The 68,413-nt window shown below is 41.7% G+C and overlaps 25 protein-coding genes and 1 non-coding gene across 26 annotated transcripts in view; 12 read left to right on the top strand and 14 right to left on the bottom strand.

The window, feature by feature from the left end:
* The window catches only part of ATC70_013226 (uncharacterized protein), a gene marked incomplete at both ends in the record, with an annotated part of 1,283 nt that extends 835 nt beyond the window's left edge, over nt 1-448 (top strand). The window contains one exon of the mRNA XM_064832391.1: nt 41-448. Coding sequence (XP_064675619.1) covers nt 41-448 — 408 coding nt within the window. The remainder of the gene's footprint in view (nt 1-40) is intronic.
* A 337-nt stretch (nt 449-785) lies between these two features.
* UAP1_3 (UDP-N-acetylglucosamine pyrophosphorylase) lies at nt 786-1,663 on the bottom strand (the record flags this gene model as incomplete). Its single annotated transcript, XM_064832390.1, has 4 exons — nt 786-852; nt 927-1,437; nt 1,495-1,556; nt 1,617-1,663. The coding sequence occupies 4 exons, from the start codon at nt 1,661-1,663 to the stop codon at nt 786-788; spliced, it is 687 nt and encodes a 228-aa protein (XP_064675618.1).
* Nucleotides 1,664-3,129: 1,466 nt separating this feature from the next.
* On the top strand, nt 3,130-6,183 carry ATC70_013224 (GS catalytic domain-containing protein; the record flags this gene model as incomplete). The annotated part of the gene is made up of 4 exons (XM_064832389.1): nt 3,130-3,212; nt 3,267-3,393; nt 3,452-3,603; nt 3,660-6,183. 4 exons carry the CDS (start codon nt 3,130-3,132, stop codon nt 6,181-6,183), a joined length of 2,886 nt encoding a protein of 961 aa, XP_064675617.1.
* A 192-nt stretch (nt 6,184-6,375) lies between these two features.
* Nucleotides 6,376-7,791, top strand: ATC70_013223 (Cytochrome b5; the record flags this gene model as incomplete). Its single annotated transcript, XM_064832388.1, has 1 exon — nt 6,376-7,791. The coding sequence occupies one exon, from the start codon at nt 6,376-6,378 to the stop codon at nt 7,789-7,791; it is 1,416 nt and encodes a 471-aa protein (XP_064675616.1).
* A 1,583-nt stretch (nt 7,792-9,374) lies between these two features.
* On the top strand, nt 9,375-9,707 carry ATC70_013222 (uncharacterized protein; the record flags this gene model as incomplete). Its single annotated transcript, XM_064832387.1, has 1 exon — nt 9,375-9,707. One exon carries the CDS (start codon nt 9,375-9,377, stop codon nt 9,705-9,707), a length of 333 nt encoding a protein of 110 aa, XP_064675615.1.
* Nucleotides 9,708-17,638: 7,931 nt separating this feature from the next.
* ATC70_013221 (uncharacterized protein) lies at nt 17,639-19,173 on the bottom strand (the record flags this gene model as incomplete). Its single annotated transcript, XM_064832386.1, has 2 exons — nt 17,639-17,772; nt 17,835-19,173. 2 exons carry the CDS (start codon nt 19,171-19,173, stop codon nt 17,639-17,641), a joined length of 1,473 nt encoding a protein of 490 aa, XP_064675614.1.
* A 581-nt stretch (nt 19,174-19,754) lies between these two features.
* On the bottom strand, nt 19,755-21,044 carry saf4 (the record flags this gene model as incomplete). The annotated part of the gene is made up of 1 exon (XM_064832385.1): nt 19,755-21,044. The coding sequence occupies one exon, from the start codon at nt 21,042-21,044 to the stop codon at nt 19,755-19,757; it is 1,290 nt and encodes a 429-aa protein (XP_064675613.1).
* A 240-nt stretch (nt 21,045-21,284) lies between these two features.
* On the bottom strand, nt 21,285-23,049 carry ATC70_013219 (uncharacterized protein; the record flags this gene model as incomplete). The annotated part of the gene is made up of 8 exons (XM_064832384.1): nt 21,285-21,379; nt 21,441-21,779; nt 21,851-21,914; nt 21,977-22,057; nt 22,112-22,246; nt 22,299-22,492; nt 22,565-22,637; nt 22,702-23,049. 8 exons carry the CDS (start codon nt 23,047-23,049, stop codon nt 21,285-21,287), a joined length of 1,329 nt encoding a protein of 442 aa, XP_064675612.1.
* Nucleotides 23,050-24,622: 1,573 nt separating this feature from the next.
* Nucleotides 24,623-25,739, bottom strand: ATC70_013218 (uncharacterized protein; the record flags this gene model as incomplete). The annotated part of the gene is made up of 3 exons (XM_064832383.1): nt 24,623-25,461; nt 25,519-25,580; nt 25,654-25,739. The coding sequence occupies 3 exons, from the start codon at nt 25,737-25,739 to the stop codon at nt 24,623-24,625; spliced, it is 987 nt and encodes a 328-aa protein (XP_064675611.1).
* A 204-nt stretch (nt 25,740-25,943) lies between these two features.
* Nucleotides 25,944-26,869, bottom strand: RIB7 (2,5-diamino-6-(ribosylamino)-4(3H)-pyrimidinone 5'-phosphate reductase; the record flags this gene model as incomplete). The annotated part of the gene is made up of 3 exons (XM_064832382.1): nt 25,944-26,336; nt 26,389-26,638; nt 26,709-26,869. The coding sequence occupies 3 exons, from the start codon at nt 26,867-26,869 to the stop codon at nt 25,944-25,946; spliced, it is 804 nt and encodes a 267-aa protein (XP_064675610.1).
* A 1,660-nt stretch (nt 26,870-28,529) lies between these two features.
* RKI1_3 (ribose-5-phosphate isomerase rki1) lies at nt 28,530-29,986 on the top strand (the record flags this gene model as incomplete). Its single annotated transcript, XM_064832381.1, has 3 exons — nt 28,530-28,608; nt 28,683-28,991; nt 29,058-29,986. 3 exons carry the CDS (start codon nt 28,530-28,532, stop codon nt 29,984-29,986), a joined length of 1,317 nt encoding a protein of 438 aa, XP_064675609.1.
* Nucleotides 29,987-31,995: 2,009 nt separating this feature from the next.
* On the bottom strand, nt 31,996-33,559 carry ATC70_013215 (uncharacterized protein; the record flags this gene model as incomplete). The annotated part of the gene is made up of 7 exons (XM_064832380.1): nt 31,996-32,183; nt 32,237-32,384; nt 32,558-32,645; nt 32,750-32,834; nt 32,898-32,983; nt 33,040-33,391; nt 33,463-33,559. 7 exons carry the CDS (start codon nt 33,557-33,559, stop codon nt 31,996-31,998), a joined length of 1,044 nt encoding a protein of 347 aa, XP_064675608.1.
* A 290-nt stretch (nt 33,560-33,849) lies between these two features.
* ATC70_013214 (MFS domain-containing protein) lies at nt 33,850-34,877 on the bottom strand (the record flags this gene model as incomplete). Its single annotated transcript, XM_064832379.1, has 2 exons — nt 33,850-34,101; nt 34,185-34,877. The coding sequence occupies 2 exons, from the start codon at nt 34,875-34,877 to the stop codon at nt 33,850-33,852; spliced, it is 945 nt and encodes a 314-aa protein (XP_064675607.1).
* A 1,482-nt stretch (nt 34,878-36,359) lies between these two features.
* On the top strand, nt 36,360-38,040 carry ATC70_013213 (uncharacterized protein; the record flags this gene model as incomplete). Its single annotated transcript, XM_064832378.1, has 3 exons — nt 36,360-36,530; nt 36,581-37,541; nt 37,598-38,040. 3 exons carry the CDS (start codon nt 36,360-36,362, stop codon nt 38,038-38,040), a joined length of 1,575 nt encoding a protein of 524 aa, XP_064675606.1.
* Nucleotides 38,041-38,209: 169 nt separating this feature from the next.
* Nucleotides 38,210-39,007, top strand: ATC70_013212 (uncharacterized protein; the record flags this gene model as incomplete). Its single annotated transcript, XM_064832377.1, has 1 exon — nt 38,210-39,007. One exon carries the CDS (start codon nt 38,210-38,212, stop codon nt 39,005-39,007), a length of 798 nt encoding a protein of 265 aa, XP_064675605.1.
* Nucleotides 39,008-40,215: 1,208 nt separating this feature from the next.
* ATC70_013211 lies at nt 40,216-40,289 on the bottom strand. Its single transcript has one exon. It is a non-coding gene; the product is annotated as a tRNA-Ile (tRNA).
* Nucleotides 40,290-40,515: 226 nt separating this feature from the next.
* Nucleotides 40,516-41,433, top strand: ATC70_013210 (uncharacterized protein; the record flags this gene model as incomplete). Its single annotated transcript, XM_064832376.1, has 1 exon — nt 40,516-41,433. The coding sequence occupies one exon, from the start codon at nt 40,516-40,518 to the stop codon at nt 41,431-41,433; it is 918 nt and encodes a 305-aa protein (XP_064675604.1).
* A 422-nt stretch (nt 41,434-41,855) lies between these two features.
* ATC70_013209 (uncharacterized protein) lies at nt 41,856-44,789 on the top strand (the record flags this gene model as incomplete). The annotated part of the gene is made up of 1 exon (XM_064832375.1): nt 41,856-44,789. The coding sequence occupies one exon, from the start codon at nt 41,856-41,858 to the stop codon at nt 44,787-44,789; it is 2,934 nt and encodes a 977-aa protein (XP_064675603.1).
* Nucleotides 44,790-49,785: 4,996 nt separating this feature from the next.
* On the bottom strand, nt 49,786-50,861 carry ATC70_013208 (uncharacterized protein; the record flags this gene model as incomplete). Its single annotated transcript, XM_064832374.1, has 2 exons — nt 49,786-50,570; nt 50,630-50,861. 2 exons carry the CDS (start codon nt 50,859-50,861, stop codon nt 49,786-49,788), a joined length of 1,017 nt encoding a protein of 338 aa, XP_064675602.1.
* Nucleotides 50,862-51,313: 452 nt separating this feature from the next.
* On the top strand, nt 51,314-52,908 carry ATC70_013207 (uncharacterized protein; the record flags this gene model as incomplete). Its single annotated transcript, XM_064832373.1, has 4 exons — nt 51,314-51,569; nt 51,626-51,874; nt 51,952-52,435; nt 52,527-52,908. The coding sequence occupies 4 exons, from the start codon at nt 51,314-51,316 to the stop codon at nt 52,906-52,908; spliced, it is 1,371 nt and encodes a 456-aa protein (XP_064675601.1).
* Nucleotides 52,909-53,730: 822 nt separating this feature from the next.
* On the bottom strand, nt 53,731-54,354 carry ATC70_013206 (uncharacterized protein; the record flags this gene model as incomplete). The annotated part of the gene is made up of 1 exon (XM_064832372.1): nt 53,731-54,354. The coding sequence occupies one exon, from the start codon at nt 54,352-54,354 to the stop codon at nt 53,731-53,733; it is 624 nt and encodes a 207-aa protein (XP_064675600.1).
* Nucleotides 54,355-54,655: 301 nt separating this feature from the next.
* On the bottom strand, nt 54,656-58,681 carry ATC70_013205 (uncharacterized protein; the record flags this gene model as incomplete). Its single annotated transcript, XM_064832371.1, has 1 exon — nt 54,656-58,681. The coding sequence occupies one exon, from the start codon at nt 58,679-58,681 to the stop codon at nt 54,656-54,658; it is 4,026 nt and encodes a 1,341-aa protein (XP_064675599.1).
* Nucleotides 58,682-58,731: 50 nt separating this feature from the next.
* ATC70_013204 (uncharacterized protein) lies at nt 58,732-59,037 on the bottom strand (the record flags this gene model as incomplete). The annotated part of the gene is made up of 1 exon (XM_064832370.1): nt 58,732-59,037. The coding sequence occupies one exon, from the start codon at nt 59,035-59,037 to the stop codon at nt 58,732-58,734; it is 306 nt and encodes a 101-aa protein (XP_064675598.1).
* A 968-nt stretch (nt 59,038-60,005) lies between these two features.
* Nucleotides 60,006-61,574, top strand: SEC7 (guanine nucleotide exchange protein for ADP-robosylation factor; the record flags this gene model as incomplete). Its single annotated transcript, XM_064832369.1, has 1 exon — nt 60,006-61,574. One exon carries the CDS (start codon nt 60,006-60,008, stop codon nt 61,572-61,574), a length of 1,569 nt encoding a protein of 522 aa, XP_064675597.1.
* A 50-nt stretch (nt 61,575-61,624) lies between these two features.
* On the top strand, nt 61,625-65,650 carry ATC70_013202 (uncharacterized protein; the record flags this gene model as incomplete). The annotated part of the gene is made up of 1 exon (XM_064832368.1): nt 61,625-65,650. One exon carries the CDS (start codon nt 61,625-61,627, stop codon nt 65,648-65,650), a length of 4,026 nt encoding a protein of 1,341 aa, XP_064675596.1.
* Nucleotides 65,651-66,733: 1,083 nt separating this feature from the next.
* Nucleotides 66,734-68,136, bottom strand: ATC70_013201 (Peptidase M20 domain-containing protein 2; the record flags this gene model as incomplete). Its single annotated transcript, XM_064832367.1, has 4 exons — nt 66,734-66,793; nt 66,848-66,883; nt 67,302-67,464; nt 67,538-68,136. The coding sequence occupies 4 exons, from the start codon at nt 68,134-68,136 to the stop codon at nt 66,734-66,736; spliced, it is 858 nt and encodes a 285-aa protein (XP_064675595.1).
* Between the last annotated feature and the right edge of the window lie 277 nt (nt 68,137-68,413).

The following is a 68,413-nucleotide window of genomic DNA, read 5'->3' as shown; positions in this document are numbered from 1 at the left end:
GTGTGTGTGTGTCTATGTGTGTGCTGATTAGAAACTATAGAGTTTTCCCCGAGTGGAGGGTGTCAATGATGCTGTCTTTGGTGCTGATCATGAACACTATCCTACAGCAACAGAGGTGCGACGTTTCATCACAGAATCCCGTATTTCGTCCATTGATTTGTCTGTAAAAGATATCACCAGTTTGCTGGATGTGTTGGTCTATGATGGAGTCGTGGAGAAAAAACTTCCTTTCATGGCAGGCATGGAAGATTTCAGTGATGATGAGGATGAAGGAGATGAAGGAGTGCAATGGTCCTACAAGGCTATTAGAAAGGTGGCCAGCCGCCTACCTACAGAAGCTCTCACCGAGATTCCTTGTGGCAAATGTCCTGTTTTCTCATTTTGTATCGAGGATGGCCCTATTTCGCCCATGAATTGTGAGTATTTCAAGACTTGGTTGGATTGGTAGAAAATAGGGGCATTGGCAACTCTGAGAGGCCATTCATTGTAAATAGTTTTAGAGCAAAAAAAAAAAAAAAATATCTAACAAAATAAAGCGATTCTTCATATCATACATTATTCTGCAATTCACGCAAGGTGCCATTCCCACTGCAGATGCAACATGATGCTCACATGCACACAATATACGGCACTGTTGTCAATGGAACCGAAATGATACCAATTTGTAGCACGAGATCAGTTTGAAACAGTAATGAATGTACAGTGGGCTATTTATTGCGATTAAGAAAGTTATTGGTTTCAATTAATACAGGTGATCAACAACAAGGCTAAGAATATACACTAGGTCAAGCCCAGAGAGATTTACTTGTCTCCATGATGGGTGTCATTTTGCGTTTGGATGGCTGAATGGGTCTATATAACAACAATGATAAAGGATGAGGTTTCATATACACATGTTGGGCTGCCATCTGGCATTCGATACGTACGTAGACTTTGATCCAGACAACTGCATTGGAAGCAACTCGTTCTCAATGCGCCTGTTCCATTCACCCACTGTTGGCTGGTATTCATATCTGCGTTCACGAATGTAGATTCTCTTGCGGCTGCTGCTCCAATGCGAATCAACGCTGTGGCGACGATGCTGCTCCATGTAGCGATGTCCATTCTCAAACAAATGGACCATGTCCTCCACTTGAGACCGTTTGCTGCCAGCATAATTGTTGCTGTCATCAGGGCTCCAATGGTAGTTGCTACTGCCAAATGAGGAGATGGACGAGGTGGGAGAGAATAAAAGCTGAGGTACATCCGGATAAGCTGACTGAGGGTGGTATCGAGATTGGCTTAATTGAACATCCTTGTCATTGGTGGTATCAATGTGTAGATTTGGCTTTTTGTACCGAGGCATCGTGGGAGCAGGTTCATGAACAATGGTATCCTTGACGTCTGATGGTGTGATAAAGAATGGGTATTGTGTGTGGTAGAGCGTAATGAGGGAATCTATCGAGTATATAAAGGTCAATTGAATGCACAGTGTATCCACTATTTACATAGTACCAAGATGGTAGCATAGCAAGATGCCCAAGAGATGGTTCATAATTGAAACAAGGTGAAAAGGACTGGAGCAGAAGAGAATGTGTAAATGGAACTGTATCCTCTTAAAATAGACTTTAATGTACCTGTTTAATGCTTGTTGTGTAAAGATGAATTTACAAGGTTCAATCATTGTCACACTCAAATGAGTGATTTGCTGTTGACTGTAGAAAGGAGTGTGCAGAGGAGAAAGAACAAAAAGAAGGGAGTGAAACAAGAAGAAGCAGGGAAAAAGGGAAAGAGACCCTTTATAAATCTAAAATCTTACCAAATTGGCTCTGGAAGATCTCACCTTGCTCTTTACAAAGTCAGTTTGTAGATGCGAACATCCCATATAGACGCTGTCAAATCCAGAGCAGAAGCGATGAGTAGCATGGCCAATATTCATACTGTGTCCATTGATGTCGTTGCTAAAGCCGTCAACCCATCGTGTTGGTGTATGCATCATGTAAGCACTCATGTATGATGCAAGAACAGAACACAGACCTACGACCAAAACAATGATCTGGTGTGCCACCATCATCATCACAAGCCAATCATGCTATCGAGAGACTATCTGAGAGAACCTGATCTTGAGTGAAGAAGAAGAACGACGAGTCTCAAGTTATTTCAACGAGAATACTCACATTCGACTCCATCCTCAAATGAGATTGATGCACTCAGAATCTGCCAACTGCCAACTGTCAACGAAATTACAACCGCTATTCCGATAACATGTATTGTGGCGGTGAACCAGGCTGACTGGCATTGTCGCATATAGAAATGCTCAACAAAAGTACAACAACGTGTTCCGGTTAAGCGATAGCTTTTTCATATTCATGATCCCCATTCAATCAGCATCCCAACCATCATTGTTGCCATCAGAAAGGCAATTTGGTCAGCTAGTAGCACTACTAGATGGAGATTCAATTATATATAAAATATAATGATCATTCGATACTTCTTTAAGCTTTCTAAGAGTAATTTTCGAGGCGCTTCCAATGATGCTAACTGTAACATGCGTTTTGAATGAAGATTGAAAAACTCAATCAAATGTGAAAGGAGGGTTTGGCGAGAACGCCCAGATTTTGCATATGAAGGCCTCACAAAAGTAGTTTCAGGGGTTGCTTTGGACTTGAAGAAACAATTTCGATTTAAACTATACCATAGTAGAAGTCTCCACTTTGAAGGTGAAGAACGCAATCGTTTGATTTTTTCAATGCAAATCAAGAGGTAGGTTTGGAGTCGATTTTTTGGCGATCCCAAAAAGTTGAGCAAACGTGTCAGGAAGTGATTGCTACTCGAGTACAGTTGTTTGGGGTTATTCTGGCGGCTCAGAAAGGTCTACATGTCAAGATATTGAGGCTTGAAAGCTTTTCGAATTTGTCTGTGTTTTACACACTTGCTTGTACATGCATATTTACATGTTGCCTCTGACGATGGAGAAGAGTCTACTACATGACTTGGCTGGCTGGCTGGCTGGCTGGCTGGCACCACGACTTGATCGCGTCCTTTATATTTTATAAAGTCAAATGTCGCGTTTAAATATTTTAGCAAAAAATAAAAAATAAAAAAAAAATCCAAAATCCTTTTCTTCTCTTCTTTATACAGTATTGAAACATGAGTACGCTCTTTGAAGATGTCAAAGTGATTTATAGCTTTTCTGACGGAAAGACTGTCGTTGCCTACAAGCCTGATGGAAAGTACGTAACGATCGCATACAGCTAACATGTGTCACTGATTGACAAGTCCTTTAGGGAAGCTGTTATAGGTGGTGCTGATGGTGCAGGTCTCCATATCTATGAAACAGAATCTATAAACGAAGAGTATCAGCATGTAGAAATTTCTGAGCATGTGGAAGATGTTACCTGTGTGGCGACCAATGTAAGTAGAGAGTCAGTTCATCATGGCTCCTAGTTGTGCTCACTCGTATGATGGACAGCAACATGGTGCGTTTGCATCTGGAGGCACTGACGGCATCGTGAACCTCTATACCAAGGACAACAAGTTTGATCGTATCCTGGTTCGCAGCACCACACCTGTTCGAGACATTAGCTTTCATCCGGACGGAACCAAGCTTGCCATTGCAGCCGAGTAAGTTTCCAGCGACCCGAATTTGACTCACTGACTGACATTGATCACACCCACAGTGATCCTGTTATTCGCATAGTACTGTGTGCTGACAATTCCAAGATTGTCAACCTGGAAGGACACAAGCACCTTGTCAAATCAGTCAATTATGATCCTTTTGGCAGTTACATCATCTCGTCTGATGTGCATGGCAGCATTCACATTTGGAACGTATCACCTCAGGAACCAGCACCTCGTTGTGTCAAAGTCTTGCAAGAGTACAGCTATGCATCCGACATGGACTCCGTATTGCAAGCAACAGTAGCATGGCATCCAGCTAATAGTAGCAGTTTTGCATTCCCAGGAACCAACAATGATGTTCGCGTATTCAAAGCAGACATTTGGACACCTGAATACACGCTGGACGGACAACACACATCTAGTGTCATTACATTGGCTTGGTCTCCTAATGGCTACTATATCGTCAGCTCTGCAGAAGACAACACGTTGGTCATTTGGAATACAAAGACAAAGACGCCTGTTCGCGTTGAAATCACACCGACTGCTATCACTGGCATTGCATGGCACCCCACTGACAACGAGATTTCTTTGACTGACATGGATGGCAACCTTAGAATCTGGAAAGAGCCTATTCCTACCGACAATAGCAACTATCCACATCCAGCAAAGATGCGCAAAAGGCCTACTTCAGCTGGTGTCCCTGCATCTCAGCGAGTCTTTGACACCGATAAAATCATGCAGCCCAGCAGTTTACCGCCTCTCAGCTCAAGCCTTTTCGCAGACGAAGAAGCTCTAGATGATGGCGATGAACTAGGAGACGATGTAGACATGATGGATGAGTTGGGTGAAGGACTAGATGAAGAGGAGGAAGAACTGGGCGAAAACGATATGGGCGATTTTGTCATTGACGATGATGGTGCTGGTTATGTGGAAACAGCTGAACAGGCGAGCGAACAAAAGAAGCAGTCGAGACTCAACAAGGGTTCATCAGCCATGGCAAATGCAGTGCTGGTCCAACGCCAGCGAAAACTAGAAGCAGCCTTTGACCCTCCCACCACGTTTCAGCCAGGCGAAACCCCATATCATAAACCAGAGCCCAACACAACATTTGCACCCAAAAACGGCGAGCGAAGATACATGGCTTACAATTTGGTCGGTGCCATTTCTACCATTTACGAAGACGGACACTCTATCATCAATGTCGAATTTCACGACCAGTCTGAATACCGCAACTTTCATTTCACTGACGTGTTAAATTTTACCATGGGTGCCATCAGTTCTGCAGGCACAGTGTACGCCGTGGAAGGCAGAGAAGCTGTAAAAAAGGCCGAAAAGGTGGGCAGAGGAGAGAACGATGATTTGTTTGATTCAGACGACTCAGAAGATGACCAAGAAGAAACGACGCAAATCAATTCAACGCTGTATTTTAGACCAAACAATAGCGGATCAGAAAAAGACTGGACCCACCACATGCTGCCTGGGGAAGACGTAGTCAGCATTGCCATCAACCGTGTTTCCGTGATAGCGACTACTTCTTTAGGCTATGTACGTATTTTCTCAATCTCTGGCGTGCAACGATACATCTTTTCATTAGAAAACGTAGTGTCAGTAGCAGCCATGACTGATTTGGCTCTGCTTGTACACTCTGCTGGTCCGGCCTTTGGACACCAACAAAACCTAAATTTTATGCTGCTGAATACAGAGACCAATGAAGTGTTACAAAAAGACAAGGTGCAACTGACGACAGACAGCGAACTCAACTGGATTGGGTTTTCAGAGACAAATCAGGCTGCAACATTTGACTCTGCCGGTATTTTACGCCTCTTGTACCATCAACGTCGACCTTTTCAAAGCCGTTGGGTGCCCGTGTTTGACAGCAAGGCCTACGCTGCTGCAAACCAGAGAACAGAGACATATTGGCCTGTGGGTGTCTTGCGAGACAGACTCATGTGCGTGGTGCTGCGTGGTGCCAATACATATCCCTTCTTTCCGCGTCCACCTGTCAAGGACATTCCATTGCAACTTCCCTTGCTAGAACAGTCTACCGAAGTGGGTCAATTGGAAGAGACCGTTTTACGAATCCAAGCTTGCAATGCGCACGAAAAGGACGAAGCAGAGGCCACCAACACAGAAGAGGACTATGCAGACACATTTAGAGAGGCTGATTCAGATATGGATGTGGCGCTTCTCAAGCTAATCAACATTGCTTGTAAAACGGAAAAAGTGTCAAAAGCATTAGACATGACCTACATTTTGCACTCGCCAGATTCCATTGACAAGGCCATCAAGATTGCCGTTCATTATCGCTATACCAGCCTGGCAGAAAAGATGACTAGTATCAAGCAAGCCAAATTTATCAATGAAAGCTTGCCTACACCGTCTACATTGGCCGATAGCTTGGCGGCGTTGCCTAGTATGTATGCATCTACACAACCCACATTAGAAGGCGATCTTGCCTTTGTCAAGCGAGAAAAGGCAAACGACAGCAACAAACGAAACATGTATGATTCTGAAGATGAAGATATGATGGACACACCTTTTTCCAAAAAGTCAAGGCCCTTTTCATTTTCTACACAGCGCTGAAATCGTAAATAAAATTTGCTTTACATACATCATGTTACACTGTCTGTTTTGACGTTCGCATGTAAATGGTGTGTTTTTCTCTCCTTATTTTCGTACGAGTATATAAAAGAGCACGCTCTCTCCTTGATTTTATTTTTCTTTTTTTTTTTTTTTTTTTTTCCTTTCATCCTTGATACACCTACCCACAAAGAGATGCCCATCAATAAAACCAACTTTCAACCCAAAGATGCGCGAGCTATCAGCATGTCGTATCGAGACGAAGACGAAGATGACATGAGCGATCTATTCCCCAACGAGAAATCGTCACCGTCCAATGGCAGAAAGATGATGACTGGAACGCAAGCACTGGTGGAATTCCTCAAAACGACAAGCCCAGAAGAGTTTCAAAGGAGTACGCCCGAGAGATCAGTCAATAACCTCTTTTCCAGGATCAGAAAACCCAAGAGAAATACAGCTCCACCTCCGCCAGCAAGCATTATGCCCACACCATCCATGTCAAGCCGGTCTGTTCCTTCCAGTACTTCCTCTTTGCCTGTAACACTTGCTTCCACACTTACAGCACCTACATCTTATCACGGCAGCGACATTATCAATAACCATATGATCCATAGAAAAAACTACATTGAAATTGTGCCTCAGCAACAGCAGCAACAGCAGCAGCAGCAGCAGCAGCAGCAGCAGCATCTAAAGATGGCGGCAGCCAAGAGTGCTGGCAATAGTCGATCTCCTTCCTTTGATACAACCTCAATCCAGTCATTTGTGTTACGTTCCAACAGTACTAGTACCAACAACAACAACAACAAGGCTGGAGAGCCCATTCTACCCAATAAAAAGAGAGAATCCAGCCTGTACAGTGGCTCACTTCGTCATTCTGTATCCGTCAAATCTCAACTGAGCGCTATCGCCAATTCAAATCGTGCTACGAGGCCGCTGGTCAGAGATGTAAGCCAAAGACTGGACGTCAAGGCAACGGAAGAGTTTCTATCTTGCGCGGACGGCATGGATTCCATTGAATCAGCCTTGTTGCACAGGCTGGAGAGAATGCGTCTTGTTGATGGTGATATTCCCAGTGATCAGGTAGCTGCTGGCTTGGCTACAGAGCATGTGCGAGCCTTGGGTATAACGCATACATTGGACAATCAACACCATTTGGATCTTGAAAAGCGAAAAGTAAGACATATGCAGGTCCAGACCGAAGACACAAGCATGAGTAGCAGTAATGAGCAGCAGCCCGTGACACACCACACACCTGGGCCCCTGAATGAATCAGCCAGCACGCCAGAGGATCAAGAGACAAGAGCGAAAAGAGCTGAAGCAGCTTTGGAGGATGCGTTGGATCATTTTGAAGTGATTAGCGGGCTGGCTTACAAGAAGCTACGAGAATTATGGGAAGAGAAGATGAGATGGGAGAATGCTTGTATGGAGCTGAGAGATAGACTTGTGGTCATGGAACAGAAGCGATTTCCATTTCAGCAGCAGCAGCAGCATCAACAACAGCAACACCAAGACGACCATGGCAATGGCATCATGCGCGATGATTACTTTTTGGAGGAAAATGAGGAAGAAGATGAATTGGGATTATCAGAGTTTCCCTGTAGTGAAAATTAGTACTGTAGGATTAGGAATAAAGCTGCCAATTTATATGCATGTATTAGTAGCGATGATGTTCGATTTTGACCTTGCCCAGTGCAAGATGCTGTTTTGGCGGCAGTCAAGTGCAGAGAGATAAGGGTTTTGTTGTGTTTGGCAAGATGTCTCTTCTCGGAAACTTTCATCTTTTATTTCCAACAACCATCCCGTTGAGTGCTGTCAAAGATCAAATGTTTTATAAACAAGTGGAGAAACAAACATCTGCGTTTGAGGAAAGAAGGGGACAAGTTTGGCATCGAGGTGGAGGTGCTTGCGACAAAATGATGTGCAAGAGGGAAGAGAATGAACCAAGACGCCAACTTGTACAACAGGAGGAAGCTACCACGAAATGTAGAGATGTTGGTAGTGAAGAATGACACGTTGAGACAAACACGCTCAGAAAATGCACGAAGACTACGAAGCGGATGATGGACAGAATTCCATTGGACTTGGAAGCCACGGGACTCTGTCTTCGCCCTGTGGTCCTGCACAGTGTCCCCATCGCGTTGATTTGTGTCCTCATTACCGTGGTTTAGGATGCGTTAAGAGCAGAGATGCCTGATGAAAGAATAAGTGATAATTTGTTGTGGTTTATAGTTGAATTCGACTTATATGAATGTCGACATCATCAGAGAGGCCAGGCATTGGAGGGACCAATTTGCTTGCAGTCCTTTATCATGTACTAGAGAAAGAGGGCTGACATTGCCTTGCACAAGGGTAACTATTGGGTCGCTGCATTGTGCGTTGGATGCAAAAATATTATTCTCGGTGTTTTTGGTTTTGTGTGGTTCCGTGCTTATCCATATCAACTATGGATGGGCTGGCTTGGGTGTTGTCTTGCTGTTGGGTATCAGAAGATCGACACTTGCAGTAAATACGTGGTCTAGCTGTTTACCCTTGATACCCAATTAGCGTCGCTTTATAACTATATTGTCCTCATCAGTCGGCTCTACGACGATGATTGCCATCGCGATAGTGCCTTTCTCAAAGGAAAGCGTTAGTAAAACGGCGTGCCACGCTGATTATGTTACCATTAAGCAAGTTCACAATGCAAGGGCTGAAATGCGAAAAAAAAACTAAACGCAATAGAAGATATGGAGATGTTGTTGTCTGTGGTGTCTGCCAATGTTTGTAGCTCACAAGCATGCGTCATTGTCTACTTTCTCGAGTGCTCAACAGCTGAGATATACCAGGACACTGTAAAAAAGCCAATACGGTTTGGAAAGAGTCTTCTTATATCATGGCAAGATGTCAGCAGAGGAAGGAAGAAAGAATCAGCTGGATTTTATGTAGAACGTAGATAAAGAAACTGCTATGTGTTGTACATAAGCCTTTGCGTTAGGCATTGACAAACCTAATGTAAATGCTGTTATACACTATAGCATTTGCGACTCCATCTTGGACGACGGTAGCGTCTATCATCTCATGAGCCCTGCACTTATGCCAGCAAATGATACACGCCCAAAATTTGCTCAAATATATATATATATCTATTCGATGGGGAAAATGAGCTCCAAAACCGACTGAATGTTGCTGGAAACCCCAACATTGAGAGAACCACTATGCGTCTCCTCCAAAATATGATGCACAAAGTCAATCCTTTTGTTGACTTATTTAAAACCATGGAGGAGCTATCAGTTGAGCAACCTGGAGGAATTCAGAATATACGAATGATATTTCGTTCAGAGGATTCTCCTGATCCAAGAAGGTACAATAGACCTAGAGTTCCAGAAATTGGTGTACTATTGTTTGATGGCGACGATGAAAGCAGCAACGAACAGCCAAAAAATCGTGATGTCGTTTTAAGATTGAAAGGTTCTGGTGATAACCGAACAAGAATTAATGAAACCAATCAATTCTTTGATCCTCTTCAGTACGTTTTGATTGATGACTGATCGTACAATTTCCAGGCATAGTGGAAGAATCAACTATTGATAATCGTTGGGTCGTGCCTCATAATCTTTATTTGGTCGCTAAATACAACGCACACATCAACATGGAGATTTGCAGCCAGGTCAACTCGGTCAAATACATATACAAATATGTATACAAGGGCCATGACAGAGCACAGGTATACATGGGTTCATCTGCTCAAGATGATCATCAGGATGAGATCAAAAAGTTTCTTGATGCAAGATATGTCTCGGCATCTGAAGCCTGTTGGAGAATCATGTCTTTCCCTATGCATAAGGAATACCCCCCTCTACACAGCGCCTGGATATCCATTTGGAGAACGATAGTAGGGTGTACTTTAACGAGAACGAAAGTTCTGACCAGGTCTTGAACCGTACACTTCCAGAAACAACCCTGACAGCTTGGTTCAAGTACAATCTCGAAAATCCTGAAGACAACGAAACTAAGCAAACTTTGTATCCAGACTTCTGTGAAAAGTACGTTTTTCATAAACAACAGAACCCAAGAGTTTGGAAACCTAGACGTTCAGGTTTTGGTGGAGCCATTGGCAGAGTCTACGCTGTATCTCCAAAAGCTATTGAAAAGTATCATTTAAGAATTCTGTTGTATCGAATTCCAGGAGCAACATCCTTTACCTACTGGGAAAACCTTCATCATCAATGCTTTGTTAGATGCCGTTCGCAAACAAAATCATATTGCAATTGCAGTTGCTTCAACAGGAACGGCGGCTCTGCTGCTGAAAGGAGGTCGAACTGTCCACACTACCTTTAAAATCCCCATCGACACCTCATCTACAACAATGTGTGATTTTACACCATCCTCTGAAATAGCTCAATTCTACCAACTTGCTGGATTTGCTAGCTGTTGTGTTTCCAAACATCAGCAATAGCTCAACGATTGACCAATATTTTGCGAAGCGTGTTATATTGACCCCCAAAGAACCAAGATGTCTCAGTCATAAACAATCTGCTACTTGACAACTTGCCGGGAAGAAAGTTCAGTTATTACAGCTATGATCAAGTCTGTGATCCTCAATTTCGAATGCAGGTGCCTCTCGAGCTTCTCAACTCCATAGAATCTGGCTCTCTGCCTCCACATGAATTGGTTTTGAGAGTTGGGTCTTCAATAATGATCTTGAGAAACTTAGATCCTTCAGCTGGATTATGCAATGGAACTAGGCTAATCGTGAAATCTTTGGGTGTTAGAATAATTGAAGCCACCATTGCCACAGGGCCAAAAGCAGGTGACGTTGTGTATATCCCAAGGATCAAGTTTATTACAGAAGCCAACGGTAGAATTCCATTCGACTTTAGTCGCACCCAGTTTCCTATGAGATTGGCCTTTGCCATAACTATAAGCAAATCGCAGGGCCAAACATTATCTAACGTTGGACTATATCTTTTCTCTCACGTCTTCTCGCATGGTCAGTTGTACGTCGCAATGTCAAGGGTCAGTAAGCCATCATCGATAAGAATCATGGTTGATCCTGATATTTCTGTACTGGAAAACCTACCTGGCCACTATTATACACACAATATAGTATACTCTGAGGTCTTTCAATAAAGTTTTTATATCTCAAACTACATCCATTTTTAATCATCAGGCCGTTAGTCTCATCATTTCTCAACAAATATAAAGCTTTGTTTAATGGTGGAGTAAGCCTGCGGCAGCACGACGTTGTATACACCGCGAAGCGGTGTTGTGCAACTAGCCATATTTAAAGGAAAATAAAGCTCGATTCTGGAGTTAGTACCACATTGGAGGACTCGTCTTCGCCAACGTTCGTATTGGGTAGGCTTTTTATTTTCTTTTATTAATTTAAAAGGACATAAATGAGTCGGGAAAAAAATGTCTGAAAAATTATTTATACAAGATGCTTGGTCATTTTTTTTACGTTCGTTGAATGTGTTCTTGAGTGTGTTGTAGCTCTTATATGTAGAAAAATAACCTTCAGCCAAACCTTGGTCGTAACAAGCTTTCCAATTCATCTGTTTGTGGGGTTTTATGTATTCTTCTTTAAACTCTCTAGTGATGAATTCGTAATAATAAGTCGATGATAATAATCAGTTGCCAACTGTATCTAAAACGAAAGCAAAGAGCTTCTTTATTACAGGGCATCTAGCTTCTTGCTTAAATATGGTAGATCCCTGGTCAATGACTACTACGTTGAGATGGTATATAAATAGCAGGCCACTGGGGCCTTATGGATTGTTGGTATAGCTTGTTGAGAGGCCACCTAAGTCGATATGTTTCATGTAGTGTAGGTAGATCTCGATATCTTGACATTGGGGAGATTGAATGTATTGTAGTTCCTGAGGCACCTGTGCACACACAATTGACTGGACTTGTAAACATAGATGTGATGTGATACGATAAACATCATCTATGCTGCTACACTGTAAAAGGTGGCTTGAGGAGAAAGTGAATGTAGCCTAAGATGCATGCTTGTATGCAACATCAACTCAGATCAACTAATGTCTAATCATGCTAAAAGACAACTCCAGCAAGCTAATCATGATTTAGCTCTGTCTGGATGAATAATTAGACTCTCATCCGAAGTACCCTGATCTATCCTTTCTATAAGGATAATTAATATCGATCTAGTAGCATGTATCCGATAGGTACAGTCTCCTTAGTCTATATTAATAGTACATATCTGAGTGTATATCGCTAAGCATACATCTTTAGCATGTATCTGGATATATGGCATGTCTATAGCATATCGTATGCATGTCTATAGCATGTCTCATATATAGTACAAGTCTGTAGTACATAAAGTATCTGTAGCTAGTATCACGGATATAAGCATGTGTCTTGTAGCGTGGATCATGAAGTGCACATCTGAAGCAACAAGCTCATATTGCATTAATCTTGGCGCCTATCCAGATATGGTAAACATCCGTAGTCAATGTCGGAATACAAGTATAAGTCTACAGTGCCATCCATGTCCGTGGTGCCATCTATAGCCTATATCTTATATAGTATGAATCTTATAGTACTAGCGTATCTGAAGTCCATATCTTCTTATAGTATAAATCGATATCGTACATCTAATCCAGCGTACATACAGTTTATATCTAAATCTGGTAACTGGATGAACTGTCGGAATGCAGATCATAGTGGATGTATTCCACAGATAGCACTACTTTCTCTCATTCAAACGATATATATATCTCGACTTTGTATACAAAGAAATGACTAAAAACTAATACAAAAAGACAATTTTTTTAAACGAACGGGACAATTTTCCCCCCTACAGTAGCTGATTGACTATGTTATGTCAAGATACAATGTAAAGTTGAATCTGCCAAAGAGTTACGCTTTTATTCAGAATGCATTTATATACTTTCCATTATGCTAAGGTTTGTAGCATGATGAGCTATGATACAAATAGGCTTATTATGTACGCAACAAATGATTTGTAAATCATGATTAGCATGATTTACTCGAAGGGCCTAAGAATAACCTAAAACCTTTAGTGCGAGACCTTGTTATGACATTTGATATAACAGACTGGACTAACTGCAGATTAATTTACAAAACCATTCTTCGCTTTTATTTTCAAATAATGACCTTAAGCTACAGCACATGTAATGCAAGCATTGACTTAAAGATATTCAGTAAATGCGTGTTTACGCAGCTTGAAAGCTACGTTCAAACCTTTGCTATTATGCTCTTCTATATGCACTTCCTATCATTGGATTAAACTCCCTACTAAACATCTTCCTAAAAAGCGAAAAAAGAGGTCCGTACCTGAATCTCGTTGAAGCTTATATTATTACTGTACGTCTACTATTTCCTTGGTTAAATACCTATAACTAGCTGTTTGAAGGACAACGCCGTAAATTCCTGCTTACTATACGACAATGTTAACCTGAAATTCTATACCGCATTGTTTCAGATACAAAAAAATGGCAAAAAAAAACGTGATTCTCCATTGAAAAAATACAAACGCTATACAATTGGAAGAGAATGCTAATTTATTGTCGTGTTTTACTTATTATTCACAAACATTATCTCTTCCAAAACCGCGAATATTTCAACAAGTTGCAATATTTGCTGCAAACTGCTATATACTCAGAGTGCTGCGATATTCTCAGCTCAATCCGCCGCGGTGACAACGTTATAAAAACGTTCACAAATTCATGGCATGAACCCGCTGCTGTACTTCGACATTCTCATGTTACTGTACAAATCAAACCTATCAAAAGGTAGCAAAATTGCTTATATTTCTGTGTAGGCTGTTGTACTGTACCGGTCTTTGAGTGCAACGCGCTGCCTTGAAGTCGTCTTTATATATGATTATGTAAGCTTACATGTGTCAAGGTGCGTTATTGATTTCTCAACATGTGTCACGTGAAAGGTAACATGATGCTTGACGGTTGAGCCTGTGTAGTTGAGCAGACTTAATCAGCGAAAAGGCAGATAGAAAGGATCATGTAAATGTACGTTTCAATATACTGCAACCATTCTATTGTCTATAAATATTAACCAAACTCCTTACTGCATCAACTTTGGGCTACAGGCACACAACAATGAAGACAAATACATTGAATAATCATGTAGCATAGTAGAAGACTACTCTATCTATTAATCTAAAGCCTGGAAGTTTGACTTCAAGGTACCATAGCGCCATATACATTTTGTATTTTTCAAAAATATTTGAAATAACGTGAGATGTTGTGATCCGTAAAGCTAGTTCAAGGGTCTTCACATAAGAACTAGGCTAAATGAGGAAGAAAATCAACGAGCTAGCAAGCGTTGCACCATCATATTGGACAGGATTCATTGACGAGATGAGATGCAATTCTAATTTGAAGTTTACAAAATGCTGTTCTATTCTTATATGATTATATTGCATTGAAAGAAGCACACTAGTAGTTGTTAGAATATGCTGAAGAGATACAATTTAGACTGAATTTTATTGTAATATTGGATAAGATATATTTATATGAGGTCAGAAACTCTCACAATAGCGTGCAAGATGTTGAAGAGCGAATTTTAATCTAAAGGTGTAATTGTACAAACAAAAGGTCAATCAAAAAAAAAAAAAGCTTAGCTAGTTGCAAGTCTTCCGTCATCAAAGAAGACGCCAAGGATGACACGCTGAATAAACTTAAACTAAATCAAGCAACGGGCATAGGCGATACTTCCGACAAAAGAGAATTGAATGATACTTATATCAAGCAAGAACGACGTGTCATTTTGATCTCTAAATGCGAAGAAACACTCAGTTCAAGCACACATCACATCAGATCATTAACTTTGACATTTAAACAGGATTCAATTATGATCCTAGTTGGGGCATGTTCAGGATAATAGATTGAATAAGTTATCCTGTCACCCATATCACCCCCATCTAATACTTTATCCTCACATCAAGCCTCTCAGTTCGAATTGTATACTGTATAAGCCCCTCATTTCCCAATGTAATAAACGATATTCTTTGCCTGATTATTTTCATGATACTCTTTTTTCTAATTACTTTATTTGTGGTAAATCAAAGAAAACGCAGTGAAAAATGAAGTGTTCGTTATATCACTGATATGTTTGTTTCAGAACAATTGTACCAAGTAGCTTCTGCTAAAGTCGGTACCAAGGGATTAAGAAAGAAGGGTTACTATTATCATTGCTGCCTATGCAAAATGAAACTTGACAGTTACCAAGCAATGAAGAGTCTTCGCAAGTTGGTTCATCATATTATAAGCTTTAAAAAATCCATTATCAAACATGTGAATTTGGTCAATTACCCCCGAATAACTTTTGCCAAAGCTGCGAGAATACTCATCTCTCAAAACGAAGCTATTTTTAGCATCTTACACATATGCATCATATTAAAAACGAAAGGAGATGGGCCGCTCAGCGATGTGATTCTTTACCCCCCATGATCCCAACTTCCACTGCCGTTCAATGCAACGTAGCATACAGACAACAAGCTTATTACAGAAGGCATCCCAAACACATTCGCAGCTTCCGAATAATGCAGAATCGCTGTGCCATTATCAAAAGCGCTGACATTCTCCTTGATTGGAATGATCCAAGCTACTACTGCGTATTTTGTAAACGGCAATACAAGACAAAAAAAAAGTGTCTCTCAAGTCATTGGGAGAGCTGTGCACAAATTGAGTGGCCTACAAATCCAAAACTACAATAGAGAGAATCTGCCCATTGTACATGACTTGAATTCCCACTGCAGAATACGCGACATCACACGCAAGATTGAACACACAAGTATGGAACCCATTGCTGTAAGGTACATCACATGCGTATGACCACCTCTGATACAACCGCAAAAGCACCAAATCTCAACAACCAATGTAGCATTTACAGCACAACGTTTTCTACTAAAAAATTTTTTTGAACAAGCGTCTATATATTTTTCACAAGATGGATAGCAATTCAGTGTCTCCAATAAATAACCTTAAGCTAGATATCAGCGGCCCTAACAATTATTGCAGAGTTTGCGACAAATCTTATACCAAGAAATGGACACTCAGACACCACCTATTAGTTGAACCTTCCATTCGAGAGAAGGTCGATGAAAAAGAAAAATCAAAACATGACATTGATGATCCTAACAACTACTGCCGCTTCTGCAAACGTACCTACCCCCCTCAAAGGCCGCTTATCATAGGTACCTTCGCCATTCCCATCAGATGATAACAAAAAGATTATTTGCATATAATTCCAAAAAAAGCTTCCTGATTGTTGTGATCCCGACTTGTATTGCAGTGTTTGCAAATTTTATTCTGAAAATCGAAGCAGCTATACAATACGTTGCAGAGGGCCTCATTGTATAGAGCTCTCTCCTGTTCCCAGAGTGAATACCAACCCTAGCGCCGAGATAGATATAAACGAGCCGAATCTTTACTGTGTCAGGTGTGATCGAAGAAGGAATATGAGGGGGGGGGGATACTCGACACATTTACGAAAAATTCAATGACGTTGCCACGAGAAAACAATAACAAATTCTGGATATGCAATTGACGCCAATGACCCCAATTGATTCTGTGCACAGTGTGAAAGTCAGTACGGCTCCAAAGGAAATTTCAGTAAACATTTGAAAGATTTTCTACAGATTGAATGCTGGAATGAATACAAAAGCCAAGCAATTATAAATTTTATATACAGTTTGAAACAGATAGCATTAGAATGAAGAAAATCCGCCATCATCTAAACATTCCAAGCCTTGATATCAATCACCTTTACGGAGACAAGAAAGCTTTGAAAATTGCAGCATTATCAGCCTGTTGTAATTGCATCTATACATTTAACAAGAAGGATTATTAAAAGGGTCAACATACAAACACTACATGGTTCCATTTGGTGATTTGATGGAACTCTAAAGCACGCACTTGTTCCTATAGGCATGCATAGGACATCGATTGGTCAACTTTGTGATGATGTTTCTTTTGTAAGTCAAACAATATCTTGAGCCAATATCAACAACAAGTACATGCAGTATTTGACTAGAATTAAAACCCTATACACTCAACCATTGCTACTACTTCAAAATCAATAATCACCTTTTACGAGTATACAAATGCGCGCCACCAACATGCCAGCCAAGTCTAGACTTTTTTTTTTTTTTTTTTTTTTGGAGTCATGTACTGGGGGAGGGGGGGGGGACGCCCACTAAACGATGATCCGATGTGGGGTAACTGTTACATTTGAAGGTTTTACAGAATCTTGTAATACACTGCCCCTCATTATCTTTTGATATCCTCTAAAGGTTAGGCCTATATGAGAGAAGAAGCTGAAAATGCATGGCTACAGCGTGTGAATTGCGAAAACGAGTTTTTTTTTTTTTTTTTTACTGAAAATGAGGTATAATATGTAACAAGAAAAGGATAGAAATAAATATATATATATACGACAAGAAGGTAAGAAAGATGTAGGCTATAATGGTTATTTAGTCTCTATGGTCTTTGAGGAATTGATGGTGGAACTTTTCAAGATCTGAGCAAAACTTGTCAAACAAATGTTCCTCTGGTAAAAAGGTGGATCTGAAATGCCAGGTATTATCCTTTTGCCCGAAACCGGAACCTATACATACATGGAGTATTAGCGTTTTGATCTGCGGCTCTATCGTGGGAAAAATAACTTACCAGGAACCACGCAAACACCAGTGGCTTCCAACATGGCATGAGAGTAGTAGGCGTCAGGAGCAATGTTGGCCTTCTTGGCTTCTTCAATCACCTTGTTGGAAAGAGTGATCTGAGGGAATAGATACATGGCGCCTTGGGCAGGTTGGCAACTCACGCCTTCCAGGTTGTTGAAACAATCTTGCAGCTTTTTGGATCGACGGCGCAATGAATCGTAAATGGTTTTAATTTCTGCCGTATATGACTCATAAGAAGGCTCTCCAAAACGCGGGGGGTTACACATCAAATCCACCAAGATTTGGCCATGCAGGTTGGGGCACAATGAAACAGAAGCCATCTTGTAGATTTGATCCAGGATACCCTGATCCAAGTTGACGCACTCAAAGTAGCCACCACGACGACCGCACTCACCAATCATACCCTTGGAGATAGAGTGGAATGACACCAACTCCAAACCCTCTCTCACCTCTGCATCAGGATGATCCATCAATGCCTTCTTGAAACTGATAAAAGGACGCTTCTCGGGTTCATAAATATTTGTTTGATAGACTTCGTCGGCCAATAGCACCAATCTCTCCTTGTAACAGAACGAAATGATCTCTTGCAAGTTGCTTGCTTCCAGACATTGGCCAGTGGGGTTGCCAGGATTGATAATGACTAATGCACGCACATCTGTACCTTGCTTGCGGGCTTGGGCCACTACCTGTGTCAGCTGCTCGATATCCAGGCTCCATCCAGTAGACTCGTCGAGATAGTAATGCACAGGAGTTGCGCCGTACAGAGACAATGAAGCAGAGTAGAGAGGGTACTGAGGAATGGGGATCATGATACCAGAGTGTTCATTTTCAGTCAGCATGCTCAAGAGAGTTTGCACACCAGCTGAGGCACCTTGAGTGAGGTAAATGTGATTAGGATCTGCTGAATAGCCATCACGTTCCTTGAGGAACTGTGCAACTGTATTGCGGATATGAGGGACACCTTGAGAATGAGAATAGGCACCCACACTACCAATGGAGTGCAGCAGAGTCTCAGCACGCTCAAGAGCGTCCGTGGGGTAGAGTTGAGATACCAGATTGCGATGCTCCTTTTTCAATAAATCAGGATTATCACACAGAGAGGCAACTTGACGGAAGAATGTAATTGGAGCTTGATTGAGTTGTTGAGGATTACCAATGTTGCAGTTGACAACCTCATCAAAGGGATACTTGACGCCTTGTTCAATGTCAGTGCGGATTTCCTCTGCTCTGATAGCCAAGCGGCCACGAACAGCGTATTCCACATTCTTGATGAGTGGATTCATGTTGTCTGTAGTCAAGACTTTGGATTGAATTGAAATAGTCATTTTTGTATTTGTAAATGTTGAGAAAAAAATATATATAAAAAAAAAAAAAAGATGAGATATCCTAAAAGGAGAATTTGTCTTGCTCTTTTTATACTGAAGGACCATCTCCATGATTTCACATGAGTGCCTTTTTCTTTTTTCTTGTAAAGGAAAATTGGAAAAGAAATATAGAACGGTTCAGTATAATTCAAATGTTTCATTGGCTCAAATGGATTGGTAAAATGTGGGGGGAGAGGGAAAAAAAAAAAAAAAAAGACGATGGTGAAACTAGGTTCACACACACACACACACACTAGTAGTAGTCTTAATGATTCATGTTTTTATTATTATTTTATATGATATGATATGATAGATGTGGAGGGATATATATATATATATATAATGATATGATTTAAATTCGGAATATGCTACAATCAGGTACAGTTACCATGACAACTACAATATATTCACACATTACAGGCTAAATGATGGTACCTACTAGTATGCATCATTTGTGGGGGGGGGGACACCTAAAATAAGGTTAAATAGTTTGGCATGCACGTTTGATTGGATTCATTCAAATGATGTCAATGCAACAGATGCTAGACAGGCACACCTCTACAAACGGGGCACGAATTATGTGCTTCGCATAACCAACGATCCACACACTCTTTATGAAAGACATGATGACATTTCAACACTCGCACTGGTTGCTTAAACGCAAATTCGTCCAGACAAACGAGGCACTGCTCGTCCTTGATGTCTTCATTTGACCATTGTGTCACTGGAATGGCTTCATCAACGGCTGCTTGTGTCGTTGTATTGGGTCTTGCAGGTCCCAGCATGTTGGTCAGCCATAACAGATCCTCGTAACTGGGATTGTCCTCCAGCACCAGGGAACTTGACAGTGCTTGCAATGGCGTCATATTGGCATTACTGTTGTTGTTGCTGTTGAGCACATAGACGATCCATTGACCTTCTTGCTGCTGCTGTTGTTGTTGTTGTTGTTGTTGTTGAGATGCTGCTGCTACAGTACGATTTCCTGTTTGAGTCGAGTTCATCGAGAGAGGCATGGACTGGATGGTTTCTGTGGATGATGTGGTCGATACCTCAGATCTCGGTCGTCTCAAGCCCAAGAAGCGGTAGGTAGGAGGTGGAGTTAATGGCGTTGTGGTGTCCTCTACTGGATTTGTGGTGTTGGTGCGGTACTCTATGACCAAAATGTGCATTCGTCTGGATGTAGTTGAGGATGCAGATGATTGCGGTGGTGTTGTGTTACTGCTTGCAGTGTCCTGCATACGAAGCGGTAGTTGCAAATACCTCAAAAACGAATTACCGCGTTGCTGCTGCTGTTCTTGGCTTGATGAATGCACGCTATTGTTATCTCTAAACACTACAGAGGACAACAGCTCGTTGAGGTAAGTCGCATCTGACGATGATATGGTGCTATTTCGGCTGCTATTGAGCGGCGCAGACGGCGGTGGAGGTGGCGTTGTGGATGTGGATGAAGCAGAATGTACCAAGAAGCTGCTTGTCGGTGGTCCAGTCACTGCTGCTGCTTGTCTGGTGGCTTCCTGTGTTGCTCGACGAACGCTGGATGTGGTAGATGACGCTGATGTATGGAGACGATGATGTTGTTGCGGCTGCTGCTGCTGCGTATGATGGTGATGCTGAATGTTGTTCTGTCTATTAGGCCTTCCAAATCGCCGTGTAGGATGTGTTACATGCAGTCGATTCGATATTCTTCTAAAGAACGATACGGGCCGTTGCTGCTGCGAGTGCATCGAAGTCGAGTGTAATGTCCGAGTAGATGCATTGTCATGCCTTGTAGAGGATGCTGCTGTATTCGTATGCGATGCGGCTGACGACGACGATGAGGAAGATTGGCCCATTTATTTTATCAATAGCAATATATATATATATATATATATATTTATAAATAAATAAAAGGAAGAGAGAAAAGAATAGTTCATATGATACTATACAACAAGAATCTAAAAACACGTGATATTGTTGAAACACACACACACACACACACACTTGCGACACTATGAGGGAAGCTCCCTATTGTGTATAGCGCAACATGTGCGTCTGTATAGTTTATAAATAAACATTTGGCTGCATCCTTTTGATCACTTTACAACTGCCAAACTAAACACTTGCTGATCTAGTAACACCAATGCATCTCCCTTGCGACTCCATTTCAGTTGCTTGATTGTGAAATCATCTACACGCACATAGACTCATTCAGAACACAGACATAGAGATCACTTTCTATGCACACTTACCATAAGGTACCGTCACTGGGATCATTTCAATGCCTTCGTTTTCCACTGTCACTTCTGCAAAATGTATATTTTCATCGCTGCAAATAATAGCAATAAGATGATCATGAGACGGGTTCCATACAGCTTGCTTGATGGGCTTCCGGAATATCAGCATGTGGATACATTTCAGTGTAGACACCTGCCAAATCCATAGCACAGTGGGCATCCTGTCGTCTTTGCTGCAAATGTACAAGCCATCTGGGCTGAAAAACATGGATCCAATGCCAATCTTGGGGTCAAACTCGTTGTAATCGGGTCTGCGGGAGGGTATATTGAAGGGTCGTCTCATGATGTATCGATCTACGTAGACAAGGCAGTCTGTCAATCCATACTCCCCTCCCACTATCATTGCTGCATTATGTTTAACCTACAGTCTATTTTACTCGATGAAAGTGTCGTCTGGGATATTGCTACTTCAGTCTCCTCTAAAACATTCTACAATGCGATAATGATGAGTGTGTGCACTCATGTACCACTTGGGTTGTAGACCCTCTTACCGTGTCTGCAGACACACTCAATGTGGTTGGATGTGTCAAGCTACCAATCGGCTCCCAGGTCAAGGTGGAGAGCAAGTGTATCTAATTGGCCACATTTTTAAGCATTCGGATTCATGCTGGAAGAAACCTTCTTACCGTATCATCAAAATTACCCAGAGCAATCACAAGACTATTGGGACTCCAGTGCACTGATTTGATGCCTAAACCATACTCGTACCCAGAATAAGATTTCAGTAGAAACCCATCTTGCCGGTACACGGATGCCTTGTGCTGTTATATAAAGATGAGATCATGGCCTGTCATTTCATGCCTACTGGCTTACATAGAGACAGTTATCCCAGGCTATGATGTACATGCTGTTTGGAGACCATTTGATGTCCTCTACATCCACCAGATCCAATGCAAATCGCTGCAGCAAAATATACGAATTGGCATGATAGATGCTGATGTAGTCGCCATTGCCGCCATGTCGCTCGATAATTGCTACGTATTTGCCGTCTGGGCTTGTTTCAATGCCTATGAAACCAGCCACATGCTGCTGTGTGAGATGGGAAGGGGGGTGGCAAAACAATAGGATAGCCCGTGTACCTTTTTCTGAATACTTGATATGATTCATAAATTTCATGGTGGATGTCGATAAATTCCACATGGCAATCCGTAGCTATACACAAATATACACAGTCAGCATCGTCTGTCCATCTTGTCAAGACATCAAAACATGGCACCTCTAGTTCTGCTACACAAATGATGTTCTTGGAATCAGGGCTCCATCGCACACGAACAAACGGAAACGCCTGTTCAGAGATGGATGCCTGCCATGCCGAATCAGCTGCTGATCGTATCTCCACTCGATGATGCTCGAAGTTGACGCAGAGAATGTGTTGTGAATCAGGTGCCCATTGTATGTAGTCAATCGGTCGGCGTGTTTCGTGCACTTGGAGCACGGTCATGTCGGTTGTATTCCTCCTGATCACGAGTCGATTCTCTTGTGCATTGGCAAAATAGTAGCTGTTGGGTGATATCTTGCATTGATATTGTGAGTGTTTGTACAAGTTACTGTACACGAAATTCATAGTGTTGAGAAGAAAAAAAAAGAGTGTAACCCAGAAAGAAAAGTCGCTTGCAAAAAATCCTTGAATGGGGGAGTGTCAATGGCTATTTTTTTTTTTTTTTTCAAATTTCATCCAATCAGATGAACAATAAATGTAGTAACATGAAAGAATAAGAAAGGCTACTACTTTATTCTACTTGGTAGTAGAGGGTTCATAATCACTTGAGTAGTAGACACGGGCTGCTTTTCTTGAGTTCTTGTATTAGAGGGAGTTCTCTTTGAAGAAAGAGAAAGTGAGTTGTCAAGTTGGTTACTCTTCTGTAAGGCCCTGTTGAGATCATGGTTCGTCTTTGGGGGGGTGAGGAGAGCATCAGTAACAGGCTGGCTCTTTCTCTCTGATGGTTCCTCAGAGCAAGAAGAAGAAGAGAAGTTTGCTTGGGAGATGCGCACATTTCTCGTTGCCGACACTATTGACGAAATGCCTTTATCTTTAGCTTGATATGCATCTTGGCCTTGCGATTCATTTTTACTGCCTGTACATTCGTATTCGTCATCATCTTGGTCGCCTTGGTATTTATCATACAACACAGCACTGTATTCACTTGATGGCAAAGAGGATTGATTAAATTTGGTGGCTTCACGAAAGCGACAAGTATGTAGCTCTTGTGTTTGAGAATGGTTAATACTCCAGAGACGTGCGTCAGTTGTAGTCTTTGCGTCTTTTGGTGCCTCTTTTTTTTTTTTTTTTTTTATGTGAACTGCTTTGTCATGCTTGATGCGATTCTTGTATCTGAGGATATATCCCGATTGAAGACAGCGCTCTGATGTTTTATAACCTTCTGATTACGATATGAAATAAGATGGATGTTTGGACTAGAAGGTACCCTCCAACAGTCGTCTCTATTTAGGCTTATAGTGCGCAATTGGGCATTCAGTAGAGAAAGGTATCTTTGCCCTCCCCCCTCCCCCACACACACCCCGTCCCATCATACAAGATCCTTCAAATCATCTTGTTATTGATGGATCTTTTCTCTCTTTTCCTACATCTAGAACTTGCTGCTCCTTTTGAGTGCTACATGATGGCATTTTGTTGAGGGCTGGACTTTGTCCCGGAGAGATATGTGTCGATCTTTTAGTGAACATAGACGCAGTACACTAATTCGTCCCTATCTTCTAATAGTAAAAACTGTGGATGTTACTCGAGTTTTTTTTTTTTTTTTTTTTTTTTTTTTTCTATCAACAGCACGAACCCTAATTGAGGCACAATAGGTAACCACAGGCGCCAAGCGACATTGTTTGGTACCACTCTGTATGTCAGGACTAGGCTATGCAAGAAAAGGAATCAGCCATCCATATGGTTCTGCTTATTAGATGCTCAATTGATTGCCATATCCGGATTTCAGATAATGCATGGATTGTATATTTATCCATTGGCATTGTCTGTAGGCATAATGCAAATTTTCATTGAGATTTCTGCTCAAGGACAATCCAAGGCTTTATGGGCAGTGTCGATGAGCCATGATAAGCTCTCTTGTCAAAGCGCAGGTCTGATGAGAAATCATGTGTTTATTAAGTAAATGTTATAGGCCCCTCGTTTATTGCTGCTCCTCCATGGCTTCAGGCTGATGCTGAGGAACATGGTCTTCGGGTGTCTGAATTGCTGGAGAATCATTGTTCATCGATCCATTATCTTCGTTATTGATAAAGGCAGTTGCCCCAGTCAAAATTTCCTGGCTTAATGGATGAGGCAATGTGCTGCTGGCACTGGATTCTTCCATGGGCTCATCCTCCAACATGGGCATAGGTGTGTTTCCTTCTGTCGTGGTCTGTGGTGTAGCTACTGTCGAATCCGTCATATCGTCGTCTGTCATGTGTGCTTGTGCGTGGGGTGCTAAAGCAGGGTGCTTGGAGGCATCGTTTATGCTATCCACATCGTTGTCCTCATCATCATCGTTTCCGTTCTTTTCCTCGTCATCAGAAATATCGTCCAGTTTGGGTGTTTGGGATCGCTGATCATCCTCATCCTCTGCGTCCTCTGCCATAATGGACGACACTGCCTTGTTGGATATGATGGAGCTAGGTCCGCCAGGAATACTGGATTCATCTAATTTCTTGTCTGATCCTGTAGTAGTAGTAGTGGTGGTGGTGGTAGTAGTGGTAGTAGTAGCTGATGTTGCATTGGCGTCGGCGGGTGTATTGGATGGCTGCTCAGTTGTAGTGATTGTGGTTGTAGACGCCTTCTCTTGTCCATCAGCTATGTCCTTGGTAACAGTTGTTTCTGATACAGAAACCTTGCCATTTGCGATACCCTCTGTCTTTACAGCTTCAACCTGCTCTACCACAGTGGTTGTTGCTGCTGGTGTTTGATCTGTTTCCATAGGCTCAGGCTCTTCTTCACTCTCTGGATCTTGCTCAAATTCAATGACCTTGTCGGCTGTGTAATATGTGTGTTAGGACACTGCTGGATCCATCTACACGCAATTGCCCTTACATTTGACCCACTTGAATGTTTGAAGCGTTTTTGAATTGGATTGTGGTGTCCATTTCTTCTCCCTGCACAACATAAGAATGAGAAGGAGGGGGGGGGGGGAAACGCGTGTTGCTCAATGCCATGCTCCTTTCTTACCAAGCTTGAACGGGTTGAGACAATGCTCTTATTAAGCGATCATTGTCTGATGTGTTGTACTTTCTTTCGCGATATCTACTATTCATTATTGGAAATTGGAAACAAGCAGAGAAAGATTTTTTTTTTTTTGTGCGAAATGAAAAAAAGAAAAAAGGGATTCAGTCCCAATCTTAATCACAGTGCAAAAGAAAAGAGGAGCTGTCAATGAAATTCGTGCCAGCAGTGGACATGAGACTATGTATGCAACGTGGGGGGGGGAGGGCTATGTGCCGTTTTATTTCCAAGACAAGCTAGATGCGTCTATTGTTATTATTATGCTGCTGTCCATCCTCAAACACCTGTTGGTCGTCTTCTTCGTAGCCTTCGTCGTCGTATCTTTCAAAGTCGCCCATGTCGTCTAGGTCTGGATCTTCCGAATCTGTTGTGTCATCATCTGAATCAGCATCTTCTCCTTCCATGTCCTCTGGGTTGTCGTCGTCGGGTCGAGGTATGCGAGTCTCCGGATCCAGTTGCAAGTTGTCCATGGTCAAGGAAAGATCATCTGCTAAGCTCTCGCTTGTTCTGGCGGTACTAGATCCTCGAATCGACTGAATCTTCTTTCGCATGTTGGCCAGCTTGATGTCCTTTTGTTGCGCTTCTTGTAACTGCATCGATTCCTCGAGACTCATCATGCGTGTGCCCGCCTATATAGCATGTGTCAATCCCTACCATGGCTCGCTATACTATCAAACCTACATGCAATGAATGACTGGCAGCCGCCATGTGGCCATGTGTTGGATGGGCCCGCAACAAGCTTTCGGGGTGGACTTCTGCTTGACTAGATCGTAGCACGGTTGCTTTGCGAATGTCTGGCTTCTCGTTCAAGGACAAGCCTGACACTTTATCTGTAATGTTGCTTTCGTTTGCCTGTTGTGCTTCTAATAACGATTGAATTTGTTCCAGTTTAGCCTTCAGCTTGGCTCCTCCGTCAGGTAGTTTTAAATTGCTATCAAAAGGCAATTACTATGGCTATTTTTTTTTTCTTTTTATCGCTGCTGCTCTGCCACTGTATTTACGGGTTATTCAACATGGTATTCGTCTTTTCGTACTGTGCTCTCAATTCCTTCTCATCCATGGACTCCAGTGGACGAGTCAATGGCTGTGATAGTCCGTCGAGTTGTCGAGATGGGTTTGATCCTCGCCATCCATTTCCTCTAGCGTTAAATTGTGTTTGCATTTTGTTTAGATAAAGAGAGAAAAAAAAATGATTGTAGTGAAAAACTTATAAATGCAGCCGGAAGTTTAAACGTCATAGCCATCTGTAGTAGTAATCTTTTAGGTGAGGAATACCAAGATGGGCCATGAAAGTACATAGGTGACCAAGCGATGAGAAGAGCCGAGTTGATTCACGTTGATACATTACGTAGCATTTCTGTAGCATCGTCTAACGGAATCCTCAATCTAAGCCTCATACTTATACATTGACTAATCTATGTATCAAGCTCAACAGGTATCTACTTGTTTGATAATGATATTATTATGGCTTCAATTTCGCATATTTTGGACGAAATGCGTTTCTTATCAGAATACGACAGCATTTGCCAATGTTGCGCTCTCGATACCACCCTCTTTGAGCGGGTTTAGACCGCCATAGTGGCACTAATCGATTGCTCTCGACTAGTACTTGCTAGCTGGAGCATCATCTCATTTTTTTTTTTTAAAAAAAAAAAAAAAAAAAAAAAAAAAAAAAAAAAAAAAAAAACGGGGAACCATTGACCGAAATCCTCATATTTTGCATGAGAGGTGCCTCGTGGTTTTTCTTGAAAATCAAACGAACCCGGTTTTCATTATGGCATGTACTATTGCGAAAAAAAAAAAAAAGAGACCTTGAAGTCTAATTTATCATGTAAAATCACCATTTCGAGCTATCCTGGATACGAGATATAGTTTTTCGACCAAATAAATATCTTTTGCCAATTTAGGAGAAAATCTCAATAGAAAACGACCGAGTTAGCAGCACTATTCAATAGAGCTCAGATATTTAGCCAGGGCTAACAATACACTACGTATGGTCTATACACTTTCTCTAGGGCAATCATTGATAGAAAGAAATATCATATCAAATGATGGCCATCCAACGTAAACTTGGGTTCTGCAACTTTTGAAGTATAGCGGAATTTTAATTAGGTTTTGTTGTGGTGTCCTGAAGAATCTCCATGGAGACAATACATACATTGAACGCTCATAATCAAGTTACGAGTTACAATAAACTGTTGCCCTTCTGTAATACTGTTATCTTGAAATTTTTTCAGAAATAATTTTTAAAGGAGGGCAGAGTCCGCACAGTGCTTTGAAACTTATTGATCTACTGCTATCGATGACGCTCAATATTGTCATCAAGGCAAAATTGACCAAACAACTGCTTGGAAACATCGTTCACTCTAGCGATCCCTATGTTCACAGAAGCAAGGTCGCCACTAGCTGTAGTATTCTTGTATAGCTACAATACCATTGTGCTAAATTATTTCAAATAGGCATACGGATCCATCGGGTGAACACCAATGCACTCAATAACAGGTTTTGGAGATCCCCTTCACCCCCCTTGATTTTTTTTTTCCCATAGACTACTGTACACAAACAGCCTGAATGGTTTATGCAAACGAAATAGGCCCCCCCCTTTAAACTCCCACTCTCTCTGTCTGTCTCTCTCTCTCTCTCTCTCTCTCTCTGTTTTTGTCATGGCAAATTATCCTAATTCATAGAATGTATTTACATGTGATGGACTGCTACCAATGAATTTCCCCACATTTTAAATAAACTTTATAAGCAGGTTACTTCTTGTCTCTTTCTTGTTTCTTTTTCACTCAATCTATTTCAAATACAAGACAGAAAAAAAAATGGTCTCTAACAAAGTATACGTCGTTGGGGTTGGTATGTCCAAGTTCATCAAGCCTCGTGGTGAAGTAGATTATCCAGGTAAAGTGTTACCGTGTGGGGTTTTGCAGCGTTCCTTTAATTAACAGGTGGCCATCATCATGCCTGTTGAATAGAATTCGCCCTTGAAGCAGCTGTAAAGGCACTGAATGACGCTGGCATTTCCTATGATGCTGTTGAATATGCTGCTGTAGGCTACGTCTACGGTGATAGCACTGCTGGTCAACGTGTATTGTATCAATTGGGCATGACTCAGATTCCCATCATCAATGTCAACAACAACTGCTCCACTGGATCGACCGCCCTTTATCAAGCTCGCAATGCAGTTGCCTCTGGTTCAGTTGAATGCGCCATGGCTCTTGGTTTTGAAAAGATGGCTAGGGGCTCCCTTTCCTCTACTTTCTCAGATCGCACAAACCCTCTCGGTAAAACCATTACAGAAATTTCTCCCACCCATACATAAGCGTGCTAACACATTCTGTGCTTGATAGACCATGTCATGATGGTCATGATGCAGGAACGTGGCTTTGATCCTAAGGCTCCTGGTGCTGCTCAAATTTTTGGTAATGCTGGTATCGGTTACATGGAGAAATACGGCGCTACTCCTCAGCATTTAGCCAAGATTGCTGAAAAGAACCATCGCCACAGTGCCCGCAACCCTTACTCTCAATTCAGAGACATTTACTCTTTGGAGCAAATTGAACAATCGCCCAAAGTATACGGCCCTCTCACAAAACTGCAATGCTGCCCTACATCTGACGGTGCTGGATGCTCCATTGTTGCCAGTGAGGCGTTTGTCAAGAAGCACAATTTATGGGATCAAGCTGTAGAGATTGTCGCTCAAGTCATGGCTACTGATTCTCCTCGCATGCTGACTACGGATGCAATTGAATGGGCTGGCTGTGATATGACTCGTCGTGCTGCTGCTCAAGCCTATCAAAAGGCTGGCATTACTGCTCAAGATGTTCAGGTCATTGAGCTTCATGATTGTTTCTCTGCAAATGAACTATTGACATACGAAGGCCTCGGCTTGACTCCTGTTGGCAAAGCTCATACTCTGATTGATTCAGGAGACAATACCTATGGCGGTAAATATGTCATCAACCCATCTGGCGGTCTTATTTCAAAGGGCCATCCTCTTGGCGCCACTGGCCTGGCTCAATGCACTGAGCTTGTCTGGCAACTGCGTAACTGGACTGGGGATCGTCAAGTCCCCAATGCTAAATATGCTCTCCAACACAATGTTGGTTTAGGTGGCGCTGTTGTTGTCACCATCTATAAGAAGGCTACCCAAGGCTCTTCTCAACCTCGTGTTGGATACAACCCTGCTGTTGAAGCAAGACCCATTACACAAGAAGAATACAACAAGGCTGCCTCCAAGCAAAAGAACAGAGCAGAGTTTTTGGAAGCTAAATTGTAAATTCCCTTCTTAATAAACAAACCAGTTTACTCTGTTGTGTATCATTATCATTGACAACAAACGCGTTGATATAAAGATACTAGTAGTTTTTTTTTTTTCTCACTTTTAGCATAATCAAAGCAATTTGCACAGACATGGATAATACAGCCTCCTCTGCTGCATTGAGCTCTCAGCAGCAAGATCCAGAGCGTCATCAGCCATTTCTTATGAATCAAGCACAACAAACTACAACACTTTTTTTTTAGCAGTGTCGCAACCACCACAACAACAACAACAACAACAACAACAACATCGAGAACGTTTGGCAGTCCTTTCAACTGTTGAGCTGCTACAACATGTTGCATTGTTTGATCTCAAGACACAATCTGCATTTACTCACTTCCCTCATTGTCCTTTATTTTGTGTTTACAAAAGCCGTTGGAAGTATTATTGGGCCTTGCTGTTGCATAGTACTCACCGGAGCTGTAGGCGCATTGCTGTATTTTCAAGGAGCTCTCAGAGGAATTTACTTTATCATCCTCTTCTTGGCAACTGGGCTCATCATGGCAATCAAGTATAACCTTATTATCTATAGCTGCCCTGCCTGTTTGCACAAGACAGCTACTTACAACTGTAGGACACGATTGATCTACATCACTGCTCCTGCAATTGCTGCTCCACGCCCATTGAATTAGTATTCCTGTAATAAAAGCCGTGCTGTGATACAGCATGTTACTTATAATGGACATTGTGCAACAACCAAATCTTTTTTTTTTTTTTTTTTATCAAAAGCAGCCATATTCATAATTCATTTGATCAAAGCGTCAAGAGCGATATTATTTATTGAGATAGTGGCAATATACACGGGATATAATGTGAAATGGATCAAACATTGGCAGATCAGGCTTGGCAAGTAAAATATGGGTCGTCTGGAATATAAGCACAATTGACAGCACCAGTCAGCAAGAATTGATCGCATTCTTGTTGCACGGACGTTGAGCAACCACCAGCAATTTTCTTGTTGACAAAAAGTGCTTGTACAGAGGTTGCCTCCAGGTGCAATAAACAAGACACAAGCATTGTTTTGATTTAGCGAGCATGTAGCAGCAGCCAGGGCGACTGAGATATAGACGATGAAGACAGATTTCATTTAAAGTGTAAAAAAAAAAAAAAAAAAAAAAAAAAATGGATGAAAGATGTTATAAAGCAAACATGTAGCCTTTTTATACTTGTCTCTCAATACTTGTAAAACGACAATTCGTTATGCTGCCAAAAGACCGATATGGACATTTAGCCTCTCATGATTGGTAATACTGCCTGCTGATGAATGAGCCAAGAAGGAAGCATGAGCTGAAATGCAATGCGACGCTGTACACATGTATGATGAGCATCATGCCAATGCTTGTCTATTTTATACCACGTCTCGCTTTCTCTTTCTCTTTCTTGTTCAAATCAAAAGACAATTGTACATGTTGTAACTCTTGAGCTATAATATAGACATTTGTAGTTTTAGTATCAACTGTCTACTGCATTGCTTAAAATACCGTAACCTCTCCTATTCAACATGAGTTTATTACAACCTTTTATGATATGGTAATGTGCATTAAAAAGCGGCAATAAAAGTGATTGAGCAAATCATATACATGTCCATTCAACACTTGAAAATGAATCCATATGATGTGTGTGTGTTTGGATTGCTATAATCAAAAGGTAATTGTGCTTGCTACATGGCATGCTAAAGGGCTATGTAACTCTCTTCTCCATGTCTCAGCTGCTGAATTCATAGGAAGGAAGGTGAATGCATAGGAACAGCTTAAAGTTGTAGACCCAAAGCATCACTTGCCCATTTACACTGCCGCAATTGATATTCAATTGTTAAGTATTTATATTTCTACATGATTATTATTTGATTAATCAAAAGGTCATAAGCGTTGTATATCTCTTTAGGTGGGGGGGGGGGCATATCATTAAGGAATTACTACTACATCCATATATATATATATATATATATAAAAAGGGGGGAATTAAATCTACAATAATAAAGTTTGAAGGTTTTCATGAAGAATACTATCAGATACAGACTCCATAATATGAGCTAGTAGTCTGGTATCTGTAGCAACGGTATAATGTACATAAATTTGTTTACTGGCATTGGCATTTAGCTTTGTGAAACGTCTTTTGAAGAATTCAGTAGCTTGATCATAATCCGCCGATGGTCCTATATTTGCCTATGAGTTAGTTTTAGCTTGTGGTTATACTTGATGGATATACCTTTATAGTCTGGAAAGTACTCTTTAATTTCAGATTTCAGTATCTTTTGCCTGAACAAATCCACCTTGTTCAAGAACAAAATCATGGATGTGTTGACAAACCATTTCGAATTGCAAATAGACTCAAACAACATGAAAGCCTCGTACATCTGATATAATGTTGCCCATTAATTCACATGCTGCTGCTAGTAAAAACTAGGTGTAATTATGCTTACCTGATTCTATATGCCATCAAATTAAATGAAGAATGATCGATTGGTAAAGGTACAAGGTAGAGTTTTAAATATTTGATTAAAATATTATGAAATGTAACACTACTTACTGAATATCTGTCTTCCACAAGACAGCAATCGTAACCACTCAAGGCGGCTACAAACAAGACCGCGGCCACATTATCAAAGCAATGTATCCTAGATATATATATGTATATATATATATATATGTGTGTGTGTGTGTGTGTGTATGTGATGCCAAATGGTCAGAGTGTGATGTTTCGCATTTAGATCTGCCATACCATTTCTTTCTTTCGCTGCGTTGTCCTCCAACATCAAACATCCTATAAGTAACTGAACCATGCCTAAATTTGGACTCGACAATTCCTGATTGTCGGCACTTGTTACACACATGGAGTTCACATATATACTGCTGTTGCTCACCCCTACCTGTAGTCTTTATACGGCAATGAATGATATCAGGGTCTGTGGGTGTATAATCAGGTTGAAACAGTCTATCCAATTGATCAAAAAAGCTGGGCCAAATCTAAGTCAAATGAATTCAAGCTGTGTGATTCTTGTCCACACTCACTATTTGATATTTTCATTGAACGCAAACGTATGCCCTCGAGCAAATGTCGCCTGTACGCTCTTGTCTTTCCATAATGACACAAGCGGCTGATGATAGTCCATGGGGTATGATTCGTGTATGGACAGCTGAAACGAGCTGACAGGATGCTCAAACAGGCCAATGTAATTCCAATTGCTGTCATTCTCAAATGTCAGGTTCAACAGGGCCATGCTCTCTAACAAGGCCTGCATCGATCCCAACAAATTGGTAAATATCATGACTCGAAAGTTTTCCCTTTCAATCCTCGAGAATCCACAAGCATGAATCAATTTCATCTGTTTGATAATGGTGCTCTTGCCAGAATCACCAGCACCTATATGCACATGAACAAGTTGTTTATAAATGACTCTTAATTTTAAAGCTTCCTTGGTCCTTTTTGATTACCTAACAATAGGATTTTAATTTCCTTGCCGGCTCGCTTCTTTTCAATCTTGAGCTGTTTGTCAATTGCCTTGGATTTGGAGCTGATACTGTTTCCCATGCTGTTGGCTGTTGCTCCCCTTGCAATCAACGATAAAAGAGAGGGAAGGAAGGGGGAAAAAAGAATAGCACAAATTTCAAAAGAGAATATATAATCAGAGAAAGAACAGAAGAAAAAGAGGTCTTTGCCTAATTCAGTTGGAAGCAAATTTTAATGTAATACCAGAATCGCTTCTCAGACAAGACAACACAACGCTCTTGGGATTTAATAAAGATACAACTATATATAAATATATACACACATACACACACAACAGTCAGCAAGCCAGCAAGCCAGCAAGCCATGGTGGATCACTTTTTGACTTTTCCATTCCAGCCAGGTTCATCCACTTGGTTGTATTTCTCTTTCCAGATCCAAGAATTGCCAATCATGCCCTGACCCTGCTTCTCTGCCAATCGATAGTATTTGGCAGCACAGTACAAGTCCTTTTTCACACCAAGTCCATGCGCATAACAGAATCCCAAATCATTTTGTGCGTCTGGATCTCCCAGATTAGAAGCGACTTGGAAATAGTAGGTTGCTGTTTCCAAATTTTTAGGTACCTGAATTTACTCGTTAGAAAAAAAAAAAAAAAAAAAAAAAACATGTTCGTTGGCCCTCTTTTATGGTTTCTTTTTCAACTTACACCCCATCCATGTCGAAAACAAACACCGAGTTCATAAATAGCAAGCACTAATTCAGATTTTGCGACCGACGCTGACTGAGCGATGCCAGTTTGCAAATCATACACTGCACACTCAGCTGCACTCTGGAGGTAGCAAACTGCTTTTGTGGGATTTCGCTTGCATCCCCATCCATGTCGCAACGCAATGCCGTAAAAGAAGAGTCCTAGTGGTGATCCAGCTTCTGCTGAGAGCCGCCAGTAATGTGTCGCTTTTTCCAGTTCTCCTTTCTCATGGTATTTCATGCCCAATTGCAAATAATCTTGTGTATCCTCTGCTGCACTCTGTGTGGCTGGTGGTACTGCTGGTAGTGGTGGCAGATCAGATGAACAGCTCGATGCTGATGAGGAATGAATCGATTGCAAACTACGACTCATCAACGGTTTTTCCTTTGTGGGTGATGCCAGTAGATTCTCGTCAAACGATGTAAGAGAATGCGCTGATCTCAGTCCAAATACCTGATGCTGTTTATTGGTGTTGAACTCTATGGCTGAATTGATTGCTGGTGGATGTTCAACACAGGGAGAACTGATGGATAAACGAGGCAGCGCATCAGGCTGTTCTGTTGCCGCCGCATGTTGGCTACTAAACAGCGAGAACCTCTTTTTGTTCTTGCTGCTGTTGTCTATGGAAAGCGCCTTTCTAAGTCTATTCATTTGCTATTGTGTGAAAAGTAAAAGGAGAGAAAAAGAGAATCAGAATCTATACAACCATCACATTTTTATATTGGATTTCAGCACCCAAACCAATTAAGGTAATAATACCAATTTCTTGAATCACTGTGCTTTTTGTTTTGCGCCTTGTTTAGGAGAATTTTATGCCAGGTAACTGATTGATATTTTCAGCACACATCAGTGATGGATCCCCATGTCATGTAAAGCGGAAGCAAGCCCTATGGATTCCATAGTTGATGGTATCATGGAGATTCCTGTAAATTGTTTATAAATAGATTTTTGTTCACGGTGGGTTAGTCTGTTGGATTGTGTATATCTACATAACGTGATGTTATTGATCATGCTCTGGAAGTGTACAATTGAAGAAGGTGGTGTATACACAGCATGTTACTCATAGGGGTATTCTGTAAAGGGTATGCTGTGAAATCATGCGAGCGCGCGCTACACGGTCAATCCCATTGTTCATTTATATGGTGATCGCTTTTTTTTTTCTCCCCTCTCATCACCACTTGATCCAATCAATTCACATGAATTGGAGCTAGTATATAGCCCATAAATAAAAATAGACCCACTAATAGGAATTCTGCTCCTGACGATCAAATTAAATTACTGCGAAACATGGCAAATCTTTTTTTTTTTCAATTGACAGCATTGCACGAGTGGATGGCCATCAAAGCATCTCATGGCGCATCTCTTTTTTTTTTTTTTCAAGGCGAGTTAAACGTTGAGTTGGTAGGTCTACGCAAGAGCATTGAATGCAAAGCCTCATTCTAGCAGAGAGCTTTAATCTCCTCAACTTGGAATACATTCATGTTTTGATGTCGTACCTCACTGTGCAATGTCTTACCACAACCATTACTACCACGATCAATGTTCAAAACTCAGCAAACGATTGGCATAAATCAGAAAACAAAGGAGAAAACGCATTGCTTGTTTATCAACGTATACAATGACGCACAACAACAATAGAGATCCTGCTATTGTTATTTGGTCCGAAACAGCACCTGGACTGTATAAATCTCACAAGACGATCCACGTCCACACGCATAAAAAAAAAGGGGGGAAGTTGTTCCATCTTGTGGCAAAATATATATATATGTATATATACATCTCTTGACACTCTACATCTTGGGTATCATGATACAAACCAAAGCGAGGACTTTTCAGTACTAGCAAGCCATCTAAATGTGTAGTTGACTTGATCAAAAATAGTGCTTTTAAAACCCCCTTTTATGAAGTTAATAAGGCGTGTGTTACATGATGATGATGTTTAAAAGGGGAAACTCAACAATCCATGAAAAAGCAAAAAAGTTGATATTTCTTTCGTTTTTCTTTCTCTCTCTCTCTCTCTCTCTCTCTCTCTCTCTCTCTCTCTCTCTCTCTCTCTCTCTCTCTCTCTCTCTCTCTCTCTCTCTCTCTCTTTCTCTCTTTCTCTCTTTCTTTCTTTCTCTTTTGCGCCATTACATGCTTCGACAATTGAATAATCTATCCAAACTTACAACATCGTCACTCAAGTATGCAGCCAACAACACGGCCGCTGCCTTGGTGAGCCTGAGCGCCTCCACACGAGATGATCCAACACTGCCTTCGCCGCACGTCATTGCATATTGGATAACTGAAACTCAAAGAGGATTGGTAAATGGCTAGGTCATGATGAACCTACATTTCTACTAACGAGCAACTAGGATGCCTTCTTTAATGATGAATTCGAATTGGCACAATCGATTTTCATGCAACATCATTTGGAATCGCCTTTTCATGCTGTTGGATTCGCTCTTATTGCCTATGTAGAAGCGATGCTTGGTTTTGAATCAGATAAAATACAAACCGCCCTCGAACGTATTGCGGCAGCAGAAGCCTTAGCTCGACAATTTTCCAAGAAGGCGCGGAGAAGGAGCTGGCATCATGGTCATCATTCACAGCAACAGCAACAGCATCGATATACCAAATACACAACAGCAACAGAAGAGTCGGCATGGACAGCATCATCATCGTCGTCGTCGTCAACTACGACAGCAGCAGCTCCTTGTCATACTCTTTTTGATACCCCTAATAACCCTATTATATCCATCTCATTCGAGGGCAACAACAGCAATACCAATGACACAACGAGACGGAAGTCGAAACCGCTATCACCAGAGATCCAGTACGAGCTGCTAGCTACCAACTGCATGCTCATGTCATCGACCATTCAATTCCTCAGAAACAGTTGGCTGGAATACATGAAGGCAGCCTACAAACTTCGGAAAGCGTATAAATTGTACGAGCACATGTTTGAATCGCTCACAGGACAGAAAGCGTCCGAGTATGCTAGTCATTTAAAGAAAAAAGGGAGTAGCAGCAAGAAGGCTTCTTTTTCTTTTTCTACGCCATCATCCGGTACCACAACCAATAGCGCTGAATCACTGTCCAGCATGTTGGCTAATTCAGCTCAAGTAAGAGCCTCTTGGAACGAAAAACGGCTCAGCTTATTTCACATGTCGCGCCAACCGAGCTTTGATGTATCATGCAAAAAGAGGCCCATGTCAACGCTGGATTGCTTGATGGAGGATTCGTCTTTTACTGTGATTGATAATGCCATTGAAAGTGGCATCTTTTTTGGCATTGGACTATTTAGCCTGATATTCTCATTGCTACCACCAAGAGGTATATACCTGGTCGATGCTTACTTACAACATGAACATACTAATGCACTACTTTAGTCAACAAAATCTTGAATACACTCGGATTTCATTCTTCCCGCCCTTTTGCACTCCATTTACTCACTCGATCATTCAACAATCAGGGCCTTTATTCATCGCTGTCAGCACTTTCGTTGCTCGCTTATTATACCAACTTGTCCCTGTTTATACACCCACAACTGTTACCCAACTCGCTCAGCTTGGAAAATGCACGACACATACTGGATCAGATGAAACTATCATTCCCTCACGGTAAGATATGGAAACTACTAGAGGGAAAGCTCTGCAAAATGGAGGGCAAAACCAGACGAGGCGTGGAAATTCTTCGAGATGCCAGACGCAGAGAAAATACACGCGTTGACCTTGGCACTGCGGCTGCAACATTACCACCCAAGAAGAAAAAGGCGGATGTATGTGAACTGGCCCAACTTCAAGCATTAGCAGTGTATGAGATGGGATGGTAAATATCTCCTCATCTTGATTTATACTGTTTCTTTTTTTTTTTTTATTATTATTACTCTGTCTCCCTAACGTCTATATTTTACACACACACAAACACACACTTTTTTTAGGGGTCAAATCTTTTTAGGCGATTATTTTCAAGCAGCAGAAACATTTTTTCGATTGGAAAGCATGAACAATTGGTCGAGAGCCTTTTATCATTACATTGCTACCTGTTGCATGTTTGCAGATGAAGAATACGAAAAGTCGGCACTTGAGTTTATGCAGATACCTGGCATCCTGAAACGAAAGAGGCATTTAGGAGGACGGCTGTTGCCCAACGAGATATTTGCAGAACGGAAAATCAAGCACTGGAAAGCCAAAGCCAACAATGCCACCGTATTGGATGGCCCTACATTGAAGCGGGTGGTCGTTGTGCATCCTCTATGGGAGCTCATCTACCTGTGGAATGGATTCTCTCAGCTCACAGCCAGCACATTGCAGTTGCTCAAACAGACAATTGAAACTAGTTTAGCTACCTTGAGCAAAGAAGATATTGGCACGGACATGTCTCAATTGTACTTGCTCTTGGGTGTCAGTGTGCGCGAATTGGGGGATTTTGACCTGGCAGACATGTACCTGAGACAGTCGATTCGATCCGAGGACATGAAATGCGAGGATCGCTGGGTGACACCACATGCACTCTATGAGATGGCAGCTCTCTGCTGCTTTAGAATCATGCAAACAAAAGATGTATACCAGCAGTTGAAACTCTACAAAGAGGCACATGAGTGGATTCGTAAATCCGAGAAACACTTGGCGCATCGTGTCAATCACCTTCAGCAGCAACAGCAACAACAGCAGCAGTACCCACACCCTCAAGAAGCTGAATCAGTAACATCAGATAACACAGGCGATTCAGACTGGGACAGTCGACTGCACGTACGCTGTCAACTTTTGATAGAAAAATTAGAAGATTTTCGATTATAATTTGTAATATATATATATATATACATATACATATCTTTAGATATGAATAGAGACTATATACTGTATCTAATTAAATTTGACTTTGCATTGTTGATCTGCATATCATTGATTTAAGGAAACAACTTGTCTTGTAAATAACCCGCTGATGCAGCGCTGTGCCCGCGGTCAGATTAGCGCAACCAGTAGTAGTATATATGATGCGAGTAATATCTCATCAGTTTCTTTGCAGCCACGCTAACAATAAAGATGCAGTTCTATTATGTGCACTTACATAAGGTTGGATGTGCTGTCTCTTTGAAATATAATATCCCTCGGTTGAGATAACGTGCTCTTCAGTGAAAGTTACGGCCCTAACTGACCAGACACTCGCTACAATAGAGAAAACTTATAAATTTTGAGAGGACAATTGCAAATATGTGATGAATGTCAACAGTCTGAAGAAGACGTAATTCATAAACTAAAAAGATACGGCTACTGTTACAAAGTGGTTTATTATAGCGTAAATAGTAAGAGTGAAATAGAGTAAATGTATAGATAAATAGCCACATCAGATTCGTCTATATAAATGAGCACCTGGTTTATAGCTTTCCAACTAGTAAAGAATATATAGAGATAAAGAAAGAGATGTAAAAATATAATGATAAAGTAGATAAAGTACAATGAATCGATATGCTAATGTATACAAAGGATTCAAGGGATTTTATAATTGATAAGTTCAATGAAATAACAAAGATAATAAGCTATTATAGAGCTATAAAGATATGGTTTAGGTAGGAATAAGATGATGATTTTTGTTTGACATTATTTGAATATTTATATTAATTTGTAATGAAGGGCTGATCCTTCTTCTATAATTGATTTTGATACACTTAGTAGTAATCCTAAAAGCTTGAACGATTTTTATAGCTGGAAAGCTGTGAATGTTGATATTGATAACGTTATTGAAGGGTGAAAGGTTGAAAAAATGTCAATTTGATTCCCATTTGAGTTCTTCCAGTAGAAGAGAGAAATGTTTAAGAGATTGATTGAATTGACATCTGTCAAAATAAAACGAGGCTATGTAGTAATTCTTGGATATAGAGTTCAGAGTATGATGTAGTTTATTTGATAGCCAAGGCAATGTAGAGCAAAAAGAGAGATTCCGATACAAAATCAAAATCAAATTGTATGACTATGTACACCTCCTTTCTAAATTTTGGGAAAAAAATTGCTCATTAACAGGGTCGAACTGTTGACCTTGGCGTTATTAGCACCACGCTCTAACCAACTGAGCTAAACGAGCATCTCTTTCCGTTTTTCATCACTTTTTGCCACCCTCTCCGTAAAAAGTCTCCTTAGAATCACGAAAAACGCTATTTTCCCAACAATCAGCAATTCAATCAACTCCAAAACTATACCAGTATACTTGCCTTTAGTCTCTGTCTATTGTGTTATAGTTTCAAGTTTATTGAACATCTCCTTCATATTTTTTTGGATCTTCAACAATTTCTAAAAAAATAATCAGCAATATGCCCGAGTTTCAGCACCCAACTGATATGAATCAGGTTACTGTTATCATGCAACAGTTACAGCAACAACTTGCCTCTCTTTCTGAACGTGTTAATCAACATGATGGTATTTTGGCTCGTCTCGATGCTTTGGAAAAGGAAAACCAAGCCTTGAAAAAAATTTTACACGACAAGGATCTGGTCATTGAAAAATTGCAAGCCACGTCACAGGATTCTGTTACAAGCACCCCCATCAAGGGGGCATCTGGATCCACCACCTCTGCTACTGCCACCACTGATTCTGGTACTATTAGCTATTCTGCTATAGCTAAGAAGGCTGCACATCGCCCTGATCCAACTAAAGCTACTAAGAGAAAGTTGGCTGCTGGTCGTCTCTTCAAAACGTCTGCTGCTAAGGGTCCCCAAGGATACCAATATGTATATATTGGTAGATCTGGCAAGATCTTACGCTCTGAAATTCGACGCACTCTCAAGGCCATTGGGGTGGATACGTCTCGTATCCTCGACATCAACTTCCCTGCCTCCGAAGCTATTGGTATTCTCTTGCATACCCAATATGTTGCTGAATTCTTGGCTCTGCTCCGTGCAAGTGAATCGGAAATATTGGAGGATTTTGACCCGTTGAATCCTGCTAATATTGCCGACCCACAATACGATGCCTACTCTGAACACGATCGAATGGATCTCATTGCTGAGATGGTCAATGCTCGCAGCGTAGATGCTCTGTCCCACATCCGCCCACTTAATGTGAGTAGTGTTGGCCGTTGGTTCCTGGATCTTGGATGGATAGGTCAAGCCGAACTGGACGAGGCTGTTGCTGGTGCTATGGACCGACTAAAGGAAAAGGACCCTAAAAAGGCTGCTTTCTTGTTCAAGCGTCGCCGTGATACTTCTACTGATTCTGAAATGGAGATCTAATGTCTCTTAACAATGAATCATGGTCTGGTAATTTGAATAATGTGTCTGTCCCCCCGGTTTTTGTCTCTCTCTCTCTTTGGAATGCGAATGGTCTTCGTCAAACAACAGTTCATGATGTTATTTCTCATATTGTTGATACTCATGTTCTGTTTGTCACTGAAACTTGGCTCACTTCTGGTTCCTATCCGATTGACTGGTCTCAATACCACTTGTATGGTTCAAAAGTACCTGGTGCTTTCAACCGTGGTTCTGGTGGTATCACTGCTTTTGTCTCTCCTTCTTGCCCCTTTACGGTCTTCCAACTCCCTTCATACAATCCGCACACTCTGTCTCTCAAGGTTGGCACCCTAACGGTTCATTGTGTTTACTTTCCTCCACCCTTATCCTCTGATAAGGTGCTCTCGGCCCTCAGCTCATTACCTATGACTAGGGATACTATTCTCTGCGGTGATTTCAATGCTCGGTTGGGTCCTCTGACTGGTGATGCTATCTCCAATGCTCGTGGTAATGCTCTCAAACCTTGGTTTGACGAACATTGCTTATCTGTGCTTAATGCGTCTTTGGCTTTTGGTGTCAAGACTTACTCTTCTTTTCGGCAGCAGCAAGAATTGAGTAGTATTATCGATTTGTTTCTGACAAATATTGGTGATGTTGCTTTGGTGAACCCTCAACTGGTGGTTGAGTCTGATCTGTCTCTTGGTTCTGACCATCGATTGATGTCACTTACTTTCGGGTATGTGCCACCTCTCGATGACACTGTGGCTCCTGGTGATTCTGTTCTGGCTCCTCGGCGGCAATGGAAGCTCTCGAAATTGACGAAAGAGAGGCCTTTGGGCCTACTCCGTGAATCCTTTCGATCTTCTGTTGCTCCTCTGGTTGTTACTCTCTCTGGTTTGGTGTCTGCTCCTCCTGGTACTCGTCCCGACATTGATGCACTCAACGGTTCTTTGAACCAATGTTTGTATGAATGTTTGGATAGCTCAATAGGTGTGAAGTCTGGCCGTCCTGGCCATTGGAAGAAATACTGGACGCAAGAGATCCAAGACGCGGCTACTGAACGGGATCGTCTCTACAGTCGATGGCGGTATGCCCTTGGGTATACTAAGATTGATTGTTGGGTCTTATACAAGCAAGCTCATCGCCGTTTTCGCTCTTTGGTACAGTCTGCTAAGCGCAAGTCCTGGCATAAGTTCTGTGGTGCTCTGGAAAGAGACTTCTCAAAAGCTACTGCTGCTATAAAACGCATCAAGCGCAATAAAGAGTCTTCACCTACGTACAGTCACCCAGATGGTCCTGCTGCTTCTGTTGCTACTATGGGCTCTCATTTGGCTACGGTCTACGAAGGTGCTCTGTTAAATACTGCTTCTCGTCCTGCTCCTGTCACTCCTATGGTTTCTGACTTGCCTTTCTGTCTCCCTGCGGACATGTCTTTGTTTGATACTGATACCTTGGTACTGTGTATTAAACGTCTGCCGACTCACAAAGCTCCTGGTCCTGACCATATCAAGGCTGAGATGTTAAAAGCTCTGACCTCAGAAATTGCCCCAGTGCTCTCTCTGCTGTTTCACCTCTGCTATCAATGGTCTTATACTCCTGGTTTATGGCGCCAAGCTCAGGTGTTTCCGATTTTCAAGAAGGGTGATGCTTCCGATCCTGGTAATTATCGACCAATTTCGCTCACTTCGGTGGTGCGTAAGTTGTTTGAGTTCTGTCTCATGCCGGCTCTGGATGAACACTCCCCTGCTCTGGATATTGCTCAAGGTGGCTTCCGTCCTCAACGTAGTCCTCTGGATCAAGCCCTCTGCTTGCATGACTTGATGCATGATTACTTTCTGACTCACCGTCGCTATCCTGTGGTGGCTTTCTTGGATATCAAGTCAGCTTATGATACTGTCGATCGTAGGGTTATATGGCAAGCCCTGGCTGGTTCTACACTTCCTCGTCCTGTTCTGGGTCTTCTGATGAACATGTTTGACGATGTCTCAGTCTCAGTCTTGATTGCTAATCATACCTCTGCTGCCTTCTCTCCTGTTACTGGTGTACTTCAAGGCTCAGTACTCAGTCCTCATTTGTATTCGTTGTATATCAACTCCTTACCGAATCTTTTGCGTTCTGTTGATACTGGTGCTACGATGGTCAGTCCTCCTGGTGCTAGTCGTCCTATTGCCATCAATAGCTTGCTCTTTGCCGATGATGTTGCTATCTTTGGGTCTTTGTCTGGTGTCCAGTCTATGTTGGATCTTGCTGCTGAACACTCTGTCTGTCTTGGTTATAGGTGGAAGCCATCTAAATGTGCTGTGCTCGGTTCTCCTGCTGCCCTCTCTGATGCTCGTCTTACTCTCTACAATGAGCCGCTGCCGGTGGTAGATGAGTTTGTGTACCTTGGTATGCCATTTCGATATAAAGGGCTACATGCTCCTAGTATCTTGTCTCTGCGGTCCGCTGGTGCTGTCAAGGTTATGGCTTTGCTGAACTCTGTTGGTGTCAACCGTAATGGTTTCTCTCTGCTGCTCTGTTCTCGTCTGTACAAGGCTTTCGTTAGACCCAAGGTTGAGTATGGCCTCGCTATATCTCATCTTGACTATCGTACCTTTGAGGCTCTTGACAAGCTCCAAAACCGGCTGGTTGGTATGTTCGTGGGTGGTTCCTGGTTCAACGTTGCTAAGCACATTACCTGTCTCCCTTCAATGAAACATCGGTATAATGTCTTGGCAACTAGGTATGCTCTTCGTTCTGCTACTCTACCTGAGGATAGTCTTGTGGTGGTTCTTCGTGGTGCTCTGTCGTACACTCGACTGGATCGGTACATCTGTGAAAACAGTTTGTATAGATCTCTGCCTGACCCTGTCCCTTCATTTGCTGGTCTCAAGGCTCACTTCTCTGACTTCTGGCAAGATCAGGTTGACCAACAACTGGCTGCTGCTACTACTACTGGTAAACATGTTCTGCTTCGTGCGTGCCGTCCTTCTGTCTCTCGCCCTGATCCCATACTCTACTTACCTATTGGTCGATCTGCTCGTAGTCGTTTGGTTCGTTGGCGTCTTGGTCGTTTTGCAAACATGCGTGAGGAATGTCCCTGCATGGATGGATCTTTCATCTCTCGAAATCACTTCCCTCAATGTCGTGCTTTGGATCGTGATCTGTGGGATGCTCTGCCTGCTGCTCCTCCTGGTGTACATGCCATTGACAATGCCCTGAACATGCTGCCTATAAGTGGTTCTGCTGGTCCTCCAGTATACTGGTCTGCGTTACTATCTTTGCTTCATGCAATCGACTGTCTGGTCCACCCTTTGGCTACTATCGCCCCTGATCCTGATCCCGGATCATTGTGGTTCTATCCTCCCTCTCATGGCTAACTGAGATGAACGTTTGGCCGATTGTTTTCTTTGTGCGGTGCCTCGGTGGTAAGTCAAATCAAAGTTCCCATCCGTTGGTTCATCCCTCAAGATCAATCGTGCCACTACAAGTAGTCTTCTGCTCTTTTACTGCCATCTCAAACTTTTTTCCTCATCTTTTCCGTTGTCTCTGTTGAGGTTTTCTTTCTTTAGTCTATATAGTTACTAGTTTTATGGCATATGCTCATACCGAGTGCCCAATTATAAAACATCGTATATAAATAAAAACAATCTTTAAACTGAGCTAAACGAGCTATTCAGTGATTTCCGAGGATAAAAATTCTATTATATACCTTTACCCAATATATATATATATATATATATATCTATATAAAATTTAAATTTATATTTTCTTATTATAAATTTCACCATTGCAGCCTACTGTAGTTTCGGGTCATACTAGAAGATCATAATACAACTCAATAGTATTTTCTGAAGTAAATGTCAACAAAAAAATCATTCAGCATCCCCGAAAAATTGTTTTTTTCAAAATTTTCATTGCAGTGAAATCAGGTTTAAATAGATTTCACAAAAAAATAAAGCAATAGTAAAATACAATAGAAATCAACTGTATTTTACTTGTGTAAAAAAGGAACTGAAGATCCTGGAATTGGGTAAAAAAAGAACAGTATTTATACATTTGCAACTAGCTTGTAGGATTAGTGATGATAGAGAGCAATAGGTTCTGCTATTGCGATATCTGGCAATCAAATATTGTTGATGTTTGATTTAAGGTGGTAATTAATGAAAGAGCACTGGTTATAAGGGTCAATTTGCTTGTTGTTGACTTGACTTTATTTGGATAAAGATAACATCACTTACTACAGCCAGCATGGGTGTGATTGATACACTGTGATCAGGAGTGGTTCCTTCACACAATGTGCGATATAAGCGTGTATCTTTACTTTAGTATGTTTAAATGGTTTTTTGATGTACATTTGAGCGCTTTCATTAATAGATCCAAATAACTTGAATTTGAATGAGTGCTATTTGATGAATTTTGGTTTTCAATCAAGTTGCGTTTGGGTGGCTATTTCATTACAAGCATGATTAGATATTAGTTGATCTGAGTTGACTTATTTGTCAATCTAATTAATAGAACTTTTATCTATTGTTATAGTATATAAGAAGGATCATCTACCTAGCCAGTAGAGATACTTCAGTTTACTTTACACCTGTCAGTTTAATAATAAAACATACCTTTATCAAGTTGACTTCATTGTTTTTTATTCTTTTTTTCCGTGAATTTTAGTCTATAAAGCCTCAAATTCCACAAGCACAAATACTTTTTTTTGGGGGGTTTTACCAGATGAAGTTGTCTTTTGCAATGGCTATATTTCAAAAAAGTCCCTGTATATCTTACGCAAGCCCTGTATTTGCTATTGACCAGCTTTATGCTGCCATCTGAAGAGCAACATCAGCTAATGGATAACTCGCTCTCCTGACTCTGATATAACCACTTTTTTTTTTTTACTGATTATTGGTTGTTTAAAAATTGCTGGATACGCCAGAATTTTTTATCTCTAATTTGAAATGTCTACGGTTACAGCCGGCAGGGCGACGCCGTCGCCGAGCGTAGCGAGATTGCATGTAACTCAGCATTTGGTGATATTAGCCTAAAAGGGCTTTATCTTAGCCAAACAAAGGTGCAAAACAATAGTGTTCAAGCAGCAAATTCGGTTACTCATTTTCATTATTATCAAGCTTACCAGCAACGTAATGGATCAAAATTTGCATGAATTAGTCTTACCAAAATCAATATGCCTCCTGTTCGAATTAAAAGTTGCACCAGCTACAGAATTGCCCTAGCAGCGGAAGACTTCAGCTACTAAAGATGTGACTTATGCCGTGTAAATAAAAGCCATAAAGCAAAAATACAGCCAAATTTGACAAGTTTAAAGCCTTCTTATCCTGACATGTAGACCTTTTTGAGCCACCAGAGTGACACTAAACAATTGTACTTGAGTAGTAGTAACATCCTAACACCTTTGCTCAACTTTTTGAAGACCCAAAAAATATGGCCAAAAATCGATCAAAAAGGATGAGGTACCCCTCATGGTTTTCATCGAAATTTCACCTTTCTTTCCCCTTTTCTACGAAATTTTTGGTCAAACGGGGTGATTCCCTAGTTTTGTGCGGTAGTGGCGCACATTATGGTCTCTCCCATCTCGATGGTTGACAGAGTACATAGTCGCTATGTTTTTCCCTTACCAAGGTTTTTTTCAACATAGAAGAATGTCAGGAGTAGCCAGGGTATGTGATTTATCACATATACCGAGTCTCTTCTGCTCTCAACTGTGGATGATGGGTTTCACTGACGTGAACGTTTGCTTTGTTGTTGGTGTGGTTCTGATTGCTCTCTCTCTCTTGCTTGCGGCTTCGGTCGAGTATCTTTGTTCTCTCGCGATAACCATCTGATCAAGTGCTGACAGTACTATCCTTGGTCAAAAATCTCCTGGGCCCTTCTCATGGGAACAATTCAAATTAGTAGTCATGCCCTTCTTGTCCCTCTTGTGCACACACTTACAGACTAGTCGTTTTAGGTAGAATAGTCTTTTGGTAACATGTTAATAACATAATAAATACAAGTGGTAGCCTGCCTTCCTCCATAAAAAAAAATTTTTCATCGAAATTTAATCGATCGCCTTTTTTACCTTGAAAATAGAGACTTTTACTATGGTACACGAGCCTTTCAGCACTTCGGGTGGTTTCCTGACCTACGCTTCGCTTCGGTGGAAACCAACCTACGTTCAAATGGCTCGCGCTGCCGCGGACCTTTGGCTAATATCACTAAATTAATATAACTAAAATGTTAGAAGAACCTTGATTGTTGATTGATACATAATCACTAGTCATATGAGTGTTTATGCTTCAGATTGTTCTCTACCTTCGCTTCGTTTCGGTGAGAATCAACCTGCACAGCGACGGCTCCAGCTACCGGTTGCCCTTGCGTATCTTATCATAATACTACTACGTTCAAGCTGACCCTCTACTTGCATATAAAAACCCTTCATATTATGTGTGGATCTGATTCTTATGTGATGCTTTACATTCATATACACCTAGCTACTTCATATACGGGCAAGTAGAATACATGTATTTCTATTTCTTAGTCCTCAGTGCCCTTAATACAGCAAAATATGAGTGTATTTGAGCTGCTTTTTCTCGCGTTCAAAGCCGTTTTAGATTCTCAGAATAGCACCAACACTACCGCGAAAAACTTAGCGGAAATGCTCTAAAATAGGTGTTTTTGTTGGTGCTTTTTTACAGCCAAAGTATTTGGAAAAGTTGGTGCTTTCGGTACAGGCTTCAAAATTAAAACACTCTAAATTTGGCGTCAATGCGCTAAGTGGTACAAATTGAAAATATTCCATCAACATTGCAGCACAAAAGTAAACCTTATTGAAAATAGAAACTGTTGTATAGCCGATGATATTTACTGCATTACACAACAATTGAATCCTATACCGTGCAACGTTGTTCAGTTAAAAGATCAATAGTTGCTCATGGGGATTATGACATTGGAATGATATGATTGATGGATTTTTATCAATAGAATGCGCTATATATTACTCTTGGGGTAGTTGTTGGGGCAGCAATCGTGCGATTATTGGATAGAATGATATGGAAAGCAGGATTATTGATGGAAATATAGCAGAATATAGAATCATTGCTTTCAAATAAATGCAGCGTGCTATACACATGGTAATGGGACGTTGCTCCATTGGGTAGGCAATTCCTTTGACTCGTTATACAGCAGTTAGCTAGCTATCCTGTCATTCAAGAGCCTCCTGATTGTATTAAAGATAAAGCGGCAGTAGCTATACATGTTTACCCATTACGAAGAGTTCCATACAAGAGTAACAGAGATGAGGATCGACATGGAGATAAGCAGCCAGATTAGAGTTGATTGGCACCCACCACACAAATATCTAAATGCAAAACTAATGATAGTCATAGAGTCCAATCCTGAAAAATATTTAACAGCATACCACATTTGCCACGTACCATCATCGTAAACTTGACGCACAAGCAGAACAACAACAAAAGAATAGGAGGCGGTCATGAGAAACTATAAGAGATGATAGGAAATGTGAGTAACGATAATACGGCACGATGTAAGATGCACAGAGTGGTTGACAACTTACAAATATACTTTAGTATATGCTGATTAGCAAAGATCTTCCAGCAGCAGCACCAGGGGAGGATGTTCTATTCTATATTCAATGTTTAGTCACTGCCATACTTCTCAGATGATGCTCCTTACCTACCGTTATTCTCACATAGATGATTAAAACGGTGTGATACTAATAGGCAACAGCCACATTCGAGGAGAACCTACTGCGTTATCATCTGGCGTATGCTGCCGATAATATGTTTTTAATAAGAAAGCCACCAACAGAAACATTTGGTCAGATAAATTACTTACTTTGTACCAGAAAATGAATCGAAATTACGGAAAGAAAAGAAAAGAAAAGAAAAAGGATTTAAAATAATTCACGAAAAAAAATACTCTTTTTATAGACAAAATTTAAAGTTTTATTACAGCATGTCATAACCATCAGAGTAGTAATAGTCATCAGCATCATCATTCAAAGCCCACTCCCCCCAAACATACGTTATCCAACGATCCGAAAGCTTTTGAAAGTCATCAACGTGTCCCCCCTCCATTGTAAAGCACATTGCTACTATAAGAGAAGAATAGACACACTGCATCATTGTATAATTGACTTTGCTTTTTCCTTCCAGACTGGCATCATTCAAACGCTTCGTTAGCGCTCTTTCATAATCACAAGCTCGTGCGTAGTACATGAAATGATAGCTTGGATTATTTTCAATATCAAGCGCAGGTCCAAAGCGATACTTGTAATATTCAACGAAGCGCTTTACAGTGCTACAGACAGATGTGCAATAATAATTAATACTTTATTCAAAGAATTCGCATGACGTATTATTTTTATTCTAACCTCATCAAATCTGCAGAGGAACAAAAACTCCAGCTATAGTCTAGGTAAGATTCACTAGGGTCTCTTGGAACCATTGGGGTTGCGTGTACGCTTCTTGATGCAGCTAAGCGACCAGCAGTAGAGTTGCGGAAATCTTCATTATCATCGTCATCTTCACCCTCATCTGGGTCATCATCACCACCAGGACAATTGCCAGTAGCTCCATTACCAGAAAGAGAAAAAGAAGACGAGAAACCATCAAAAGAGCTACTATCAGAAGTACTACCAATAGCTCTTGTTGCAGAACGGCGGCGAGTCTTGTGGACAGAAGCCAACAGAGCAGTGGCACCCCAGCTGTTGGTACAACGATGCAAGATGAACCCATACTTCTGCGCATGTGCTTCAAAATACAGAGCATGCTTCAGGATTAATGCCTCATCCACGCGACTCCAAGCTGGAACGACCTTGTCATCTACGGCCAAATTGTTGACATAATAGTATTCATCAAGAAGACGTTGGTGATAAACTAGACACATCTTGCGAAGGGCTTTGTATTGAGCAACGACAATCGGATGATTGAAAGCGTAACCCCTTTCATTGACGTCCCCACTTGACTTCATACTAAAGTTAATGAGGCCAAGCAAACGAGTTCTGGCATCAGGGTAAATGGCATTTCCTTGGGAGTTAACCTTGCCAGAGTTGATCCAGTACTCCAAAATCTCAGGGACAACGGGATTAATATCGCGAGGGCCACGCAAATTAGGGTTTCCTACAGGAGCAGGAGCCAAGTTACGGGCTAAAATAATATATAACAATGTCAATGTCTATTTCAATTCAATGCACATCAGTGTTTACCTGTAGCAATCACTCTTCCGACATCAGTTTTATTGCCAAAAACACCATCATTCGTGGGTTGAACGGGAGGAAAGGCAGGAGACAACTGCTTGATGAGTTCCAATAAAAGATCACGATTAAGCTTAGACTCTTCCTTGAGTTCACCAACAAAAGCCTTGAGCTCCAGCATCTCTGTCTTGATAGCATCGAGGGGAGAAACTTGGGTGCGAATGGTTCTGTAGTTATTGTCCATTTTAGTGCAAAAATAATAAATTTAACTTATAAATAACAGTTGATACTTTCCTGAAAACCAAGACACATGTTGCCCTTTTATACGTTCCATCCTGCTCTTGAATTCTATCTTTGCCATTCCAAGTGTCTTAATGACTCACTACTTGTCTTTATTACTTGGACTTGATAGAGTCTTCATGAGTCATTAAGTCAGTTCAAAGTGAGCACCCTCTGTAATAACGCGACTGTAAGTTCGTGTAATGTCAACTGTCAATCATCTTTAAACTCACAGTAGCAAAACATCCAAACATTGAGACACAACCGACACCTTTGTGCAACTTGAAGAGTCAAAAATCACTATTAGTCATAGGTGCTACTATGTACCACAGAGACGATCAAACTACTATTTAAGCTTCACTACACATCACTTTGGTCTTGTTGTCATTCATTTGTACATCACCTTATCCTCTCAAAATGCCTGCACGACGAGTTTCAGGAAACTGCGAAAAGTGCCACATGCCTTACAATTCTGCTAGAGCATTGAGGACCCACTATGCAAACTCGACTTTCTGCGAGCCCAAGAAAGCAAGAACAGAAGACACTCCCTTATCGAATAGTCAAGAACAATCCCAGGCAAGCATGCATTCACAAGACGATACTCCAACGGCTACCACAAGTAATCAAGGAAATCAGTCATTACAGCAGCATGCTGCAGAGCAAAGAATAGAACGTGAGTTGTGTGAACTATAAGCAATGCATGACGTACCGTTCTAACTCCCATCTAAGTGCCATCAATTGAGTCCTTTTCATACTACAGTAGCTTCACTCTTGAACAAAAGGAAGGCCTTCGACATGTATATGATCTTGACACCCTCTCTTACGCCACTGATTTTAATGAAAGTGAATTGCTTTCATTGAAGCTCCGTGACATATTCGACAAGTATCCAGCATCGAGAGAAATGAGTCGTGAAAGTATATACTTTACCAATACAATCATTAAGAATATAGCAGAAGCAGGAGGTGGCACTAAAAGAGGTAAGCATATGAATACCACTATGCATTGTATCTTCAAGCGCACTCACCATATTGACATCTCCCTTTAATGCACAAAGGCATTGTGTTTCCAAAGCTGATTCAGTTCGATACTCTAGAGGCGCGCATGAGAAAGAAGACTGGCGTACAAGCATTCATCTACAAGGTCTGTCCTCAAGGCTGCAAAGTTTATCCCAAGAACGATACATCAGTCCAAGGAGTGTGCAATCACTGTGGAACTCCCAAAAGCGAAGCACAAAATATGAAGGTCTTGAGCATCGGTGATCAGCTAGCAAGAGTCTTGAGTGACAAGTCCAAACGAGATGAGCTCATGTCGTATCGACGTAACTACCAACATGATCCACATTTTTACCGAGACTACTTTGACGGTCAAGAGTACATTAACTTTCAACAAAGACGGGAAAGACAAGGCACCAACGTAGATGAGGAACCTATTCTGCTTGCCTTGTATGTCGACGGCTTCAAACCCCAAAGCAACTCTTCTGCTGGCGATACCTTAACGCTATTCCACGTTGTAATTTTGTCAGCCCCTCCATACCTCAGGTGAGTTATCTCTATTTGTATGGGTATAATATCCAATTAGTACCGGGTTCTAACCACCAACGATATTGCATTTATGTATACCAACCCACAGATACTTGGATAACTGGACCGTTCAGACAATGATTGCACCCGGCAAGAAGGCTCCAGTGGATCTTGAAAGCTACTTGGCTATTTTTGTGGACGAAATTCGTGATCTTAATGAACATGGCATGCTGGTTCGAGTGAATGGTGGTGAAGTTGCCCGAGTAAGCGTTCATTTGGCAATGGCGACAGGCGATCTTGTAGAAGTTTCACATTTGATGTTGCATGGAGGAGTCTCCAGTCAGTTTGGCTGTATGAAGTGCCTCATAGACACACAAGGAGGCCAATGCTTTACTCGCACAATCAGAAATTTCCAATACAGACACTACGGCCCAACTGATGCTCTCACAGAACATGGATGTGCTCTTTTGGGAACATCGATGTTCTCATGAGCACATTGATGTTCTCATTTGAGAAGGTGTAGTTTTCCACATGAATAAAATGGCTTGAATAGCTAAAGTATAATATTGTAGGCAACAGAGAGACTTTTATTATCTGTAAGATTCATAAAACTACTAAACGTATTATAAATTGCACGAGAAAATGGCAATTTAAAATTACCTAATAACTACTTATTAAAGTAAAAGAATATATTTCAATAAGATATTCGGGTAGTTTAGTGGGAAGAACGTCAGACCCACAACCGATAGGTTGTGGGTTCGACCGCGGTAGGAGCATTCTTTTTTTCAAATTTCTGAAAATCGATGCGCTCATATAAGAATATGGATGTGCTCACATGGGAACATTTCGGATGTTCTCATAAGAACATCGGCCGACTTATAATAGATCTTTAGGAACGCCGATGTTCCCATATGAGAGCATTTTTCAACTTTCGGGAACATCGATGTGCTCATTTGAGAACATCAAATAGATTCTCATATGAGCACATCGATGTTCTCATGAGAACATCAGTTGGGCCGTAGTGAGAACTCTCGAACAACTGAAAGCACCACTGCCTGTTGGCGTAAAACATGTGTTTGTAAATGAAGCAATTTCATTAAATAATCATGTATAATTCTTGTGCCAACCATCATCTCTTCTATAGAACATCAAAGGGCCATCCATATTTACCACTCTCAAGTCTTTTCCTGCCAACTCATCGTTTTACGGCCTCGACACACTTCACCTACTGAGCATTGGATTAGCTAAGCATTTGTACGAGCTCTTGTCTTCTCCATTGCATCCATCCAAGTTTAATAACCGATACAAGCCCTCTATCGAAGAACTGAAAGAAGCAAAGCTTGATAAAGCAAGTGCCTGGCCTTACACCTTTGATTTAGATCCCAAAGTTCTGGCAAAGATCGGTCAGTATGTGGCTCAATTAAAGAAGGCTCTTTGAAGATGCGCATCAAAGTAAACTGGACAAACTTCAAATCACCAAACTCCTTGCATTCCTTGGCGTGAACAGCCTTGTACACCATGCCATTCACGTTAACACCAGTTGTCATAGCCTTGTTCGCATCATCCACCTCCTCGAACTTGGCTTCAATAAGGAAAGAACCATCGTTCTTTTCATCGTAGACACTTAAAGGACGAAATTCCACCAAAGAAGACACCTGGGTTTTAATTACCTTGTACGCATCCACACGATCACCAAACAAACCCTTACGGAAAGAAAAGAGAACTGAACCAGAAGTAAGTGCCTGCTGCACAATCGCCATTGCCTTACTAGCTAAGATTTGACTCTTCAAATCATCATCCTCAAACATCACAGAACCCACCAAAGGGTAAGAAGAAGCGGCGGCCTCCACCGAACGCCTCTTGGATGGCTGATAGAACCTCATAGTAGAACCACGAGATGCACGTTCAGCCCAAGTCATTTCAGAATTGACTGACATAGAGTGTAACTTGTAACTGGAGTGTAACTTTTGTTGACTTTTGTAAAAAATAGTGAAAATGTTGAATTCGTCGAAAAATTGCTGAATCGATCTGAAATCAAGATATGTTGTAGAGCTGAAATGGGTGTATCTAAATATACTTGGATGCAAGATGGATGTATCCTAGTTGTTGAGATATCGTCGTTCAAAGTTGGCAAAAACAAAAACTTTTTGAAAAGTGATGTATAAGCGAAAGAGCCCCGATGAATACGCTTTTTTTTTTGTATCAAAGTGTATCTTTATTAGCATTAAGGTTTATAATTTATACAGAGTTTACAGGCAAGGCCAAGGTGCCAGCTTGAACACTTGCCAAAGAAAGAGAAGAAAAGAGTGTACCATGGTCTTGACGGACCATGTTGATAGCAGCAGAAGCTATCCAAGGCTCCTCGTCTATGACGCATCGCCAATGATACTTCCAAAGTGTACTGTAAGCAGTACCAAGAGCAATCAGAACATCCTCATCGATCACCAACAAATCTGAACCACTACAAAAGGTAGTCAGCGCCAACCAAATAGAAGAAGCAGAGGGGAGTAGCTCTTGAAGTGACAACAAAGAGACTACATCCTGCCAGAAAAATGACTTGACATGGCAACCCACCACAAAATGGTAAAGGTCCTCTGTAGAGAAACCGCAAAGAGCACAAGCAGGAGACAGAACTTTGGAAGGCATAATCCTATGGCACCACGAACGGTGCGGGACACGGTCATGTAGCAATCGCCACCAAGGTGTGAAAGCCTTTGCAGGCATTTCCAGGGACCAGAAAAGACGCCACGAAGCAGGAGACAGCAACAAATGGGCAGGCAACTTCAAGGGAGGACCCATACGAGAGGTAATGGTACCCTTTGCAGGGTGCCAATACCTTCGCAAAGCACCAAGAGAGAGACGAGCAACCGGAGCAGCAGAACGAGACGAGTTGGAGACAGTCCAATGAGTACAATCTGGCATCCAAGAGGTAGCACCATCAGAACGGGGCATAGTAAAATAGTCTGCTTGAGACAAGACTATCTTACTATCCATGACAGGCGGGAATACCAGAGAGACAGGACCACGATCACGGTTCAAGGCAAGAAAAACAGGGCGCAAAACACGAGATGACCAAGCAAGATGAGAGGTGACACCATCAACTATACCTAGATCAGGTTGCCAGAAAGAGACATCCGACACCAAGAAACGAGGATCAAGAGATGATGGATCACGAGGAGGACGAACAGAAGGCACAGTACTGAGTACAGAACACAAGGGAAGATCAAGAAACCACCTAGCAGACCAACCAGAGGAAGGAACTAACTTTGGCAATCTCAACAAAAGCTTTCCAAGATGTGTTAGAGCAGGCACAGAAGACACACGAGACTGGTAAAGACCAGGAAAACAAAACCACGGCAAGATGGACTTATGACCAGTGTAAACTTGAAAAGCATACACCAACCAAGAGGAGACAAAATCACTGGGAGAGGGTGGACGCAACAAACGTTGCAAATAGACAAGATGCAAAGCTAAGCTTTGATCTGCTATATCCACGAGACCAACACCACCAAATTTTCGAGGAAGACACAAAGTAGACCAGGCAACACCGGGGCGAAAAGACACCAGATACTCACGAATCACCTTTGTGAGCGACTTCAACCACGACGCAGTTACACCACCACCAGGAACAACACGCAACAAATGATATACCTTTGACAACAGTAACGAGTTAGCCACTAGTCCTGCTCCCCTAATGGAGAGATTCCTTTGTTTCAACAAGTTACTGTGTCGCTGGACCTTCACCAAGACACCATCAAGATAGTCTTGAAGTTGACTTTCAGTATGATACAAGGGATAACCCAAGTAACGTACTGCACCACGAGAGTGAGCGTCATGCCACTGGAGACCAGTAGAATCAGCCAAAGCAACCCAAGCAGAGTGGGACACACCAGACAACGACACCAACACTGTCTTGCTGATATTGACTTTCGCATTAGATGCTCGGCCATACAGATCAAGAACAGACAACAACACAGACCACTCTTCCGGCGAAGACAAAAACACCTCAAGATCATCCGCATAGCTCAGAATCTTGACAGGAGGAGGAGCAACAGAGCCACTAACAAAGTCCAAAGTCCAATTCCGGGCACCAGTACCATGATCCACACGAACTTCAACCGGTGAAGGCTTCCATTTACGTGGGATATTAACAGGAGACAGAGTAACACCAGAAAGACCAGGACAAGCAAGAAGAGAACGAAGCAAAGGCTCAAATGCCAGATTGAATAGCAATGGAGAAAGAGGATCACCTTGACGAAGACCTCGCAATTGAGGCACAGGAGCACCAAGCCAACCATTGATAGACACTGAAATCTTGGTTCCAAAGAACAAAGAAGACAGACAAGACACCAAATCACCAGGAAAACCAAACCGGAGCAACACACGACAAAGATACTCGGGGTAAACCCGATCATACGCCTTCTCTTGATCCAACAAAACAGCCACTTGAGGTAAATCAGGAGCAACAACACGCAAGTGAGACATCAACAACTGATTTAACCAGCCATTTTCAGAGATCAGACGATGAGGGAGAAAACCAGTTTGATAAGGGTTGATTAACTTTGGCAACACTTTGTTCATACGATTAGCAATGAGCTTTGTAAATAACTTGGCATCACTGTTAATTAAGGACAAAGGTCTCCAGTTAACCAACAACTGAGGGTCACCCTTCTTGAACAAAAGCACCATACGAGTTTGTTGCCACGAAGGAGGAAACACACCAGAAAAAGCTGCACCCAACACATCCACAAGCAAGTCAAGAAAATCAGTTGAAACACCAGCAAGATATTGATACAATTCAAAAGGCAAACCGTCAAGACCAGGACTTTTAGACTTGGGAGCATGAGTGAGCAAAGACAACAAAACATCGCGTGTTGGAAGTTCCATTAGCATATCACCATCCAAAGATGATAGACGTACATCAGTTGGAACATTCCCCAGGAGAGTATCGATAGCTTCAGCATCGACAGCATCAGGGGTATATAGCCTTTGGTAAAAACCTTGTGCCTCCCTGTTGATAGCTGCTGCTTCCACCAAGATATCCCCAGTAGTAGAGCACTTTAAGGATTGAATTGTCTGTTGAGACTCTCGCACCTTGATCGAACGATAGAAATACTTGTTGCTACGTTCTCCCTGTTCTAACCAACGAGTGGCAGAGCGAAGCATATTCTGACTAGTCTCTTTCTGTATCTGATTCTCAATCAAAACTTCCAGTTGCCTGACCTGCTCAGCATCACCTGAAGCAGTAGACACTCTGTCAGTTTGATCAATAGCATTCCTAGTCTCAATACCCGATACAGACGTCGACAGAGCCCTAATACGTTCCAGTTGAAGCGTAAAAACTTTGTTCTTGAATCGTGCTTTCATGCTTCTAGTGTACTTTTGTGCACAGCACTTTAGTAACAACTTGAAGGATTCCCATCTAGCCACCGTGCTTTCAGAGTCACCACTACCACCTTGACTAGTATTGACACCCTTAGACCCACCACCAACAGCACCAGAGAAGAACAATGACACTGTGGCATTCAACAACGCAACAAATTCCTTGTCATCAAGCAGAGTTGGATTGAACCGCCAACTACCAGGACCAATACTAGCTGTCGCAGGCAACATTTCAACAGTCAAAAGAGAGTGATCCGTCCACCCACTAGGCATATACAGTAACTGACTATTAGTCAAACGAGGAGCAAGAGAAGAGTGACCAAAGATGTAATCAATACAAGTATTGCTCTTTGGAAACGTGGCTAAACCATCCGGATGACAATTGACAAAATGAGTACGCAACCAGTGAACAAAAGGAGCGACATCGGCTTGACGAGAAGTAGACAAAGAGTGCAAGTGAATGTTGAAATCACCCATAACCATCCAAGGTGTGTTGAACACATCAGACCAAACAGAAAGAGAGAGAAAATCAGAGAGAAATGAAGGACGGTCAAAAGACTGCGCGGGACCATAAATATTGGCCACTTTGCACAAAACATTGCTTGAGGCATCTACGACAGATGCAACAAGACAACATTCGTCCAACAATACCTCCGTATCCACCAAAGAATAGCGAGAATTGAGACATATAATAGCACAATGCTTTGAAACAACGAGAGAACAATTAGGAAAAGCAAAGGAAAAGGAACGGACTTGAGATTCAGTGAGAGTAGATTGAGAGCGGAAATGAGATACCTCTTGCAAGCAAAGAATATCCAGATGGAGAGAGGAGGAGCGAAGATAAGATGAAAACTCTTTGAAATTTGTAGGATTAGACTGCATGAACAAGCTACGCGTGTTCAAGGAGCCAATCTTGATGCCTAATTTTGTACTCATTGAGCCCTACGGGCGTCTTGCTTAGTCTTGAGAGGCGCACGGCCATTAGTCTTGTTATTCTTGACAACACCAGAAACACCACCAGAAACACCACCGGAAGCAACACCAGAAGCAACACCAGACTTGTTACCCTTAGCACCAGTACCAGAAGAAACACCACCAGAGTTACCCAGCTTGCTACCACTGTTTACACCAGCACCAGTAGTACCTTTCAGGTTTGCATTGAACTCCATTCTTTTGCGCTGAGCAAGATCCTTCAACTTGGTCAAATTCAACATCTCCTCAGGCGAGTCAATGTTCATATTCACAGCCACCTCAGCAGACGCATACTTGGAGTAGGCAGAACCACGCACGGTATCCAGCTTCTTGGGAGCTCCAGCAAGCACAATCTTGTCGCCCCGATGAATACGCGAAAGAGCCTTTTGAAAAGTGATTGCGAGAGAGCACTTAGGCGAAAGAGCCTAAGAAAACCTAATCGTTAGTGGAACTTTTAGATGGCTTTAAAATAATACGTAATAGCTAAACAATAGAAATATTAAAAATATTATAACGTTTTTACATATATTCATTATAAAAATTAATAATTTTTATTATTACTTTTAATATTTTTGTATAATTAATTATATTGTATATTTAATTATTTTTTTTTTAAAGTGTTTTTGGCAGTCGTAAATATTTTTAAGCTAAAATCACTAAATAATTTAAAATTTATTAATATTAATACATAAATAGCAAAAATTTTAATAAACATTAAAATTTTGTTTAAAATTTTGTGTGTATATATAAATAACTTTAAATTTTGCTTGTTTATATAGATATTCTTGAAATACTTTTAATAGTTGGTCCGTAAATAGTATAATTTTTAATTATAAGCAAACTGGCATAGGTACTTGCTAACGATTACATTTTAGTGTGGCGAAGAGGTGGTCAGCACTTGAATAGTTTTTTTTTTTTTTCTGGCCAGAGAGAAACTTTTTTTTTGCCAAAAAAATAATAAACTCAGCATAAGCAAGGCAGGCTCTTTCGCGTATTCATCACTTTCTATAAGTTTTTGATAACGCCATCTTTGAACAACGATATCTCGACAACTAGGATACATCCATCTTGCATCCAAGTATATTTTGATACATCCATTTCAGCTCTACAACATATCTTGATTTCAGATTGATTCAACAGTTTTTCGTCGAATTCATCTTTTTCACTACTTTTTCAACAACGCGACTTAGTTACACTCTAGATTACAAGTTACACTCTACGTCTGTTACACTCCATGTCTTCCCAATCTGAATTGACTTGGGCTCAAAGAGCTTCACGTCAAAAGGTGGGTCGATTTCTCCAGCCCAACAAGCGACGATTGGACAATCCAACTGATGTACCACTGGTGGGTACTGTTCTCTATGAAGATGATGACCTGAAGGGTCAAATTTTGGCAAGCAAGGCTATGGCGATTATTCAGCAATCCCTTTCTTCTGGTTCTGTTCTGTTCACGTTTCAGAAAACTTTGTTTCCTGATCGTGTTGCCGCTTACAAAGTGATTCAAGATCAAATTTCACCTGACGTGGAATTTCGACCTCTTAGTTTGTATGATTCTCGTGCTGATGGTTCTCTGCTGATTGAAGCCAGGTTTGCTCAGGTGGAGCATGCACAAGTGGCTATGCGTGAAGGGGTGACAGTACAAGGTGTAGTGTACAAAGCGTCTACCTCCAAGGAAAGTGCTGAATTTGGGGATGTCAAGCATGTGCGGTTTACACTTATGCGTATGGTGGACAAGACCACTTTTTTGTCGGATCTTATGGAGTCCTTGTCGTACTTTGGTAAGGTACTGCAAGTGAAGAAGTTTACTCACCATGGTTACTTTGAGGGTAAACTTTCGGTGATTTTGGATACTTCTGTTGGATTTCAGGTAGGGGATGAGTGGCAGGAGGCCAAACCCCTAGATAGAATGCTCTATCTGAGCGAATTTGACTGTTTTGTGCCAGCGACTTATCAAGGTGCTCCACCTGTTTGTCATTTCTGTCAACACAGCGGTCATGTTCGCGCCAAATGTCCTGAATTGGCTAGACGTTGTTGCTTTAGGTGCAATAAGCAAGGGCACATGTTGCGTTTTTGTCCTGAAAAGGAGGTTCAGTCTGCAAATTTCACCAAGAAGCACAAAGTTCACCATCATTCTGAGAATTCTGAGGATGTCACTCTGGCTCGTAAGAACACTGTGGAATTGATGGAATATATTGAGAAGGAAAAATTAGGCGTAGGTAAGGAGGTGGAGAAGGTAGAAGAAGAAGAACTCGATTATCGTGTAGTCGAGGATGAATCTCTTCAGGGTGAAAGTGTTGACGAATCTGAAAATGATGAGTCCACTGGTAACGAGGATTTGGATCTTCTGAGTGAAGATAACCACCAGGTAAGTATGAATGAGGATGAGGATGAGGACATGGAGGACGACAAGATTGTGCTTGCTGGAGCTCCCAAGAAGCTGGATACCGTGCGTGGTTCTGCCTACTCCAAGTATGCGTCTGCTGAGGTGGCTGTGAATATGAACATTGACTCGCCTGAGGAGATGTTGAATTTGACCAAGTTGAAGGATCTTGCTCAGCGCAAAAGAATGGAGTTCAATGCAAACCTGAAAGGTACTACTGGTGCTGGTGTAAACAGTGGTAGCAAGCTGGGTAACTCTGGTGGTGTTTCTTCTGGTACTGGTGCTAAGGGTAACAAGTCTGGTGTTGCTTCTGGTGTTGCTTCCGGTGGTGTTTCTGGTGGTGTTTCTGGTGTTGTCAAGAATAACAAGACTAATGGCCGTGCGCCTCTCAAGACTAAGCAAGACGCCCGTAGGGCTCAATGAGTACAAAATTAGGCATCAAGATTGGCTCCTTGAACACGCGTAGCTTGTTCATGCAGTCTAATCCTACAAATTTCAAAGAGTTTTCATCTTATCTTCGCTCCTCCTCTCTCCATCTGGATATTCTTTGCTTGCAAGAGGTATCTCATTTCCGCTCTCAATCTACTCTCACTGAATCTCAAGTCCGTTCCTTTTCCTTTGCTTTTCCTAATTGTTCTCTCGTTGTTTCAAAGCATTGTGCTATTATATGTCTCAATTCTCGCTATTCTTTGGTGGATACGGAGGTATTGTTGGACGAATGTTGTCTTGTTGCATCTGTCGTAGATGCCTCAAGCAATGTTTTGTGCAAAGTGGCCAATATTTATGGTCCCGCGCAGTCTTTTGACCGTCCTTCATTTCTCTCTGATTTTCTCTCTCTTTCTGTTTGGTCTGATGTGTTCAACACACCTTGGATGGTTATGGGTGATTTCAACATTCACTTGCACTCTTTGTCTACTTCTCGTCAAGCCGATGTCGCTCCTTTTGTTCACTGGTTGCGTACTCATTTTGTCAATTGTCATCCGGATGGTTTAGCCACGTTTCCAAAGAGCAATACTTGTATTGATTACATCTTTGGTCACTCTTCTCTTGCTCCTCGTTTGACTAATAGTCAGTTACTGTATATGCCTAGTGGGTGGACGGATCACTCTCTTTTGACTGTTGAAATGTTGCCTGCGACAGCTAGTATTGGTCCTGGTAGTTGGCGGTTCAATCCAACTCTGCTTGATGACAAGGAATTTGTTGCGTTGTTGAATGCCACAGTGTCATTGTTCTTCTCTGGTGCTGTTGGTGGTGGGTCTAAGGGTGTCAATACTAGTCAAGGTGGTAGTGGTGACTCTGAAAGCACGGTGGCTAGATGGGAATCCTTCAAGTTGTTACTAAAGTGCTGTGCACAAAAGTACACTAGAAGCATGAAAGCACGATTCAAGAACAAAGTTTTTACGCTTCAACTGGAACGTATTAGGGCTCTGTCGACGTCTGTATCGGGTATTGAGACTAGGAATGCTATTGATCAAACTGACAGAGTGTCTACTGCTTCAGGTGATGCTGAGCAGGTCAGGCAACTGGAAGTTTTGATTGAGAATCAGATACAGAAAGAGACTAGTCAGAATATGCTTCGCTCTGCCACTCGTTGGTTAGAACAGGGAGAACGTAGCAACAAGTATTTCTATCGTTCGATCAAGGTGCGAGAGTCTCAACAGACAATTCAATCCTTAAAGTGCTCTACTACTGGGGATATCTTGGTGGAAGCAGCAGCTATCAACAGGGAGGCACAAGGTTTTTACCAAAGGCTATATACCCCTGATGCTGTCGATGCTGAAGCTATCGATACTCTCCTGGGGAATGTTCCAACTGATGTACGTCTATCATCTTTGGATGGTGATATGCTAATGGAACTTCCAACACGCGATGTTTTGTTGTCTTTGCTCACTCATGCTCCCAAGTCTAAAAGTCCTGGTCTTGACGGTTTGCCTTTTGAATTGTATCAATATCTTGCTGGTGTTTCAACTGATTTTCTTGACTTGCTTGTGGATGTGTTGGGTGCAGCTTTTTCTGGTGTGTTTCCTCCTTCGTGGCAACAAACTCGTATGGTGCTTTTGTTCAAGAAGGGTGACCCTCAGTTGTTGGTTAACTGGAGACCTTTGTCCTTAATTAACAGTGATGCCAAGTTATTTACAAAGCTCATTGCTAATCGTATGAACAAAGTGTTGCCAAAGTTAATCAACCCTTATCAAACTGGTTTTCTCCCTCATCGTCTGATCTCTGAAAATGGCTGGTTAAATCAGTTGTTGATGTCTCACTTGCGTGTTGTTGCTCCTGATTTACCTCAAGTGGCTGTTTTGTTGGATCAAGAGAAGGCGTATGATCGGGTTTACCCCGAGTATCTTTGTCGTGTGTTGCTCCGGTTTGGTTTTCCTGGTGATTTGGTGTCTTGTCTGTCTTCTTTGTTCTTTGGAACCAAGATTTCAGTGTCTATCAATGGTTGGCTTGGTGCTCCTGTGCCTCAATTGCGAGGTCTTCGTCAAGGTGATCCTCTTTCTCCATTGCTATTCAATCTGGCATTTGAGCCTTTGCTTCGTTCTCTTCTTGCTTGTCCTGGTCTTTCTGGTGTTACTCTGTCTCCTGTTAATATCCCACGTAAATGGAAGCCTTCACCGGTTGAAGTTCGTGTGGATCATGGTACTGGTGCCCGGAATTGGACTTTGGACTTTGTTAGTGGCTCTGTTGCTCCTCCTCCTGTCAAGATTCTGAGCTATGCGGATGATCTTGAGGTGTTTTTGTCTTCGCCGGAAGAGTGGTCTGTGTTGTTGTCTGTTCTTGATCTGTATGGCCGAGCATCTAATGCGAAAGTCAATATCAGCAAGACAGTGTTGGTGTCGTTGTCTGGTGTGTCCCACTCTGCTTGGGTTGCTTTGGCTGATTCTACTGGTCTCCAGTGGCATGACGCTCACTCTCGTGGTGCAGTACGTTACTTGGGTTATCCCTTGTATCATACTGAAAGTCAACTTCAAGACTATCTTGATGGTGTCTTGGTGAAGGTCCAGCGACACAGTAACTTGTTGAAACAAAGGAATCTCTCCATTAGGGGAGCAGGACTAGTGGCTAACTCGTTACTGTTGTCAAAGGTATATCATTTGTTGCGTGTTGTTCCTGGTGGTGGTGTAACTGCGTCGTGGTTGAAGTCGCTCACAAAGGTGATTCGTGAGTATCTGGTGTCTTTTCGCCCCGGTGTTGCCTGGTCTACTTTGTGTCTTCCTCGAAAATTTGGTGGTGTTGGTCTCGTGGATATAGCAGATCAAAGCTTAGCTTTGCATCTTGTCTATTTGCAACGTTTGTTGCGTCCACCCTCTCCCAGTGATTTTGTCTCCTCTTGGTTGGTGTATGCTTTTCAAGTTTACACTGGTCATAAGTCCATCTTGCCGTGGTTTTGTTTTCCTGGTCTTTACCAGTCTCGTGTGTCTTCTGTGCCTGCTCTAACACATCTTGGAAAGCTTTTGTTGAGATTGCCAAAGTTAGTTCCTTCCTCTGGTTGGTCTGCTAGGTGGTTTCTTGATCTTCCCTTGTGTTCTGTACTCAGTACTGTGCCTTCTGTTCGTCCTCCTCGTGATCCATCATCTCTTGATCCTCGTTTCTTGGTGTCGGATGTCTCTTTCTGGCAACCTGATCTAGGTATAGTTGATGGTGTCACCTCTCATCTTGCTTGGTCATCTCGTGTTTTGCGCCCTGTTTTTCTTGCCTTGAACCGTGATCGTGGTCCTGTCTCTCTGGTATTCCCGCCTGTCATGGATAGTAAGATAGTCTTGTCTCAAGCAGACTATTTTACTATGCCCCGTTCTGATGGTGCTACCTCTTGGATGCCAGATTGTACTCATTGGACTGTCTCCAACTCGTCTCGTTCTGCTGCTCCGGTTGCTCGTCTCTCTCTTGGTGCTTTGCGAAGGTATTGGCACCCTGCAAAGGGTACCATTACCTCTCGTATGGGTCCTCCCTTGAAGTTGCCTGCCCATTTGTTGCTGTCTCCTGCTTCGTGGCGTCTTTTCTGGTCCCTGGAAATGCCTGCAAAGGCTTTCACACCTTGGTGGCGATTGCTACATGACCGTGTCCCGCACCGTTCGTGGTGCCATAGGATTATGCCTTCCAAAGTTCTGTCTCCTGCTTGTGCTCTTTGCGGTTTCTCTACAGAGGACCTTTACCATTTTGTGGTGGGTTGCCATGTCAAGTCATTTTTCTGGCAGGATGTAGTCTCTTTGTTGTCACTTCAAGAGCTACTCCCCTCTGCTTCTTCTATTTGGTTGGCGCTGACTACCTTTTGTAGTGGTTCAGATTTGTTGGTGATCGATGAGGATGTTTTGATTGCTCTTGGTGCTGCTTACAGTACACTTTGGAAGTATCATTGGCGATGCGTCATAGACGAGGAGCCTTGGATAGCTTCTGCTGCTATCAACATGGTCCGTCAAGACCATGGTACACTCTTTTCTTCTCTTTCTCTGGCAAGTGTTCAAGCTGGCACCTTGGCCTTGCCTGTAAACTCTGTATAGATTATAAATTTAAAGCTAATAAAGATACACTTTAATACAAAAAAAAAAAAAAAAAGCGACACAGTAACTTGTTGAAATGGCACCCTGCAAAGGGTACCATTACCTCCCCACTACCGCGAAAAACTTAGCGGAAATGCTCTAAAATAGGTGTTTTTGTTGGTGCTTTTTTACAGCCAAAGTATTTGGAAAAGTTGGTGCTTTCGGTACAGGCTTCAAAATTAAAACACTCTAAATTTGGCGTCAATGCGCTAAGTGGTACAAATTGAAAATATTCCATCAACATTGCGGCACAAAAGTAAACCTTATTGAAAATAGAAACTGTTGTATAGCCGATGATATTTACTGCATTACACAACAATTGAATCCTATACCGTGCAACGTTGTTCAGCTAAAAGACCAATAGTTGCTCATGGGGATTATGACATTGGAATGATATAATTGGTGGATCTTTATTAATAGAATGCGCTATATATTACTCCTGGGGCAATTGTTGGGGCAGCAATCGTGCGATTATTGGATAGAATGATATGGAAAGCAGGATTATTGATGGATAAAATTGTCTTTTATTGATGGAAATATAGCAGAATATAGAATCATTGCTTTCAAATACATGCAGCGTGCTATACACATGGTAATGGGACGTTGCTCCGTTGGGTAGGCAATTCCTTTGACTCGTTATACAGCAGTTAGCTAGCTACCCTGTCATTCAAGAGCCTCCTGATTGTATTAAAGATAAAGCGGCAATAGCTATACATGTTTACCCATTACGAAGAGTTCCATACAAGAGTAACAGAGATGAGGATTGACATGGAGATAAGCAGCCAGATTAGAGTTGATTGGCACCCACCACACGAGTATCTAAATGCAAAACTAATGTTAGTCATAGAGTTCAATCCTGAAAAATATTTAACAGCATACCACATTTGCCACGTACCATCATCGTAAACTTGACACACAAGCAGAACAACAACAACAGGATAGGAGGCGGTCATGAGAAACTATAAGAGATGATAGGAAATGTGAGCAACGATGGTACGGCACGATGTAAGATGCACAGAGTGATTGACAACTTACAAATATACTTTAGTATATGCTGATTAGCGAAGATCTTCCAGCAGCAGCACCAGGGGAGGATGTTCTATTCTATATTCAATGTTTAGTCACTGCCATACTTCTCAGATGATGCTCCTTACCTACCGTTATTCCCACAGAGATGATTAAAACGGTGTGATACTAATAGGCAACAGCCACATTCGAGGAGAACCTACTGCGTTATCATCTGGCGTATGCTGCCGATAATATGTTTTTAATAAGAAAGCCACCAACAGAAACATTTGGTCAGATAAATTACTTACTTTGTACCAGAAAATGAATTGAAATTACGGAAAGAAAAGAAAAGAAAAAGGATTTAAAATAATTCACGAAAAAAATACTCTTTTTATAGACAAAATTTAAAGTTTTATTACAGCATGTCATAACCATCAGAGTAGTAATAGTCATCAGCATCATCATTCAAAGCCCACTCCCCCCAAACATACGTTATCCAACGATCCGAAAGCTTTTGAAAGTCATCAACGTGTTCCCCCTCCATTGTAAAGCACATTGCTACTATAAGAGAAGAATAGACACACTGCATCATTGTATAACTGACTTTGCTTTTTCCTTCCAGACTGGCATCATTCAAACGCTTCGTTAGCACTCTTTCATAATCACAAGCTCGTGCGTAGTACATGAAATGATAGCTTGGATTATTTTCAATATCAAGCGCAGGTCCAAAGCGATACTTGTAATATTCAACGAAGCGCTTTACAGTGCTACAGACAGATGTGCAATGATAATTAATACTTTATTCAAAGAACTCGCATGACGTATTATTTCTATTCTAACCTCATCAAATCTGCAGAGGAACAGGAACTCCAGCTATAGTCTAGGTAAGATTCACTAGGGTCTCTTGGAACCATTGGGGTTGCGTGTACGCTTCTTGATGCAGCTAAGCGACCAGCAGTAGAGTTGCGGAAATCTTCATTATCATCGTCATCTTCACCCTCATCTGGGCCATCATCACCACCAGGACAATTGCCAGTAGCTCCATTACCAGAAAGAGAAAAAGAAGACGAGAAACCATCAAAAGAGCTACTGTCAGAAGTACTACCAATAGCTCTTGTTGCAGAACGGCGGCGAGTCTTGTGGACAGAAGCCAACAGAGCAGTGGCACCCCAGCTGTTGGTACAACGATGCAAGATGAACCCATACTTCTGCGCATGTGCTTCAAAATACAGAGCATGCTTCAGGATTAATGCCTCATCCACACGACTCCAAGCTGGAACGACCTTGTCATCTACGGCCAAATCGTTGACATAATAGTATTCATCAAGAAGACGTTGGTGATAAACTAGACACATCTTGCGAAGGGCTTTGTATTGAGCAACGACAATCGGATGATTGAAAGCGTAACCCCTTTCATTGACGTCCCCACTTGACTTCATACTAAAGTTAATGAGGCCAAGCAAACGAGTTCTGGCATCAGGGTAAATGGCATTTCCTTGGGAGTTAACCTTGCCAGAGTTGATCCAGTATTCCAAAATCTCAGGGACAACTGGATTTATATCGCGAGGGCCACGCAAATTAGGGTTTCCTACAGGAGCAGGAGCCAAGTTACGCGCTAAAAATAAATAACAATGTCAATGTCTATTTCAATTCAATGCACATCAGTGTTTACCTGTAGCAATCACTCTTCCGACATCAGTTTTATTGCCAAAACAC

Source organism: Mucor velutinosus (assembly GCF_035048745.1).
Source record: "Mucor velutinosus strain NIH1002 chromosome Unknown tig00001574, whole genome shotgun sequence".
Taxonomy (NCBI): domain Eukaryota; kingdom Fungi; phylum Mucoromycota; class Mucoromycetes; order Mucorales; family Mucoraceae; genus Mucor; species Mucor velutinosus.
The sequence above is the reverse complement of the archived record's forward strand: the minus strand, read 5'-3'. Positions and strand labels throughout refer to the sequence as shown.